Genomic DNA, 72,089 nt, shown 5'->3' with positions numbered 1-72,089 from the left:
AAACAAACCACCGTAAAGCAAAGCAGGAACAATCTCTTTGCCTAGTTATTTACCCTCCATAGGCTTTGTTTGAGAAAGCTTCTCACTGAAAAGGAGAAAAGTGGTCCTCAGCCCTCCCAACACACACACACACACACACACACACGTGCACACACTCACACTTCCTTTCCTGAAATCTCCATATCATCTTAATCCCTTCAGGACCTAGTCAATCCCAGTGTCTTCTATGGGGTTGGGGGGGGGGCGGAGGGGAGACAGAACAGTGGATTCAGGGCTTCCCAGCATGGTTTTTATTTTCCTGAATCCACAGAGACTTCCCTCCACAACTTTTTCCCAGCTGTACTTGGAAGCAGTAACAGATCCAGAGACCATTTTAGAACCTCATTTGTATTATCCTGACACTTAGGAATCCAGTTTCTCTTACAGGGATGTCATCAAAGTTGGTGGGCTCAAAACATGACCTACTTTTTAAAGCCCATCTGTTAGGAGCCTATAGATTTTCTTGGTTTGTTTGTTTCTGACTGTCTACAGAAAGGGCAACAAAAATGTTCTCACTTTCCAAGCCCACCCCCAAATAGCAATCAACTAAATGCTCATCATGAAGGGGATGAATGCCTTCCAAATATGCAGCAGGCCAAAAAAAAATCCAGAAAACAGTGATTTTCCTTAATCTGGAGGGAAATGGGTGAGGGCAGGAAGTAGTATTCAGTTTAATTTATGCACATGTAGGCTATTTCCCATCAAAAATTCACTCCAGACCAAAGAGCAGTATTTGAAAGTAGAGCACGAGATCTACCAGTTAGCTAGCCAAGTTTTCACCACCGTGGGGTCATGAGGTTATGCTTCCAGCTAACAGTGAAGTTCCGAACATCATGGTGCCAAAGAAGGAAGATTTGGGGACTGTAAATTGATGTTAATGAACATAACATAACATAAACCACTAATGGCCTTGGATAGTATCTCTTCGGTGTGTCCTATCAATTGATTTTTACCCTAGTTCCATGGCTAAATGTACGCATGTGTGAATACACACACACACACACACACACACACACACACACACACACGTGCATGCAATGAAATCTCTAAGTTCCCCAAAGTGATCATTCCTGGATTTGAATAAAGCTACAAATAAGGAGGGTAAAGAGGAAGTAGGGAGGGAGACAGAGAAGGAGGGGGAACACAAGAAGGAAAAACAGGACTTTCATATATAGTGACTATTCAGCTGAATTGTTCATCTCTACCTAAAAGTCAGGTTCCAGATTCTATTAACAATCAATTTTACATCAAGGGCACCCCAACCCAGTTTTAGTTACTGATTCAGGCGTTCACCGTAATATGGTTCAGGATCCTAGTTTAGAGTCTTTTGATTAAAGCCCAGCCTCCTCACGTTCCTACCTCCGACCTGCAATTCTGTAGCATCTCCCCTCTCTACAGTTGACCCTACACGCCACTTTACCCTTACGACTCTTATGCTTAAAGCTGTCAGTGGTTCTGTCTGGCCCCCGGGAAATGTCCGCAGTTCATGGTCTGACATACAAGACCTCTGCATCTTGCTCAGATCTTCCATTTTAAACTTATTTTTAGTATGCCTTGATTTTGATGTTCACAAAATGTCTCTTCTACCTCTGTGATTATATCTGTGTTTTAAGTGAGCAGAAGAATAAAAGTGGAAAGGAATAAGAAATCAAAGGTGACACTTGTGGCACAAAGGAAAGCAAAACTTTTTCAAGTTTTTTCAAGCACATCAGTTTATGTCTTACTGGCCTAAAGTCTTCACATAGTCAGTAACAGCTGCAAAGGAGTCTGGCAAAGCAAATAATTCCCAAAAGAAAACTGAAGTTCTGATAATGAGGAAGAAAGACAGAATGGTTACTGGGTAGGCAACTTGCAGTGTCTCCCAAAGAGTCCAAAGCCAATAGTGCAGAGAGGTTACAGTATATTTTGGTAACAGAAATTAGACAAATACATCCATCGAGCAGGGATAAGCTCTGCATAGCAGCCTGCGAAGTGACATAGGATTTTGTTATAACCAGTCAACTCTAGACAGATGGGATGTAAAAAAAATTATTACATCCAGATATAAATATTTTTACAATCTTTTTGTTCTCTTTTCTGAATTCTGAGACCAAATCATGAATTGCTAAGAAACAGAAGGTGGTACACCCAATGAGCTAAGTTACCAGAACATTGACTACTCAACTATTCTTCTTAATTAAAAGAAACCTAGTCCAGGAATAAAAATGAATGTCAAAATCACTCAGCATCGTAGCAAGCTGCTTGAGCTCAGGCACGTTGAGGTGATGGATATTTTTGCATTGAGTCAAGCAATAATTGTATATTTACATAGCATCAGTCTGAAGGAAAAGAATCAGAACGACAACAAATCAGTTTCTATATGAGAATTTGCATTAAAATGGAAAATAAATGCAAGTGTGGTATTAAAAAAAAAAGTATCCTCCATCGCTTTCAGATAGGTCAACCCTAGATATGACGATGGGCAGAAGCAATTGTTTTTGTGATCTGGCCTGCAAGCTCAAGTGAGTCACATTCTCTAAGAACTCTGGTAGACGATGCTGAAATGTGACCTGGAGGGGAAAAAAAAAAGGGCGTTTTTTCATGACCACCTCGAACTATGCGTAAGCATTCCTTAAAGGAACTCTGGAGAAGTCTTTCCTGGGTGTGGCAACAGCAGGAAACCTTCCCATCCTTCTTCCATTCTGTCACCAGTATCTGCTAATTTGGGCTGGGCTTTCTTGCTGGTACTCTTATTTTGGCCTCTGCACTATCTTCTCTTTAAACTATAAGCTCCCAGATGTCAGGGTTTTTTGCCTTGTTTTCATTTCAGCAAGCTTCTAAGCCAACCCCAAAGATAAGTGTTCAATGCTCAGATCTGAAGAAACGCAGGCACAGCCCAGGGACTCAGCTTCCAAGCTGCACTTTGCGACTGACTCACCGTGCGGGCTTCAGGCAATTCATCTCTTTCCTTCCATTCACTCATCTTTGCAGTGGGAATAATAGCAGCCGTCCTCACTTACAGCGCTGTTTCCTTTGTCATTAAATATTTATTAAGCCTCCACATGCGTGACACAAAGTTGGAGCTGTACAGGCTATACCAGACAGACCCCGTCCCTGGCTTTAAAAAGCTTTCGTGATGCAAAACACAGGCGGAATCTGAGCACTTAAGTACAGGGCAGGAGTGTGCAGATTTGTGTGTGTGTGTGTGTGTGTGCGCACACACGCATGCTTGTGCACTAAAGAACAATACCTTTAGCTACGTCTCATTGGCCATCTTTCTAACTCCATGTGCTTGCCTTGATTTTAGGTTATCTTTGACCATTAATATATGGAAATATATTTGAATTTCCAAAGCCCTGGAGTTCACAGGAGAGCATAACCAGATTCTGCCTCCTTTTCTATTTGCCAAAGATGTTCCCAGAAGGTATTCACATAGCAAGTTCTCAAGGTGACCCTCACAGAAGAATAAGGACAGACATTCACAGCACCAACGAGATTTCTCACGTGTTGGTGGCACCTAAGTGCATATGACCACAAGGGCATCATTCTGTATGATAGAGGTCAACATGAGACTGAACTATAACAGCCGTTTCTGCTAAGAAAATACTGTCTCTGGGCAGAAGTGGGCATTTAAGGGAGTGGAAACCAAGAGGGTGCAGAATGGTTGTTGCTATGTTAGTAAGTGTCCAGCTACGAAGCTCCAGTCCTTCCCATTAACCTTGGGTCCATCTGTCTTAGCAAGAGACAGTCAATTACACGAGGTACGCTATCATTCTTTTTTTAAGCGAGTAGTTGGAAGTCTTCATCCGGGCCCTAGCTGCGTTTCCCCTGTTTGCTTAATCTAGGCTTCCGCTCTTCCCGAAAGATGAAAGCCTGCCATTTTAGCCTCCATGCCCCCTAATATGTGCGTTAAACCCAGCACCGCCTCATTATTTATTAATGTCAAGTTATGATACTTGAATGGAGGATGGGAGCTGAAGCCGCAATGGTGACAGATGTTCCAACAGATCAGCTTATATAATGAGAAGTTGGGCCAAATCTGAGGAAAAGGGTGTTTTTTAAAAAAACACACTGACTTCAAAGAAATGAGTTGTGGCATCTGTAACATCTAGGGCGCAGCGCCAGCGGAGGCGAACGGGGCTGCAGCCGGGGGGGAGCAACTAGTGCGCTGATTGGAGCTTGCGGCGGGGCTGGAACAACATCTGGGCTGCAGCACGCCGGCCAGGACGTTTTAAAAGAGCTCCTGTGGTGCCTCAAACTTTGATTTTACAGAGCTGCCAGGAAAGAAACAGGCTGCGTTCAAGAGCTCGTGTGTTTTGGCTCACACGTTTGTCCTCGGACGCTGGGACAGGCCAGTCCGCTGGGGAATCAGGGACGGGCTTGGACCGTCGTTCTCTGTCCACTCTGCTTGCTCTGCGGGTCTATGCCTGGGCCTGGGCAAGTGATCCCTGCAAAGGGTATAAAATAAGAAATACCTCTTGCCAATCCATGAAAATTACACTTATTCTTTCTCAGCAAGAAACTGCTCAAGGGATGCATTTGTGCAGGAACTTGACACCTATAGCTGGTTTTGGGTAGTGCGCCAGTTGGCAACGAAATAGGGTATTGTCCGTGTGTGTGTAGTGAGGGAATGAGGACCGTGTCCTGCAGCTGGGAATTAAGAATAGCCATCCATTCCCACAGTATACCTGTATCTATTCCCAGCATCACAATGTTCAAAAAAAACTTTTTCCCTGCCTCCTTTCTAGAATATTCATTTATTCAACACATATTACTGTGAAAACAACCCAGTGTGACATAAAGTACACAGAGTCCTGGACAGGGACAAGACCTGGGACTGAATCGCAGCCTTGCAGCCCCCCTGCTCTGTGAGCCTCAGTCACTGCTCAGATGCTTTGGAAACCCTGACGTTCGCTAACACAGCACAGGTGGTGGGATAGCACGGTGATGAAAAGCATCATTTCTCCGCTTCCCTGGTGGCGCAGTGGTTGAGAGTCGCCCTGCCAATGCAGGGGACACGGGTTCGTGCCCCGGTCCGGGAAGATCCCACATGCCACGGAGCGGCTGGGTCCGTGAGCCATGGCCGCTGAGCCTGCGCGTCCGGAGTCTGTGCTCCGCAACGGGAGAGGCCACAACAGTGAGAGGTCCGCGTAACGCAAAAAAAAAAAAAAAAAAGCATCATTTCCGGAGCCAGAGTCCTTGGGTGCAAAACCTACAGGTTGTGTGACCTTGGGCACATTATTTGATCTCTCCTTGATACTCAGTGCACATCTATAAGATGAGGGTCATAGTGATAGTAATAACAGTAACCTATTCCAGAGGTTTATTCTTATGACCAAATGTGTTAATACGTATGATGCATTTAGAATTTTACTTGGCACGTAGAAAGCCTCATATAAGTGATTGCTCCTTTAAAACACACATCTGCACGCTCCTGTGCGCACACACACATATACACACACACACACACACAAGAAAGGTGTTATTTCAGAGCTGAAGCCATCAGATGAGAACATCAAAACTTCCCTTTCTTGTTTCTGCATCCTTCTCTTTTCACCCCTCACTTGGCCCAATTCTGGCCTGGATTTCCTGATTCCCTTGTTTTTACAACTTTGTGTGTGTGTCTTTTAATCAATGTAAGCTTCCTTTGCCAACTTTTTATGCATTATAAATTTTGGAAGCTTTCCATTCCCAAAACACAAGCAGGAGCAGAACCCAAAGGGCAGGTTGTATGTATAAAATTAGAGCTGGAAAAGGAAGCACAGGAACCTGGAGAGAAGGCAGTAGGTAGAGGAAGGGGCTGGGGCCAAGGAGACTGAAGTTTAAGACTCTCACTTACTATTCCCTCCTACATTTAAGAACCCTTGATAAAGTGGGCTTTGGAAAGAATCAGACCTGGTATGAGTCTTGTCTTGAATAGTCACTAGCTGTGTAACCTTGGTAAATTTTTTAATCTGGTTGAGTCTTAGTTTCCTCATCTGTAAAATGAGGGTAATGATATTTCCTCCCTCCTAGCACAGTTACATAGGTTATATGATATAAAGTAGTGGAAGGACTTAAGAGAGTATCTGAAACATAGAAAGCATACAATTAAGAGCAGCTATGACTATTGCCACCGGCTACCCCTTAGTCAGGGAGGAGTGTAGGGCAGGAATTGCCTCCACCAGGAAGAAGGAAGAGAAAGGAAACCTCCCAGGTCTCTGCCTTTCTTCCTTTCAGATACTGTTAAGCATCTGAAAAAGCCTTCTCCTCATGCTTGATAGAAAAGAAATGGGCTAAGGAGAAACCCCAGGCTGTTTGCTCAGGAAAAGAGACTTACCTTTAATAGAATCAACATGAAGACCAAATTCCAAAGAATTTAGGAAGAAAATCTTGTTTTGTAAAGGCCAGTGACCTCAGTTCTCTGTGCCTGAAACAAACAAGCAAGCAAAAAACCCAAGCCAAATAGCCAATAGAGCGGCAGAGCTGGGGGAATTCAAGAATGACTTTAATAGGATCATAATCTTCACGAGCTATTGCATTTGTTCCATTCTCAAAAAGGGACACTCATCAGGGTTGAATGGTTCAGCTTCACATGCTTCAAGGACTTACAGAATCCTCCCACTGTGGAAGCCCATAAATGAGTCACTTTGGGAACAGCACCTTTTCCTCTTCTTCCTACAAATGCAGCAACAGCAGAAAGAGATCATAGTCTCTAGAAGCTACAGTGATAATCCTTCTTATCCAACCTATTTTCACTTCAGGAGGAAAGATGGTGTTGAGACCCAGCAGATTTTTCTTGAAGTTTATGATGGGTCAGCTAAACAGACATAAAGTCCAGCTTCCTCTATGATAGCTGCCTTTCCCCCCTTAACTAATGCCAACTCTACTTTTTATTGGATTTCCATTACTTCAGCGCTCTTCATGGAGACTCAGCTCCTGTAACTGTTACAGCTGAGGGTATTTTAGTACTTTAAACATCATTAATTAACTCTCTGCATCGTGCAGGCTGGACACATTTCCATCAAAAGTTATCATCTTGTCCTCCAGCCTTGTCTTGGCATGGTGCCCTCTCAGAAAGCCTGGATTACATCTAAAACCATGTGGCAGAGAGAGAAGCCAAAGATGGGCTATCCTGGGAAGATTCAGGCTGGGAACAAACCTCTACTGTCCAAACAATAGGGAATCAGAATCAACCACACTCAAAACAGCTCCACTGGCCAGCCCACAAATTTCCACATTTCTCTGAGCAATTTTACTTGCTTCCATACCAGCTGCCCCATCGTGACCCCCTCCACTTCTATTATAGTGGCAAATAAATCCAAAATCCAGTTTCAACTATGTCTTCTTTCCAAAATACATACCACTTTAGCATACCAGGTATACCTAACACTTGTCATAAGCCAATAATCATTTTCATGGAGTATAAAAGAAATTCCTCTTTTCTGCAACACTCTTCCAATGGTTGTCTTTATGAGAATCTATCCTGAGTCACAGCCATTAGTCACCCATTGGGATAAATAAGCTTGTTTCTATCCTTTTACTGATTAAGTTATGCATGGCTACTACAATGGATATGAGAAAAGAAGTAAAGTGTATTAACACTTAGTAAGTACCTATTATGTGTCAGTCCCATTCTGTGACTTTAAGGATCTTACATTCATACTATTTATATAAGGCTAACAAATTCACAGTAATGGCTACTGCCTTTTTTTTTTTTTTTTTTTTTTTTTTTGCGGTACGCGGGCCTCTCACTGTTGTGGCTTCTCCCGTTGCGCAGCACAGGCTCCGGACGCGCAGGCTCAGCAGCCATGGCTCACGGGCCCAGCCGCTCTGCGGCATGTGGGATCTTCCCGGACCGGGGCACGAACCCATGTCCCCTGCATCTACAGGCGGACTCTCAACCACTGCGCCACCAGGGAAGCCCGGCTCCTGCTTTTTAAGCCATCACTTGCAGTGATCCTGCTGTCTGCTTCTATGAGTTTCTCTTTTCAGCCTTTACTTCCTAAAGAAAAGATGCCCTTTTAGCTCCAAGTCCCATTCAAGCCCTCCTGGGGATCGCAATGCTCATACTTCTCATTTTTCCAATAACTTGGGTATAAGACTGCATATGTTCAAGTGTTTAATAGAATGAAATTAAATTCCCAAATCACAGAGATCTGGCTCTCACCGAAGCTTGAGGATTATGCTGTCCAATATGGTAGCCACTAAACACTGGTGACTATTGAGCACTTGAAATACTGCTCATGTAATTACAGAACTAGATTTTAAATTTGACTCAATCTTAATTAATTTAAGCTTGAATTTCAAAACAGAAGCAATGTAAAATATTTTTCCATTAAACAAAAATTTAGTTTTGAAAGGGCTGCCCTGAAAATTTAGCATCCAAATTGAGATGCACTGTTAGTGTGAAATAGATACTGGCGTTCAAAGACTTAGTCCAAAAAAAACAGAATGTAAACTATCCCATTACTTGTTTTTATATTAATTCCATTTTAAATGATAATATTTAGAATATATTGGGCTAAATAGAATACTTAATTAAAATTAATTTCACCTGTTGATTTTTTTAATGTGTTCGCTAGAAAATTTAAATATCCACATGAGGCTCGTTTTATATTTCTATTGGGTAGTGGTGCTCTGGAAAAGAATTATAAAGAGAATTGAAAGAGTAGTTTCTACACTGAAATGTAAGGGAAGAAAGATAGAGGAGGGAAAAATGAGTAACTATTAATTTAGCCCATCTAACTTTATGAAAGGAAAGTAATTTTATTTGAGACAACACCACTGGCTCATAATTCCCTGTAGGGTTAATTTTCCATTCCATGTTCCTAACCAAAACCCTTCACTGGCCACTTCTGAGTGGTGAGATTGTTCTGTGTGACACTGACTAAATGCCTGGACATGACATGTCCCCTCCTCTTATCAAAGTGCTTCAAATGGTATAATAAACACACAGCTTACAGTAATGGCATGAAATGTTTCCCTACAGGGTATCTGTGTGGAGCTTGATTAGATGGAAGGATTACAGGAAAAGTTTGTGTCATAACGATTCTTTAAAGTGAAACCGTAGATCAAAGTTCACCACTGCCAAATATACAACTTGAGAACAAACTCAAGAGCTGCTATTAATCATGGTTTCTGGGGATTTGATGACACAGATTAAACTGCTGTAAAGAATACTGCTGTGCATCACGTTCTTGCAACTGTCATCAACGCTTCTGCCAAGTGTTCACAGAGCAGGAAGAAAAGCTGTTCAGCCTTTGCTGTAGGGGCCTCTCTCACTGAGATTAGTCAAAAATCGGCAGCAGGTTTAAGTTCATGACAACACCTCAAGGGTATCTGCAAAGCCTCTGCTTTCCTAGAAGGAAAGAAAAGTCTTGGACAGATTGAGAGACAAAGTGGAGGTGGAACATAGGGGGACAAGTCAATTGAGATCAGATAACACATTTAATTTCACTTCCATTGAACTTCCAGTCGGATATAAGACTTTCCATAGAGATTCTATAACGTGTTTTAAGTAACTTATGGTAGATCATATTTCAAAGATCTGAGGATATGTAACTTTTTTTCACATTTTGAACATCTTCCAAACAGAAATACTTCTTCGAATTGATGGCATCTTATAGTCGCTGTAGCCAGGCAGCAGCTACGATGAAATCATTGTTGCCTGCACGCCGTGGGCCCGTTCAGTCATACTGGTCTTATTTTAATCACTTTCTTGGAGTCCTATTTTTTTTAAGAATTATTTTTTAAAATATTTATTTATTTATTCGGCTGCACCAGGTCTTTGTTGCGGCATGTGAGATGCTTCGTTGTGGCACACGGGCTCTTGCAGTTGCAGCATGCAGGCTGTTAGTTCTGGCATGTGGGATCTAGTTCCCTGTCCAGGGATTGAACCCAGGCCCCCGGCATTGGGAGCACAGAGTCTTAACCACTGACTGGACCACCAGGGAAGTCCCCCTTTGAGTTCTTTGCACTGTTGGTACAACAAGGGCTGAGTTTAACTGCAAAATAAAATGTCTCTAAGAAGACTACGTAAGGATACTGTGTTGAAACAAAAGGCTATTGCCTTTTTGTTGCCTCGCATTATGTTTTGTAACACAGGGATTACTGCGAAAACAAATCTGGGATCAGATGAATTTGAGTTCAAATCCTGATTTTGTTCCTTTCCAGCTGGGTGGCCCTGACTAGGTGAAACCCTTACTTTGCTTCAGTTTGCTTATTTATAAAATTGTACTAAATAATACTTGTTAGGATTTTTTGTTGTTGTTGTTTTGTGTTTTTTGCGGTACACGGGCCTCTCACTGTTGTGGCCTCTCCCGTTGCGGAGCACAGGCTCCGGATGCGCAGGCTCAGCGGCCATGGCTCACGGGCCCAGCCGCTCTGCGGCATGTGGGATCTTCCCGGACCGGGGCACGAACCCGTGTCCCCTGCATCAGCAGGCGGACTCTCAACCACCGCGCCACCAGGGAAGCCCCTTGTTAGGATTTTAAAAATTAAAACACGTAAAGGAGCTTTGGGATCATAACTCATGTTAAAAGATTTTCAGGCAATGACACCAACCATCATAATATTTAAATTTGAAGTTGGTGCACTTTTCCTTGAGCCAATACAGCAAGATCAGTGAACTTTGGCATGAGGTCAACTTTTCCATCAAGAAACAAATTGATACAATTCTCCTCCACTCTATCTTCACTATCTCCACATATTTGCTCCCTTTTTTAAGAGGCGTAGAAAAAAGACATTTCTCAGATGAAGGCTTGACTTCAGAAATAATGTCCCATAGCATTTTGACATTTTGTACACATATTTCCAGGGGGATCATAAGAGGAAAAGCTGACCATTTCATGTTTCCTCTTTTCAATCCCTTAAATTGAAGTAAACTTAAATTAATTACACAATGAGGCCATTAGACTGCTGTGGCTCTAAGTTCACCTATGTAAGCAAACCCAAATCTAAGCCTGCAAAGGCTTCAAGGTTCCAGAATCAAACTCCCAGGGACAGCCAATCAAACAGCTGACTAGGCTGGGCTGTGAGCTAATAGTCAAGCCATAATTCCCTCCCTTTGCTTTGCTTTGGAGTTTATAAAAGTCTGACCCCGAGGTCCTGTCTGTGGAGTTCTCCTAACCACTTCGGTTTAGCACTGCCAGGTTAGAACTGATTTTCGCTCAGATAAACTCTTAAGACACTTAATATGCCTCAGTTTATCTTTTAACAATTCTAAATTTAACCAGGACTTTCCCACTGGCTTCGAGCCAGCTCTGAATCCCATAGCTACCCATCCAAGGTAGGGGCTGTTCCCGGGAAGCTGGTGAAAAGAGGGAGGAAAGCTGTGGTGAAGGGTTTGTTTTGGGGATTATTCCTGCCAACCAATTGCTTCCCCTGGCAGGAGTTTCGGTCATGTGGAATCAGCAAGGAGCACTTTCTTTCCCTTTTTTCTCTTCCCTTCCCTCCCAGTCAGGCTTTCCCCTCAGTCATTATTTTTGCCCCAATCTCCTTCCTTCCACGCTGTCAGACGCTCTTCAGGCAACAGCAAACAGGCTGAACCCCAGTTTGTCACCTGATGGCCCGGTGATTGTGGGCAAGTCCTTAACTTTTGTGAGCTCCAGTTTCCTCACTTATAAATTGAGGATCGAAACATCTCACAGGAGTGTTGTAAAGACTAAATGGAATAATGTATGTGATTATGCAGTATGTTCTATAAAATGCTATGCAAACGCTAGTCATTTTTTAATATCTCCTATGAGGAACATTTTGCATTAATTTTTCCCCATCTTCCGCTAGGAGGAATTGTCTTCTTAATTCATTTAATGGGGCTAAGGTGAGAGAAAGAATCACATTCACTAATAAATGATTATCTGGGCTTTAATCAAAGGAAGAGGATGACAACCTTTCATCCTGTAATTCACCAGTGGGTACTGCACAGAGAGAGTAAAGAGCAGAGCAAGGAGAAAGGGGCCAGGGCATCCAAGTCTCCTCAGCCAGGAAGAGAACCACCGATACCAGAAACTGCCTTTCCTGCTTCAGAATTAATAACCGCTCTTCCCAAAACAAGCCTTGTCAAAGAGAATTACGATGTGTAAATGCCCCCGAAAGGACTCTCTTGGCTTCTTCCTGATAGAAGGGAAATGACCTGAGGCCTGGGTCGTCACCAAATGACTGTGCAACCAGCCCAGCCATGTGGAGGACAGAGGAGAACTGTATAGGTGCTCAATAAACATGTACATCATGGATGGGTTGCCGGGCAGAGTCTTGTAGCCTACTCAGTTTTCAGTGATGGTACAGTCACCACCTACTGGTAGTAACCCTCCAGAAGTATCATCCACACAGTGGGGTGAACTGCATATTGAGGAAGATTTATCCTCTCCATTGCCCAATATCCACACTTCTCTTAGGAGGTGCATTGCTTTCTGTTTCACAGAGTTTTCTAGAGCTTCGCTGTTCAACGTGATAGCCACTAGCCACGTGTGGTTTTTTTTTTAATTTAAATTCGAAATAACTAATATTCAATAAAGTTAAAAATTCATTCCCTGAATCACACTAACCTCATTTTGAAGTACTCAGTAGCCACAGGTGGCTACTGTATTGGTTGGTGCAGCCAGAGAATATGGTCACTGTTGCAGAAAGTTCTTTTGGACTATTGGAGTATTCTGTTCCAGAATACTCACTCCTCACTTCCATCACCCTTCCCTGGCCTTTATCAAATGGTGCCTCAGCTTCACGGCTTTTCTTGATCACTTCCTTGTGCCCCGTATAACCTTAGTCACACCCTCCAATATTCCCACAGCTCTTGGTACTATGTCTATTTTAACATTTACCACATTGTGTCAGGACTCTGTGTTTAACACGTGGGACCCTCTGATGAGGCTCTGAGCATCCCCCCAAAGAGCAAATTCTTCTTGCTAATCACATCTCCAGCCACAGAATCTGGCATGTGGCAAGTGTTCAACAAACACTAAATGCAGGGATGAATTAATGATTGAACCACATGTAAATAAGCAAACACATGTATTAGGAGGGCAGGGTGTCATTCACAGCCTTCTCCCTGGGGTTCTGACAGATGCATCACACACACACAGGAAATTAGAAAAAACACAGAAACAAAGTACAATTTTATCAATCTGGGCAGATAGCTGGTACCCCCAAAGCACAGCTATGGTAGAAGTTACTTTGTGGACACAGTGGGGCTGCCTGCTTTATGGATGTTCCCTTCCCCTAGTCTCTGCTTATGTCAACCTCTTAGGTAGATCTTACTACTAGAATCAGAAGAAATACCAAGCCAAGTTCTCTCCTGTATACCAGAAAAAAGGAACGGGCAGAGAGCAAGAAGGGGCATGTGTGCCCCGATATGCAGTGCCTCGCTCATCTAAGCTGTTCACCCCCTGTATACCAGAGAAAAAGGAACGGGCAGAGAGCAAGAAGGGGCATGTGTGCCCCGATATGCAGTGCTATTAAGTCAACAGTCATTGTTACAGGTTTCCTCACAGCAAAGAAGTTTTTCTCCAAGGTGTCTTGGGTCTCCACCAACAGAGAAAACATTTTTATCCTGACGAGCACCCCCTAATCCATGTGAGTTGGAGAGATCTCTAGGTACTCTTCTGTAATTTTATTTTTTAATCTTACAAAATAGGTGCTTTTTCTAGATGAAATGATATTTATTGTAATATCAACTCACTTGCACAGATGTACAACTAATAACCTACAAGTAACTATGTTAATAACCTCATATGGCAATCCCTTTAGAGCCACTGGGCCCATAGCTCCCAGGATACAATACATCCATCACCTGTGAAGCCTGGACTTCTCTACCCATCTCACTTCAATCAACAACACATCTGTGTCCAGCTGGGTGTCCCAGGATGTAGAAAGCCCCACTTTCCTCCTCTTATTGCTAGACTCTAGGGATGCCTGCAACTCTAGGGATGCCTGCAACAGAAACAGTCAATTCCTGAAACTATAGCTTTGCCTGCTGAAGCTCCCTAGAATGAATGATCTCCATGCTGCATATAATACATTCTCCCCTTAGGAGTATTTCCCCTTTGAATTCATATAGTATCCTAATAGCTTTTGAAGACAGTCATGATAAAATACATAGAATATGGGGAGGAGTATCTTATGTAGGTGTCAGCCACAATGCTAACAGGAAGGAAGGAACAAAGGAACGAAGGAAGGAAGGAACAAAGGAAGGAACGAAGAAACAAAGGAAGAAACAAAGGAAGGAATGAAGGAAGGAAAGAAGAGAGAAAGTCTTTCCTTACCTGTCCTTTTGTGAGGAACTACTGACCTCTGTGTCTCTGCTGATAATGGCAAATTGGCAGCTCACCAAGCAAAACCTCCAGACCTATCAAATTTTAGGTTCCTTTGTAGGTTCCTTTTAGGTTCCTACAAAATTTATTCAATTTTTTATTAATTTATTCACATATTTACTCATGTATCCGCTCCTTCATTAATCACTTTTTTATCTTCACTGTACGCTGTGGCGAAAACAAACGAGATACAACTCTCTCCCTTATGGATCTCCCATTGTAGCTGGGCTGGTTGGCCTACATGAAGAGCATATATTGAGTTATTTTCTTTTGAGAGAGGTATGCATGGAGTGCTGTGGTAACATTCTAGAGGGCGAGTTTATTTCTCCTGGGGAAAGGAATATGGAAAGAATGGTAATTGGGAAAGGCTTCACTGAAGAAAGAGTAAGTAATTCCTTAAAAAATGAGAATGTAGGCTTGAAGGACATTCAGGGCTGAGGGAAAACCATGAAGAAAGACAAGGAAGCTTGAAAGTGTTTAATGTCATTGATGGAGGCTATCACTGAAATTTTCTGAATATCTTGTCTGAAGCTTGTAGATGGTCAACATTGTTACCTCTGAAGGTCAGTTGCTTCTCCACATACAACTCTCTTACTTGACCACTCAGGCTCTTCTAGCTCTAATTTTTATATTTCTGTCTCCCCATTCTGCCCTCCCAAGGTAAAATTGAGTGGACAGCAGACATTTAAACATAGGCAATTGCTATTTCCTCTCTTCTCCACACACCAAGGTCATCAAATGCAGAAAAAAAAAAAAAAAAAAAAATTGAGCAGAAGCTACAAGGGACCTGCCATGATGTTCATTCATTCCTTAGTCCCTGAAGCCAGGGACTACTGGAACTTTGTAACATTCCTTGATAGAAATGACTTTTAAAATTTTCTTTATCATTGATGAGTGAGAGCTTCTATTCTCTTTGAAAAACATATGGTTCAACTAATTTTCCCTTGAAATTCATTTAGGCAAATTAAGAAAAAGAAATCTGCAAATCTCTGCAATCCCTTTCACCAAACACCATTAAGAACAATATGCAGGAGTTTTCCAAAACCCTAAACAAGTAAGGTTTCCCCTTCCTGTTATTAATAGGGAAATATTTACTACAGTTCTGTAAACAGAGCCAAACTGAAACAATTGCATTTAAATGATGTTAGGGTTTCCAAAGAAAACCACGGAACAAACTCAGAATTAAGGCGATAATGCATCCCTGTTGTACCTTGGCATAGGAGCAAGCATTTTGCAGTGACCATCTGGGATATGTAATATCATGGTAAGGGCGAGGGCACCAGCTCACAGAGAAGCCAAGAGGCAACATTTTTTTCCTGCCGACTGTGATATGTTACAGTATGAAGTTTTCTTCCGTAGGAAACCAGCATTTCAACTTTTACAGGGCATTTGAAGACACCAAAATTTTTTTTCACTGCAATACCTCAAATGTCTAAAATAATGCCAATGTAGATGCTCAATAAATATTTATTGATTGAATAAATACTGAAAGTGCCAACCTTTTTCTATGGTAATAAAAACTTCATGATGCTTTGGGATCTTTTCACTCTCCTTTTAAGGCACTTAAGGATGTAAAATTATTTACCCAACGACAACATTTCAGGTGTGTTGGGAGGAGGTGTAATTGATCAAGTACTATTAAGTTTATACAACCAAAAAGCACGCTAAAATGCACTTCTGTTACTACTACTTCTACTAAGAATGTGAAAAGGCAGATCTTAAAAGTTCATCAAAATGTCTTGGCCCACATAATGAAAGTACAAGCAACAAAAGAAAGAAATAGATAAATTGAGTCTCTTCAAAATTAACAAATTTTGTGAGGCAAAGGATATGAACAATAAAGTTAAAACACAGCCCACCAAATGGGAGAAAATATTTGCAAGAAATATATCTGATGAGACTTGTATCCAGAATATATAAAGAACTCTTACACCTCAATAATTAAAGGACAACCCAATTAAAGATGGGCGACGGATCTGAACAGACATTTCTGTAAAGAAGATATACAGGAAAGGATACTCAACATCTTCAGTCATCAGGGAAATGAAAATCAAAACCACAGTGAGATATCACTCACACCCACTAGGATGGCTATACCCCAAAAGACTGATAATAACAACTGTTAGTAAGGATATGGAAAAATCAGAACCTTCACACATTGCTGGTAAAAATGTGTAATGGTGCAATGACTTGGGAAGACAGTCTGGAAGTTCCACAAAATATTACGACAGGATCCAGTAATTTCGTTCCTAGGCATATACTCAACAGAAATGAAAACATATGTCCACACAAAAACATGTACACCAGTGTTTTTACCAGCATTATTCCTAACAACCAAAAAATGAAAACAATCCAAATGTCCATCAATGAGTGGATAAATAAAATGTAGTGTATACCTACAATGGACTATTATTCAGAAAGAAAATGAAATTAAATACCGATACGGGCTACAACATGAATGAACCTTGAAAGCATTATGCTAAGCGAAAGAAGCCAGTCACAAATGACCACATATTGTATGACTCCACTTACATGAGAAACACAAAATAGGCAAATCTATAGACAGAAAGTAGATTAGTGGTTGCTTAGGACTTTGGGTTAAAGAAAGAGTAGAGGGAAAAGGGGTGACTTAATGGGCATGGAGTTTTCTGCAGGGTAATGAAAATGCTCTAAAATTGATTGTGGTGATGGTTACACAACTCTTATTACACGAAAAACCACTGAATTGTTCACTTTAAACAGGTGAATTGTACAGTTTGTGAATTATATCTCAATAAAGCTGTTATTTAGAAAAATGTCTTTGCTTTATTATTAAGTTATTCTAGTGACCTGATTAATATAATTTTAAAATTATCAAATATTTTAAAATGAATATAGTTTTAAAATATTATTTTAAAATTAATATAATTTTTTAAATGAACAAAGGATTGGTATGTTGATCCAGCCTTGTGCAAACTCAATGAATTGCAGAGTAATCAACTTTTTTATATTTTGTATCTGAGTCTCAGCATGAATAAAACCCTTCAAAAAGACAAATTCATGTTTTTTTCTCAGTGAAGATTTAAATGAATTTTGAATGGCTTGGAATGATCTCTAAATATTTTACTAGGTTCCATAATTATTTCACTTATTTCCAAAGTGAAACAATTTTACGCCATGCCACTAAGAGCATCATGAAAAGGAAATTTTATTAACATCTTTTTTCTGTTCACTATAAAGTAGCAAATACATAATTAAGTGCAGCTTCCTTCAAATACTAATATACAAAAGTATGTCTTATATATTATAACTAAATAAAGCACAGTTCCATTTTTTAAAAACTCTAAGTAATCCAATAAATTTTAAATAATCCTGGTGGTGTAATGTCCTTTATAAAGATAGATATATATCTAAAATAGTTTTATAAAAACATACCTTTTGGAAATATATATATCCAAATATATGTACATCTCTCCCAAAGATATATTTTTATAAAGCTATTTTCCTACTATCAAGCTGAATATTTTTTATGCACTAAGGTCATATGAATTTGAAACTGAAAGGAATAGTACAGATTCTCATCCCAGACACTTCCTTCACATATAAAAAAACTGAGATCTAAAGTGGTTACCTTTTGTCCAAAATCCTGACTGGGAAACCCATTGTTTGAAACCAAGTTCCCTATTCTCAAGGAAGTGATGATCTCACCATAGCAAAATTCCAAAAACAGAAAATTCACCATTTGAAAATCTATCAGCATGCAGATGGATACTAAGGTTATAAACATCTGTTGGACGTTTCTATACTTGAAAAATATATATACATATATATATTTGTTCATTTCCATCACTGATACTGTTTTCAAGTTTTAAGCTCCTAGAAGGCTGTAATCACATATGTCTACTTAACTGTTCACATGTTCAACCTCACCTACTGTTTATCTGAGCACATATTTTAAGGAATGGTGATCAATGAGATTAAAACACAATATGGTAATAATTTAATAAAATGACTTAATTACCAACGGAAGGCTTAAGAAAATCTCCATGCAGATGAGTCAATAAACTCCCCATGAGGAAACCCAGCAGAGTTACACTTTGAAATAAAGGATTCTTTACAAACCTGTCTAATTAAAGACAGCATTCGCATAGCATCCACCAACTCTACCATGACCCCTGAAAGAAACTCATGAAATTAAATAATGGCTGGTATAATGGCTTTACACCAGGCTTGGTTAGTGATCACTTTTCTTGCACCTTCTTCTTCGCATTCATATTTTCCCAGAACTTCCCTACTCCAAAAATTACTCCTTTCTCTTAATCAAACCTCCAGCTATCTCTAAAACGTCTGTTTATCTATTTCATACTAAGGTGTGAGTTGCTAATAGTTTTAAATCTAAGGAGTGAGGTCTCAAGAGGAATTCACATTTTAAAAGTGAGGTGCATTTTGCTCAAAACTCCACTAATCTAAAGAGTGAGTGTGATCCTTTGCTATATCAGCAACACTGTGCCCCAACCTTCTCTGGGGGCCACCAAAGTCTCCTGACCCCCTACATTCCAGAAATCAGGGGTCAGCAAGTGGGTGCCCTGCTTGTGAAAAGCTGGTGACCTCTGGGAGGGAGCTTGTATGGAAGCAAGTGTTAATTTTCAAAATGTGACTGGTTGTGATAGCAGCAACCTCACCTCATCACAATGTCCCTTGGAATGTTTTCTGAGTAAGGGGTCTAAAAGTGATCTGTCATCACTGGTCAGTGGTACAAGCAGCTCATTCTTATATCCTTGCCCTTCCCCCCCACCCCGGACCCGAAACAAAACATCCCACTCTGCCCTCCTCTTCTCACATGTGAATTTTCATGTGTTCAACATTTGTCAGGTCTTCACCTTCAATGAAATGGTCAAGGCACCAAGAAATTATATCGAACACATCAAAAGTGAATACCAGGCCCGTTTCCCCATGCCTTGTACTCATAAGCCACAAAATTTGTGTTTGGAGCATGCGTGTGTGGGCCTGTTCTTGGAACAACATTTATAGACACTTCAAATGATTCCCCTCCAAAGCCATGAAAGGGTTTAGTAACACACTTTAATATATAATTTCTTAAGCATTTTTTAATAAAATACAGATATATAATTATAATTATCAATGCCTGTATGTCATTTAATATAATGATAAAAGGCTAGTCTTTGAAGTGACATGATGATTAATATTTACAGTAAAGCCTAAAGGAAACAGCATTTGTACAATATTGCTAAATCGAAAAGAAAAGATTAATTAAAAATGCTACTTGTATTGTGGTGTCATCTCAAATCACAAAGAGCAGAAAGGAAAATTCTCATCGTATTAATGCATATAGGTATAGATCATTACTTTCTATGTTTTCTCCAGATGGAAAACTCTCTTGTTCTCCTTAAATTATACCAAGCACTGAGGCTGGGATGTACTCATAATAAGGACGTTTCCCAAATCTTTGTCAAGTTATTAATACCATACACAAACATCTTATGTAGATCTACCTATTGGATATATGTCATGTGCCTTCATGCTAATTTTAAATTTAAAGATCAATACTAATTGGACAAACTGTTAGAGAACCCATGAGGAAATTTATCAGTGTATATAAAGAGAGTCACATTCTGTGCAAATACTGTTTAAATAGTAATCTCCCTCAATATGTAACAGCCATGCTGTTTTAAAGTAAAGAAGCAAACCAGGAGCTTCGCCCTAGCCCCATCTAACCTAGGGATTGGTTAAAGCCATTCTGTTTAGCACTGAAACACACTGCTTTTGCTTGGCAAATATATGAAATGTAGCGAGTCAATGAACAGACACATGATTTTATCCTCAATAGACATTCGGTAATCCTCTTCACCTTGCATTCTTAGCCTTTCCTATTCATCTCACTATGTGCTATCAAAGTTACTACATGCTTCCAAAGCCTGTATACATTGTTTTAGGGGTTTTTAAAAAATAATACTGCTTTCATTTTCTTTTTTTCAGTTTTGAGGTTAAAAATGATGTTGAGGTTAAAAGTTTTACAGCTCCTTTATCATAATTGGTATCTTCCTCCTTAGTCTTCCAAGAGGAACTTTATAGTAATGGGCTTTGGCCTTTGCACTGCAACCCCCAAAAGACAGATTGCTGGAGATAACCCCCTGAAATTCCTTACGGTGTTATTTAACACCATGAAGGCCTAGAATCTATCTGTTTTGAGAAAGACTTCAGACAAAGGGACAAGGTTCAGGAGGGGGAAGGTTTCAATTTGTAGGAGTTATGAGATATAAATAAGTAGCATAAATGCCTTTTCCCCTTACTTATAGACCATGGGTCAGGAATCTCAAAGCAAGGTGGAAAAAAATCCTGAATTAAAAAAAACCAAAACACTATAAAAACCTAAGGGATAGCTAACAATATAATTCTTCTTGATTTAAAAAGCTAGACATTTCTCATTGGAATCAAAGAATTTGAGGTGGATTTATTTTCTTTTTGCCATTCCAGTCATATCATATATTCCTTCCCTGGTGAAAACTGGAATTTAAAATGTCTATAGGACATTCTTTAATAGTCTACTTGATACTAAATAAAATGAGCAAAAAATCCAAAATACTGGAAATTTATTCTCTGCAGATGAATAAATACCTCTTACCTGTCCAATAGAAAGTGAAAAAAATCACAAGCTTTTCCATTTTCCTTAAGAAAGTAATTACTATGGATTATGAATTTTTATAGGACCAAAGTCACCTAATACCTGTGATAAATAAGAGCAAGTAGGAACACAAAAGCTAATCCTTCATGATTACAGATACCTCAGTACTATTACTAAGACTTCTACTGACTTAGGTTCTCACATTGTGCCCAAGAATAACAGAATTCACAAGACTCTGTGTGCTGGTTACTGCTGGTTATCAACCCTCAAGTAGGAAACTGTGTAGAGCATTTTCCTGATAAATTAAGTTATATGTCTTAGTCTGGTGAGTGTCATTGCCAAGTTTTAAGTTTGCTGTTTGGTTTTTTAAAAAGTATGAGAACTTTGGTTAAACACACTACATTTATGCCAATACTCTGTGTAACTGGGGGGAAAAATAGAGGGAGGATGTGGTTTTGTAGGCTGCAAAACCCCACAAGCCATATACAGTATACATATGTACCAAAGATAATTACAATCTCACCATGAGAAAGTCAAAAAAACTCAGTGAGCCTTCATTTTCTATTATATGTACATTTTACAAGCTACTGATAAGTTTCTTTTCATATTGCTTTCCAAAAAGAAAAGACAAGGAAAACGAAGAAAGAATATACATTAGCCAGATTCCAATGTAGTTTAACTTAAAGGCTTCATCAGACCATATGTGCAGACACTTGAGATGATGAGAGAGTTAAGCTTCCTAGGGTCCTAGAATCAAAGAAACTCTGCTGACCCCCACTGCTAAGCAGGTGCACTCCTTCCACGGGGGGCAACATCTGCCGATCCGTCATGGTCCCACTCGGTGAGGACCCCAAGAAACTTCCTTGGGAAGAAACAATTTTCTCAGGACTGGCAGCCAGTTTGGGGGATGTGGAGAAGTTATATCCATACAAGGCACAGGGGCTGTGTAACCTGAACGTGTTATAGGAACCCTGGTGTGTCTGGTTAGCAGCAAAGGCGTTGCTGGGGGGTGAAGGCATGATGTACTGGAGCTGGGGGGACATCCCGGAAATCTGCATGGACAAGCTGGTCTGTGGGCAGCTGAAGGTGTCGCCATCCGTGCCGCCCATGGACATGTTCACCGAGGCGCTGCCGCTCACGCCCACGTAGGAGGGAGTCCTGGGCGGGGCGAAGGTCTCGCCCGTCTGATTGGTGAGCCTGTTGTAGGTCTCGGCCAAGGACGTGCTGTATCGGTTGAGGGTTAGGCTAGAGCGGGCGCATGCGGAGTAGTCAGCCGGGGCCAGACTACACAGCTGGCTGGTGTTGGGTCCCAGGTGGAAGGCTGGAGACGAGCAAGGGGAGCCGGACAGAAGATGAGGGTGGGTGGCCGCAACGCCATTCCCAGAACCTTGGAGTAAGGTAGAGGAACCTGCATTTCCTACAAAAGAAATTGAAATGTAAAGAGCATCTTTTCCTTTCAACTATGTACACATGAGCTAGACGGACTTGTTACAAGGGGCGGGTACAAAGACGAAAAGGAGATGGTCTCCGCTCTCAGGAATTGTAATTTAATTGAATTCAGACTGAAATATTTTAAACATAGATCCTCCCAACATTTTCAAGGAAATTATCTCCCCAAGGAGTGACTTTTTTTTTTTTCCAAAAGGTATTAGGACACTATCACATAGAATTTTCACATTTTCTCCCTCAATTACCTTTCTCAAAGTTTTCTCATTTTTTAATAATAAACACTACAAATACTGACTTTCCTGGCAACTTTAGAAAATATAAATTTCATCTTACTCTGTATCTTGTTCCAAAAGTTCCATCACCTCACTTCTACCCAACTTTTTTTTTTTCTTTTTTTGCTGTACGCGCGCCTCTCACCGTTGTGGCATCTCCCGTGGCGGAGCACAGGCTCTGGACATGCAGGCTCAGCGGCCATGGCTCACGGGCCCAGCCGCTCCGCGGCATGTGGGATCTTCCCGGACCGGGGCACGAACCCGTGTCCCCTGCATCGGCAGGCGGACTCTCAACCACTGCGCCACCAGGGAAGCCCCTACCCAACTTTTACTCTTTGTTTCAGCAGAGCTTCCTCTGGAGCAATATATTTTCTTGCCAAAAAAGAAGGAATTCAAAGAAAAGAGCCAAATTGGTCAAAGACACATCCTGCCTCAAACAAACTTGCAACTTCCCACTGCAAGCTTGTGTGAATCAATGACTGTACCACTCAGGGCTACTGAAATAAGGCAACCGTCTAGAACTTTATTTTTTTTTTATTGGAGTATGGTTGCTTTACAATGTTGTGTTAGTTTCTGCTGTACAATGAAGTGAATCAGCTACATGTATACATATCTCATTTCCAAACAGAAAATGGTTTGGTGAATCACATGCTAACACAAGAGCAGAGGTCCAGCAAATAAACAGCCCTGTGAAATAGAGAGGGGGGTTAACCCTGCATCCAATCAATAACAGTGGTGGCGGCTGACTCCCCCCTCTGGATTTGCTGACAGATTGATGTTTGCAACTTGACGGAACTTAGGGGAGAGAAGAGAATTCCAATGGGCTGGACAGGTTGTAAAACCTTCATTGCTCTAGTGACAGTGTTTTATACAGCTTCTTAAAATAATCTAAAAGCCCAATCTGCCCAATGATAATTATCTAAAACCCAGCAATGCTAAATTCTCAACGGGGTGCTGGGCAGGATCAGACGTAAAATGCCTGAGTGCAGGAGTGAGCCGCGAGTCCTACCTACCAAGTAGAGAAGGAAGTGTCATCCCTTTCCATGCTGCTCCCTCTGAGGAAACACCAGCCATGGGCTCGGAGGAAATACTCAAAGGGGAGCTCAGGGAAGGTTGCCTCAGTGTGCCTGACCTTCTCATCATAAATACAAGAGAACCCTGCCTAGAGGCAATTCTGCTGAAGGAAGAGGAAGCTGGCAAGAAAGGGTAAACCGGGACCAGCATGGGCAATTATCTGTGAAGTACACCTGGTACCAGGGCCAACTAGTCTACCTCTAATTTTAAGAAGAGATTTAGGGTAAAGTAAAGGTTATGAAATATATAAACAGCCTAAAACATCCAAGACAACCTTTGACCACAACGGCCATTTTCCTGGCCCATCCCCATAACAGAGAGAAAAGAGAAGGATCCTGTAATGGGAGGATGTTGGTAATGAGGTCGCCATTATAGAGGACAAGCAATGACTTGTGCAGTTTTCAGTGCCTGAGCATCTAGGCAGGACCTGGCTGTATACATGAGCCAGGAGACTTCTTTTTTTTTTTTTTTCGTTTTTAAGTCTTTTTTTTTTGATGAGGACCATTTTTAAAGTCTTTATTGAATTTGTTACACTATTGCTTCTGTATTATGTTTTGGTTTTTTGGCCGGGAGGCATGTGGGATCTTAGCTCCCAGACCAGGGATCGAACCTGCACCCCCTGCATTGGAAGGTGAAGTCTTAACCACTGGACCACCAGGGAAGTCCCTGACCCAAGAGACTTTGTGATTTACCTTGCTTGGGAATTCCAGGGATATCTTCAAAGGTGAGGGTCCGTAGTGAAGGTCTCCAGAATGCATATGACTCCACAAGGGCTTCCAAACCCATTCTAAATGGAAGGGTCAGGATGGGGGTGAACACAAGAAGCTCAGTTAGGAGCAGTTGGAGTTTGCAGCCATAATAAGCAGCTCAGAAAACACCGCTGCTGTTGACAGTGGCCCCCCACATTGGCAGGTGAGGAGCTTGGCACAAACAGAAAAAGAAATGGTTCAGAGATGAGCTACCATTCTGTCACCAGGAGCACAAGAGGATGGAATCCACCCAGGATGTCCTGTTAACGTTCTCAGAAAACTTAGCTGATCTCAGGGGATAAAAAGCTGTACCCTTGTACCGGGAAGTTGGAGTGGAGAGAGTCCATCCTAGCCGCCATGAGTCCACGGCTTTGCTGTGATCTGGAGCTCAGACTCTCTCCCTGTTACACCACTCTCCCTCTGATGCGGAGAGCTCTGCCACAAAAGCACGCCCTGTAGAGGCATTTCTATCCAGCATCCGGTGCCTCGGCAGCCAGCTGAGAAGAGCACTCATCCTAAGAAAACCGACTTCTCTCTCAGAGGCGTGATCACCACACGCAGGGCAGCCAGAGCGGGCTCTGGGGAAGAGGGGGCAGCCCTGGCTTCTCGGCCCAGCCTGGAGGATGATCCCAGGAAGGTGATCTCACAGGGTGCTACGGTATATGGAGCTAGTATCAGCAGCAGACACTATTTTAAAGCCCCTACACACACTTAATGAATGGACACTTAGAGAGACAGGATAACTTCATTATGGGCTACTTACATGGATACGTGTATGTTTTAAAACAAGGGTGACTACTCTAAATACATAATAAATGTATGTATCTCCTACTGTAAGTGATTCAGATATCACTTCCATACATCAGATAACTAAGTCCTCTAGGGCATAGAAATGAGGCCCTTCACTCAACTAGCACATTCTCAAGGCCTCACCAACTATTTCCTCAATCATCTCAGTGCTAAGCAATTTGTTAATCTAGGTAACATTGTGCTTTTCATGAAATATATAGCTCCACTGTAGGAAATGTCTGATTCCTGAGTGTCAAACAGCACACGAACACCTCTTGTGATTGTCAGATACAGTTTTATTTAATACAGATAATCTGTATTTAATGCTGATATTAAAGACAGGGTCTATCTTTAATAGCTTAGACTCCACGTGTTACTTTCCCTCCATCCCCAAGTCATGAGCTATGAACTAAGACTAGAGAAAACCGCCTCACAGAGTCACACCCCCTGTACAACATGGCGAGAGCTGTCTAAAGACCCATGGTAAGTGACCTGTGCGTGCAGCTAAAACCATCTTCTGCTGCTTGCCCTGGGCTGCCCTGAGCACGAAGGACAGAGTCTGTCTTCGGATGGAATCAGTGTGCCCCAGAGAGAGGACTATTTTGTGGTAAGGACACTGGATTGGAGATCAGGAGAACTGGGTTGTAACTACAACCCACTAACCTTGAGTAAATGTTTGAAGCTCCCTGGACTGCAGTTTCCCACAAAGTGAGGATTGGAATACAAAGCTTTAAACCCTCTCCTAGCTCTAAAGTTCTTTACCACGAAGTGATTTTTTTTCCAAACGAGACATGCTATCTGTGGCTGGCTACAAACCAGATCCAAGACCACTCTACTCAGCAATATTTTATGTACATTAAAGTATTGATTGGGGAGAAGGTTGGCAGCCTGGTCAGTCCCAAAGCCCCACATGACCTGCAGGTTTCATTTAGTACTCAACTTATGAACGCTGGGTGCTGTTGAGCTGATTGCTCTATTTTTAGCTTGTACTAATACTCAATTTTTATGACTTTCTAGAAAGAAGCTTTTTTAAGCTAAAGAAGTTAGGACACAGTTTTGTATAAACTGCTTTGTGAAACCGCATAGATGAGTTTTCGTAATTGTAGTTTTAAATATTCAGGATACCAAAGTAGTCCTGGAGTGACCTCAAGGGGAATTTACAAAGTGGTAAGTCCTGAGCATCGATGGGACCTAGAAATTTATTAGCTGTGGAGATGACCATCAGTGCATTCTTTGCTTTAGCAGTGTAAACTGTATGATGCTTCAAATACAAACCCACAGACCAAATTTTTAGGGAGAAGTTATTGATCCTCACAAATATATAACCCTAAGCTGTAAAGGGATGCTCTGAAGGTGACAGATCTACATGCGATCTGATTTGGACCTATTGATATTTTTCTTGAAGCTGTTGTTTCACACTGCAAGTTCTAGAAAGGATTTCAGATATTTTGCAGGAAACAGTTATAAAATATTTATTAGCTGAATCTGGACATTTTTTTAAAAAAGCCTTCATTTTCTCCAGTAATGGAGACTTTTTCCCATCTAGTTAAAGAAAAGATAAAAGACACCTCCGGCAGGAGTGTAGCCAAGACGGTAATTTATACAAGATGCTTTTGAACAATTTCCACATTTTATCACCTCGCTAATTTATGCTATCAAATGGCCAAGTTTATTTAGTAAAATGGTTATGTTTTTCCTGAAGTATTTAAAGAGAAGAAATTTTTGTACCTTCCTGAGTAAAACATTTTATAGGGTCAACCGTAAGGCCTAACTGAAGAATGAAACTATTCTCAGCACATAAATTCTCCTTCACGTAACAAATGTCTTGCAGGAGAGCTTTTAAGGGCTGAAGCTACTGATTCCTATAAAATAGGCTGCAGAACCATAAATAGCCAGGAGGGTATAATTTTTAATTCAATTGTTTTATAAAGTTTTAAAAAATCACAAGTCCAAGTTTCTTGTCCTGCATAATTTGTTTATTTCATGTCTAGGGAAAAATAAAAACAGAATGTGTATTAAAAAGCAGTAACAACAGTGCAAGAAAACTGGGGGTATTAAAGAAATATTTTGAATTTTTTCTCATGGGCTTTTTTCTCTATCAATATATGAAAACATATCACCCCTCCCCCAAGTCCTCAGCACCAACGCACCTTCCTGGTCTTACAGATAACTTTCTTTTTAAAGGAAAATAATACATAAGTTAGAAATCTTTAAAGCTGACCAAATTCTCTCTTTTCATTATAAGTGTCTTTTGCACTTATCAATGGAAAATGTTAAAATCAGATTTTTTTAAAACTGGGAATACTGATCCATAGATATTTAGCATTCCAAAATGGGCACTGAAGAGCTTTTCTATGATAAGCAGAAGTCATTTAAATGAGAAAAAAAGTGAAACTATTCATTTCACTAACAAGAAAGCTATGTATAAGTTCAACATGTTTTTCCTATACTAAGATATTGTTTAAAGATTTGGAGTAAAATAAAAATTTAAAATTTTAACAACCTTTAAAAAGTGTTAAAACATAATTTATTATTTTTTGCATGTCCATTAAAAACTTTAAAAGGTTTAGAGTCAGGCAATAAACAGTACCAAGCACCATGGATGCCATGCTTATATACTCCTGAAACAGCCAAAGGGAAAAAAAATTTCTATCAAACCTAGCATTTGACCTCATGGTACCAAACAAGAGACTTAGTGGTTTATTTTCACCAATGCCTCTGAGTTTTTTTCACTGATTAAATTTTTAAAAACTAACGTCTTTTCATTGTGCTGACTTATCTAGAATTCTTCCTGAAACCTTGTAATATGTATCTTATCATCTCACTTCTACTTATAGGCTTATCCACTATGACTACTACCCAAAATACACCTTTAAAAATATGTTTAAAGTTATTGCTTCAAAAGCAAACTGACAGTAATGTGCAACATGATAAATATAATGAACACTGCTGTATGTTATAGAGGAAAGTTATTAAGAGAGGAAATCTTAAGAGTTCTCATCACAAGGAAAAAAATTGTTTTTCTATTTCTTTAATTTTGTATCTATATGAGATGATGGATGTTCACTAAACTTATTGAGGTCATCATTTCATGATGTATGTAAGTCAAATCATTATGCAGTACACCTTAAACTTAGGCATGCTGTATGTCAATTGCATCTCAATAAAAGTGGAAGAAAAAAAAAAGACTGTGTACAAGCCATGTGACGCCCCAATGTCAACAGCAGTGAGGTCTTTGCTAGAGCCATCCTACAGGAGAGCCTGGACTTAGTTCCTGGATGTATAGTCTCAAGCCTAAATGCTGCCCTCCTGGAGTTTCAGTGAGTTTTAATAAATTTATTCTCTGCTTTAAAAAAAAAAAGAACTGAAAGAAATGCAAGGGTCATAAATAGATACATACTCTTCGGCTATAACCAAAACCACAAGAAGATTCCATCAAAGTATTTGGCAAGGTAGAAAAGGAATCATCCCAGGGGCTTCCTTCAGTCACCTTACCAGTGACCACCCCAGTTACTAGATTATTCAACTTTCAGAAACTCCTTTGAAAAGCAAAGTTAACCACGAGCTAATGCAACATAACAAAAGCCAAGCAAAGTTTTTCTGCACATGGAAAGAAACATCTAAAATGACAGAATCATCTCAATACAGCAGACAATGTATAGTAGGAATACCTGCAAATCTTCCTACAGAACGAAGCCCTGTTATTAGTCAGTCTTGTTGATCTGCCTGCGCTAAGTTTAAGGCTTAGGGCAGGTGTTTAAATGAATCATTGCATATGAAGATGAAATCAAGTCTTTCTGCAAGCATTTGAGTTTATTCTGAGAAAAGGTCTCTGTCTACACTACCTTGCCCAGCTAATCAGCTGAAAGAACTAAAAGTCTGCACTACTGCTTGATTGTTTTCTCTCTACAATTTTAAGTGAAATTGTTCCTAAAATAAGATAATCGGGGATTTTGACCTCGTGTAGACACCGCCTACCAATACCAAGTTTTCAAGAAGTATTTCTGGAGTAAAGTGATAAAAAATGTCTCAAATACTTTTTAAAAACAAAGTGCTTTTAAAAACATTTAAGTCCAAGTCTTACCCTGAAAGGGCATCTGGAGAACGTTAGTCTATTATTACTATCAACAGTTATTTTAGAAAACGTTGCACCGAACTGTATTGGGATAGAATCATATCAATAAATTCAAAAACTCTTGGCACACAGACTAGGGTGGTCTGCTTTTTGATAAAAAGTAATAGGGTGGAATTCATTATTGTAGCTCTCCCACTTAGTACAAACACCATAAAACACGACACAGAAAAAATAAACAAGTGTGTGGCTGTCAGTAGAGCCAAGACAAATTTGGAAACCAAAGAACATCAGCTGTCTTGGCAGTGAGGAGTAGTCTCATATTCTAGTTGGAAATCTGAGTGAACAAGAGTCTGTCCTATTTCGAAGACAGATCAATACATAATTGTGACATCACTAAGCAAATTCTAAACCAAGAGCAGATGCAGAGAGTATTTTGATTTGGGATATTAAAGCCCCTGGATCTTGAGGGGCAGGTTTCCACAAGGCCCCTTCAGAGGCAGCATGCACTGTACACCCTGAGAACTTCCGTTTTCACCCCAGCATTTCACATCAATATTAATCTTAGAAATGGGCAAAATGCCACACCCAAAATAAGTTACGTCCAAGGCTCAATGATATTAGTAAATTTAAATCCTCATCAGAAGTGATTTCAAAACCATGTCAGTAAATTTAATTGTTTACTTTGTAATGGAAAATTCACAATAAAAAATCAAATATATTTATCACAGCCAGAATGTTTCTCACTAAGGCTCACCTGTTACGCCCAGAGTCTCGGAAGCCTTTGGCAAAGGGATTCCTATCTATCTTCAGGCGAGTAATCTGCAGAGCAGAAAAAAAAATCACATCAAGTCTTATTATAAATGCCAAGGAAGGTTATTAAAAATGGAAATGATGGAAGAACTATAAGTAACTCCAAAATTAACTGTCAGAGGATGTACTGTGTTCTTCCCTGTTTCTCAGGTATTTTATTATATTAGTAGCAAAACTACATGAAAATTTCAGAAATCATCTAGACATTCATTTGCTATGAAAAGGACATTCCCCCGCCTCTGTTCAAGCTCTGTAATAGATAAAGTTTGCTTTGCTTTTAATATCCCTGGAGAAGGAGATTCTGAATCATCTGTTGATAATTTGCCCTTTGTTTGACAACCTCTCTAAACTAAAGTTCTTCCCTTTATTAACGCTGTGACATGTGTCTGTTTCTCTTGCAGTAGTGGTGATGCGGAGCAGCTAATATCCAGCTTCTATTTAACAGACATTTATACGCTCGAATGTTGTTAACCTTCTTCAGAAATAGGCAATATACATTCCTTTAACTTTGTCTCTCCTTGAATCATCTTTATGGCTCTCATCTCCTCTTTTATCTATGGATTCGTGACCTGGTCAGAGCACTACAGTGAATGTCTAACCAGAGGTAACCATGACTTGAAGGTTCTAATGGGATTCAATCTTATATATGTAGGAGAAATAAATAATGGCTTCATTTTAACTACAGTTGTAATTTGTTGACTCACAACCAGATTTTTGCCCAGGAAGACCCCAAGATTTGAGGGAAACATTTTTGCAAGTGGTCTAATCGTCTCCATTAAAAACAACTTTTTGTAGTCATACCATCCTGAAATTGACACTAGTAAACAACGTCCCATTTGTTTCTTACCAGATCTCCACTTTGCCCAAAGGAGTGAACAGACTATTTTATAAGAAGCACATCGTGCTTTGTTTTCTGTGTTCCCTGGTTTAGTGGAATCTCCAAAGTTAATGAACATCCTTCTTTCTTATTGTGCCATTTTGGCCAAGGACAAACGAACACTGCTGGACGACACTAAGGCAAAGAAAGGCACCCTTGGAAAGTCATCCGCAATCCCCCTATATTATGCTGTGTATGCTCTCAACCATCTGCCAATCAGCCATGCAACGCCTGAGGTAGGTGTACTCCATGTGCTACTGTCTTAGGTTGTGGATAAAACTACATTATAAATGAGATAATGTAAGAGTCTGCTAAGTAATTCACCATGTCTGCCACTCTGCCATTGAAAGAATTCTTTATAATTCATTATAGCTCAATTATCTGTTCATTTAAATCATGTTTAAAGAACATTTAATAACTTAAGTGTTCATTTAAAATAGTATTTTAAAAAAGAGTACATATTTATATAATGGTGCCTTGTCTAAATATAGGTTTTTCACAATTACTATTATAATGATTTTTTATTGCTGACATCACATCTGTTGAGTGCATACCATGTATGCTGTAATATGAGTTTTGTGCATATTATTTTATTGAATTCTCATAGCAACTTAGATGTAGTTATTATCCCAATTTTATGTTTCTTTTACACTGGGTTAAGTTTCCTATGATCATAAGGTTAACTGGCCATAGAACTGGGCTAGCACCCCAGGCTTTAGAGCCCACGCTGGTAGCCACCAAGCATGGGCTGCTTACCGATTTTCCAAAAGTTCTTCAAAATAGCAGCCAGGAAGTTTAAAAAAATGAACATGGTTTTTCATCATCAATTTTCTTTTCTTCTAATTTTTCCATCCTCTTAATTGATTTGTCAACATTTGTGAATTGGTGTGAGTCACCAACATGTACCAAAAGCCCACTGCAGCTCGTTTATTGTATCACAGAGGCTAGTAGAAAATACACTTTTAACACAGTTAATTGGGTGTGCTGGAGAGAGACTGACAGACAGACAGACAGACAGAGAAAAAAGATGAACTGGGTAACAAATGCCTCTGCTCTTTTCTCCCCATGCATTATATTTTTCCTCTAATAAAAAACATTTTCTACACCTGACATATTTTAAGAATATCTTCCTAATTATCTCCAGCCCTTGCGGGCCTGTCACTGTTGCGGCCTCTCCCGCTGCGGAGCCCAGGCTCCAGACGTGCAGGCTCAGCGGCCATGGCTCACGGGCCCAGCCGCTCCACGGCATGTGGGATCTTCCCGGACTGGGGCACGAACCTGTGTCCCCTGCATCGGCAGGCGGACTCTCAACCACTGTGCCACCAGCGAAGCCCTCTCCAGCCCTTTTAAAGGTTAATTTCATGTTCCCTCCCAAAAACCTGTATAGAAGTGTGACAACGTGAGTATGAGAGGACAGGACAGCCTGGGCTGTGGGACAGGTGTCGCCACATGGACGAGAACAGATGAGTCTCTCAGCCCTAAAGGAGGACGCACAGGACAGGGTCCAAATCTCCTAAGAAGCTTTAAAACAACAGAAAACACAACAGTTTATAAAGCCTAAAATTGTTAACTGAGATGTATATAAATGTAAAGAGAAGTGGAAACCTAAAATAATTCTGCTGACCGTTGAAATTTTAAAAAAATCTACCACAGACCACATCAGCCTCAACTCCATCGCTATTTCTTATGAAAACTGTCCAGAATTGCATGGATCAAATAATTGCCTCAATTCAGTTTTCCACCTGCTTGACACAGCCTTAAAGAAGTACATATACTTACTCATATAGAAAAGAAGTTTTTCACTTTTCAAATTATTTCCAATTTTATGAAAGGATTACTCCACAATCGCTCATCTCTCAGACTATATAAGCATATGCATCACCCTCTATCACAATTAAAGCATATCTTGAAAGAAATAGCCCTTTTGTATATATATACTAAAATGACTGCATAGGATAAATGCTTCTGAAATATTTCCCATAATATATGGATGGTAGCTTTAAAATAAAGTGAGCTGTCAAATCCCATGCCCTGTGATGCAACTCACTTTCATATCCTACATGTCTATTTCCTAGTCAATACACATGCTTTCTAATTTTAATTACGACATCAGGATTCAATGTCTCAAAATGGAAAGTAAACCTACACTGCCAGTCATGAGACACACTCTGGTCTAAAGAAATCCTCACTAGAGTAGCTTTACATGAGGAATAATGGATAAATAATTGTTATTACAATACATATATATTCTGGATGGCAAATGCTTTATGACAATTCATAACATTTAGATACAGTGAAAAGAAGAGCTAGCTTTCAATCTGCACATGAAATTAAACGGCTAGAAAGATCCCAATTCTGAGAACAGTACCTGCTGGTTCTGATAGGCGGTGACAGTGGTGAAAACAGTTTCTGGAAAGGAGAATGCCTTCACTCCCTCCCCACATGGAACAGGCTTGATGGGAGAAAGATCATCCCCACAGTCTTTACGGATGACATGGACTCGCGGTTGGTATTTGTGCATAGAATGAAGAATAATCTATGTCAAGGAAAGAGAAGCCAAATTTGTCAGCAACTTCTGCCTTGACTAAATCTTTAACGTGCAAAATGAATCCCAGTTGGAAATAAAAATATCCAAGGCTCTGAAAGTGCCAATTTAATAAAGTATATCAAAATTGGACTGAGACTGCTAGGAAGCTGTTTGCAAAGTGTGCATAAAAATACAAACGAAAAAAAGTAATCACTATTTTGGCAGAACCCTGTGTATAACCATACGAATGTAACATCAAATTTTCTGTTTCTGAAAACACAAGAATAAATTCATAAGCCTTTTATTTATAATGAGCCTAATGGAACACAGAGTCCAAGACAATAAAACTAAGAGTGAGACTGAAATGATTATTTGAATTCTACCACACCCATCCCCTAAAAATAAGTATTTGCACACCAAGGTTTTCTTCAGAAACATTTTTTCCCTTGTTGGTGACCACAACATGTCTATTCAAGGGCAAAGGGATTTTAAGGATACCCCAGGGTGTGACTTATGCGTGGCTCACAAAGTCTCTGGTTTGCCTGGAGAGCCCAGCGTCCGTGCTCCCATCATAACAAGGTTTCCAAAACCCAGATGCCTGGCGATGCAAAAGCTCTCAGACTCAGCTAGGGGAATCTGATGATATGGTTCAACTGCCTTCTGCCCAAAGACTCCACTTCTGAGAATTTATCCTAAGGAAATATTCCAAATCCAGAAAAGCGTTTCATATACAAAGATGTGCAGCGCACCATTTACAACAGTGGAAAAACTATAAACCACTGACATGAGTAGACTGGTTAGGTAAAAGAAAGTCCACACAGTGGGATATAACATTATTCAGCCATTACTAACGCTTTTAGGACATCTTTAACCACATAATGAAACGCTTCTTTTTAAATCTTAAATTAGAATAAAGGATCCAAGTTGTTTTTCAACTTATCATAACTACATAAAAGTAGACAGTAAAAAGGACCCATACAAAGATATGAAGAGTGGTCACAGCTCTGGATGATGGAATTGTGCGTGAATGTTTTCTTCTTCTTTAGACGTTTTATACTGTCAAGGTTGAGGAGGTGGGGTAAAGAAATAGCCCTAACCTTCTATGCCTACTTTCTGGAGATCAGCATGGTGCTTTGTGACCACCTAGAGGGGTGTGATAGGGACCAGGTGGGAGGGAGATGCAAGAGGGAGGGGATATGGGTATATATGTATCCATTTAGCTGATTCACTTTGTTATACAGCAGAAAGTAACACAACATTGTAATGCCATTATACTCCAATAGAGACTTTAATAAATAAATAAATAAATGCAATGTGTGATTCTGGATTGGAACCCAGACAGGAAAAAACAGTACTCAAAAGATATTATTGTGACAGCTGGAAAATTTTGAATATGGACTGTGTATTAAAAATAGTATATGTCGGGCTTCCCTGGTGGCACAGTGGTTGAGGGTCTGCCTGCCGATGCAGGGGACACGGGTTTGTGCCCCAGTCCGGGAGGATCCCACATGCTGCGGAGCGGCTCGGCCTGCCCGTGAGCCATGGCCGCTGAGCCTGCGCGTCCGGAGCCTGTGCTCCGCAACGGGAGAGGCCACAACAGTGAGAGGCCCGCGTACCGCAAAAAAAAAAAAAAATTGTATATGTCAATGATTAAAAAAAAAAAGAAATAGCCCTATCCAATGGGATTTTCTATTTGCTGCCAGGAATCCAAATTAATATATTCACTAATGAGTTTAGTTAATGAATCTATATGTTTCCTGAGCTATACAATTTGAATTCCGGTTTTGAGGAGTTAGGAGTTTGGAGAAATGCTTAAACAAAGGTCTGGGAAAAACACAGTGGTTGGTTGACCTGCCTCATGTTTTTCAGGATGTGCTCAGTTTAAATAAGCCACATTCAGAATCACTGGTCAGCCCAAACACAAATAGCCCTCTACCTGTAGAGTGTGTTTGCTGCCCCCAAAGGATGTCTTTACACTCTGTTATTAACCAACAGTTTTGGGGTTTTTTTAACCCTAAAATTTTCTTTCTATCAGTGGAGGAAATGCCTGGATAGCAGATCTAATGATGGGACCCACCAGACCTTCCTGATGGAACAATAGCATGAGTCTGAGGAAAGGACAAGAGGGGACAATAGCCTTCATCATCACCCAGGGACACACAACGCAAATCAGCAACCTCTGGAAAAGTCTGTTTCCAGGTTTAAAAAAGGACAGAATTTCAACTAACTCATTCATGGCTCACAAAATCAGTTTAAAGTGTTGCAACTGGAAATTTTGAAAATAAGTAAAATTAGAAAATAAAGCAGAAAAATAGAGTGTGCTGCTTGTAGTAAGAATAGATACTGTTTTCCAAAACACTGTCTGCTTTCTGTGTGTGTGTGTGTGTGTGTGTGTGTGTGTGTATACACTAAGTCTAACATGAAATGTATGTCTGGCTGTGAGTCAGGTAAAAAGTATGAAAAAGCAAGATTTAATTCCAATGATTAGCAAATTCCAGAGCAGACTAAAAATTGGAAAAAGCCACTTTACATTAAACAAACAAAAATACAGTGCATAGCCAAGAAGATGAGGGTGAACTGGCTTGTAGTGAAGGAAACAAAAATTCATTTGGTTTTCTGTTTACTAGTCAATGGAAAGTGGGTTCTTGTTTTATAAAGTCTTTGTTCTCTCAAGCAGATTTCTCTGTATAGCTATATACACTTCAATTTCATTTATTTGTTTATATCCTTACGGAATCTCCAAAATGACTTAAGGTGGGGTATACTGGGGTAGGGTACAGAAATAGATGAGGCATGCCTATGTTTGCACATTAAAGGGTAACTGCCAATAGCAACCTGAAAATTATTCAAGGAAAATAATATAGTTTCAATATGATCTATAGGAATATAGTATATCCCTGGAAATTTTAAGAGAATGCTAAACGAGCCTTAGTTATTCTCATAAAATAGCATGATTTGCTTTTTTTCCCCATTATTTGCTTTTTAATGAACTATCAAAGTTATAATGACAAGTGTTCAAGAATATTTTTTTAACATCTTTATTGGAGTATAATTGATTTACAGTGGTGTGTTAGTTTCTGCTTTATAACAAAATGAATCAGTTATACATATACATATGTTCCCATATCTCTTCCCTCTTGCATCTCCCTCCCTCCCACTCCCCCATCCCACCCCTCTAGGTGGTCACAAACCACCTAGCTGATCTCCCTGTGCTATGTGGCTGCTTCCCACTAGCTATCTACCTTACGTTTGGTAGTGTATAAATGTCCATGCCACTCTCTCACTTTGTCACAGCTTACCCTTCCCCCTCCCCATATCCTCAAGTCCATGTTCTAGTAGGTCTGTGTCTTTATTCCCATCTTACCCCTAGGTTCTTCATGACATTTTTTTTTCTTAGATTCCATATATATGTGTTAGCATACGGTATTTGTTCTTCTTTCTGACTTACTTCACTCTGTATGACAGACTCCAGGTCCATCTACCTCACTACAAATAACTCAGTTTTGTTTCTTTTAATGGCTGAGTAATATTCCATTGTATATATGTGCCACATCTTCTTTATCCATTCATCAAGAATATTTTGCTTATTTAATAGAACAAGGAGAACCACTGGCCTTATAAACAAGGAGACCACAATGATAATGCCCATTTCTGAAACTCAGTAATTATAACTGATCTGCATGTTCCGTGCTCTCTGTTCTGTTCAGATGGAGGATGTTTTTTCTTTGGGGCATTACCTAGGAGCATAGATAGTCACATGGACCTCTGTCCATAAACACGGGGTGCTTTCCCATGTGAAGGTTAATACAGTTTTTTCCCACATTAAAGATACTAGGTTTGAGTCAAAAGAAGCACGATGTTACGTGTTTCTGATCTGATGGGCCTTAAGTGCCTGTAGTTTGACAGATACACCACCTGTCCCTCACAAAACAGCTCAACAGGGAAACACTACCTGCTGACTCTGGAACTTTTCTACATGACCTAAATGCCAGTGTTGGAACAAGTCAAGCAAAGGACCAAGAAGGAGCAGATAACAAAAACCTGGCTCCCTGCATTTTTGGTGATACCAGATGCAGACTTGCTTTCAATGGTAGGGGTCAGGGTAGGTACACAGGGTTGCAAGCTCCGTATCAAAGTGGCCTGGGTTTTGTTTCAGGTGTGATGCTGTGCCCTTACAAATATGGACTTTCAAATTCATCAGCTCATTTGAGTCACTCAAAATTCTCTGGTTCCGATATAACCCATGAGAGAACCAAGGCCCAGAGAGTCAAAGTTTTTTTGCTTATGAACCTTAGCCCTCTAAGCCATGGCAAGTTCCTTCCATCAGGGAGATCTAGCAATCTCCCCTGTGACCTCTTGCTTCCCCTTCTGATTCTCGAGCAGAAATGGGAAGAGGGTGAGGACAAACTCAGAGCTAGGGTGACTGTATCAGTGAATCCTCAGCAGCTGGAAGAACAGACCCTCCGACAAGTTTCCTGGCTGTAGATGCCTGACTGTGCTTCCTTCCAAAGTACACCAGCACTGTGGGTACAAGTCCTGCCCTGGTTAAAGGTGCACCATTACCTTAGATATAGAATTACCTTAGATATAGAATTATCTAATTCTGCAGGGAAATGTTCACCTGAATGTTTCCCTCCAGACAGCAAATTCCAAGTGGAACATGCACATAATGAGAAGGAAATACCCCACCCAAGCATGCTGACCATCTGCTCCCAGGTAATCCAAGAATCAGTCTTGGTTTGTATAAAATCCAAGACAAAGCTGACTACAGTCTCCCCAAAGGACAAGTAGGGATTATAAAGTCTTCACAACATTCAAGATTAGCTGTGGAGATTGAAGTAGGTCAGAAAGAGAAAAACAAATACCGTATGTTAACACATATATATATGGAATCTAAAAAAAAAAAAAAAGGTCTGAAGAACCTAGGGGCAGGACAGGAATAAAGACACAGATGTAGAGAATGGACTTGAGGACACGGGGAGGGGGAAGCGTAAACTGGGACTAAGTGAGAGAGTGGCATGGGTATATATACACTACCAAATGTAAAATAGATAGCTAGTGGGAAGCAGCCACATAGCACAGGGAGATCAGCTCGGTGCTTTGTGACCACCTAGAGGGGTGGGATAGGGAGGGTGGGAGGGAGACGCAAGAGGGAGGGGATATGGGGATATATGTATATGTATAGCTGATTCACTTTGTCATAAAGCACAAACTAACACATTGTAAAGCAATTATACTCCAATAAAGATGTTAAAAAAAGACATACATGTGTAGTCCTAAAAATTATAAGATTAATTTTTCTTTAATAAAAAGTTGACACGCTAAACAGAAAAAAAAAAAAAAACAGATTAGCTGTGGAGTGGTGGGACGTTTCTACATCTCTAGATTCTCAACAGTATTCCTCTCTAAACAATTCTTGGTGTTTGGAAAGATGAAAAATCACTTTGGGGAAAATCACAATGGCACATAATCTCATGTGCAGCCCTAGGTCCACTCACAGCCCTGTGACAATTTGTTTCCTCCAATCTCTCTGTGTTTCATAAAAGTCCCAGGTCTACATGGAGTTCTCAAGTCACCATGTTGAACACTTGTACATCTTTAGCCGAATAAAACTGGGAACTGAGAGGACAAAAAGTAGGAAACCAATTTAGAAAACAAATTACCTCGCATTTGAATCTACAGCTTGACTGGTTAGAGATTAGTGTCACTTCCTTCAGAATTGGGGGGTGGGGAGGCTCAACTGTATGAGGGCAGAGAGGTGAGAGTCCCTGAGAGGTCTCTGCATCAGGAAAGGGACTGCTGAGTTAGTCCCATCACAATGGTACTGCTGTCTTCTCAGACACTGAATCACATCAGCAATAGAATAAGAAATGACTTCCTAATCTCTAATCTAACCTTATTTAAGGTCACCAAACTGAGCAATGAAACACAGCAGACACCTTCTTCACAGGGCCTTCCCAATGTCTCCTGGCTGGAACAATATGGTAGCTGCACTGCTGTGCGCTGACATCACGATCACCTGTGTGCCTGTCCTCTCTCCCCATCTAGGCCAGAAGATCACTGAAGGCAGAGCCTATGGCTTCTTATCTCTTACTACATTTTACAAAGTCTTCAAAACTTTGTTTTTAAATAAAGAACAGAAAAGAGCATTTTCCCTCCTACCTTCTCCTCTAGTATCAAGCAATATGTACATTTTTACTATTTGCAAAGGCAATTTCCTCGCTTCCAAAATGCACAGGTACATATTATTCTCTCCCTATTCCCTGCGCACACTAATTACTTTCCTTTATTAAAGTATTACATCCTGTCACAACCTTAAAAGAATTTTACTGGAAAATGACACACTTCTATAGATTGTGTCTGTTTTCTGCTATGTTTTTATTTTTTTTAAGAGTGAAATGTTATAATTATTTAGGTATAAACAATTGTGGCTCAAGTTGCAATCTATTCTTTTGTATTTAAAACAAATGCTGTGTGATAATTAACGTTATGTGTCAACTTGGCTAGACCATGGTACCTAGATGTTTGGCCAAACACCAGTCTTGATGTCGTTGTGAAGGTACTTTTCAGTTGAGATTAACATTTAAATCAGTAGAGTAAATCAGATACCCTCCATAATGTGGGTGGGCCTTACCCAATCAGTTGAAAGACTTAAGAGAAAAAAGGTGGAGGTCCCCTGAGGAAGAGGAGATTCTGCTTCCAAACTGCCTCGAGGCTCAAGCTGCAACATCAGCTCTTCCCTGGGTCTTCAGCCTGCCCACCCACCCTGCAAATTTCACACCTACCAGCCACCACAATTGTGTGAGCCAGTTCCCTAAAACAAATTCCTCCTCTATCTCTATCTCTATCTCTATCTATATCTATCTATATACCTATAACTATATCTATACAGTCTGTGGGTTCTGTTTCTCTAGAGAATGCTGTTTTAAATAAAGTCTAGTGAAATTATGAAGTTAAAATCAAATGGATAAATTACTAGATCTATATCTAATTTTGTAGACATGGTAGATATTAGATATAAAGCCAGTAATTTGATCTGAAACAATTTGAATTATAGAATGACTATATTTATTTAAATTATTTAAAGGAGTTTGTCCCTTATATATGACAGCGTATAGCTTTTAGACCCACCTATCTCTTTAAAAGATATATTCTCAAACTATAGAACTCAGAAAAGCAGGGTACGTTTAAGCTTTGAAAACAGGTAACACTTAGTGCCATTTATTTTAAAAATTTTTACTGTAAAAAATATTAAAGACTCCTCAATGGATGCACTGGCAAAATTTCACAGTTGGCTCCCTCAATGAGACAGAAGAAACTAGTGTTCTTTCATTGAAATCAAATGAAAAATAACTGTTACAACCTGACTGTGTATATACAGAAAAAATAGAAGAGAAGCAAAGTAATGCACTAAAGTACAGGGCATGAAGTGGGATTCAGAAATAAACTGTACACTGTTACTTTTCTGATTCTGGTTTAGAATATGAAAGGCAACAAATAAACAAAAGTACTGGCAGTTTGAGAGAGATGAGTCTTAAAAATCCAGATGCTGCATCTGTACCACAATGAAATTTGTACTTGAATGTCTTTATTAAGGTCAATTTGCTTAAGATATTATCTAGCAACTTACAAATCACATCCTGTCATCGCTGTATTACTAGCTTATGACAGTTTGCATTTTTGTTTGAAAAGACTGGCCCATAAATATGCTATCTTCATGTCACCCCTTTGAGAAATGAACTAGTTGGTATTCCTTTTACGTACCATATATGCTCTTAAAAAGGCATTTCAGTCCTGCTTCAGTCAAAACCCTCTCAAATAACAGAAACCTAATAGAAACGCTAGCATTGAGTGGAAATCAGCATGTATCCAGAGTTACTTATTTATTAAAATAATAAGGGTAGTCTTGCCTAGGAACAATACTGTGTAAAAATTAATAAAGTGTTAAAAATGACTATATTATTGAAATGGCTGGCTTTAGCATATATATCATTTTTCAGCAGTTTTAAGATGAAAAGGAATTATTACAACGTATTTGACACCTTAGATGTCATTACAAAACAATTGGGAGCTTGCAGGTGGAACACGCAAACAGCATAAGCCTGGGCTGTTACTGAGAAGCATGAGCTTCACTGGAGAAAGAACTGGATGCAGGCAGGACACAATAAATCATTATCACTGTTCACCCAAGTGCCAAGAATTCATATTCAGAGTATAATAATTGGCACCTCACGGGATTTCAAACAAATGTTTTGGCTAAAAATGGCTGCCTGAGGTTCTTTCATTCCAATACAAATGCAATATCTAGTTTTCCCTATTAAATGCTTCATAGAATACTCCGGCCACAGGCATAATCTCTGATGCAACTATAACCTAGATTTTGCGCAGACTGTGCACAGGCTAGTCAACCAGGAGAGGAATTTCATGATCTTAGAAAAGTTCATTTCCTTCAGGCAGGAACAGTACAGATACAGCCCATGCCATCCAATGGAGGCAAATTAGGGAGGCCATGTACTTACATGGCCTTGGTCATCCAGTTCGTTGTTGGTGAGCTTCAGCTTGTCGAAACTGATCACTTGTCTCATCCAAGTCTCCCCTGAGGCAGGCGAGTCTGGATGAATGTACACCCGGGGTGGCACAGGGGAATCAGCGTTGCCCGCCACCATCCATTTAGAGCTGTGGTAAACATACCTAGAAGGCAAGGACAAGGCTCAGTTTGTGAACTGTTGCTTTCTTGGAATTTCCAACTCAGTAGACTCAGACAAAATCTGCACCCTTTAAAAAGTCTAAAATTTGACGATTTGCTCTTTACATTCCAATGCATATAAAATAAGAATTCAAGCACTTTTTAAAAACTCTCTGAAGCAGTGATAACCTACTGACCACTCAAAGTGGTATGTTAAGGATTTAGTGAAAAATATGCACACTATTCCCACCATAAATGCAAGTGTTTTAATTTGGATGAATCACACTTAAACACATTAGACATTCTGTCTGTATTCTGATGTTTTCCATTTTTCATCTGGATGTTCAATTGACATGAAGAAACTAAGTTCTCAATCTCTCCTTTAACGAAATCTCAAAAATACTTGAGAGTTATACCTTAAAGTGTCCCACTTTCTTTATCACTTCCCATTTTACGCTTATGTTCAAACTGATGAGATAGATGGTAGAAAGGCAAGGGGAAATTGTCAGAACTTTCAGTAAATTTATTTTCATAGGGAAAAAAGTTCTATCTATTATCATTTATAATTATTTTTTCTAACTCTATTACACTATAAACTGAGGATATTCTGTTTAATTTTAAAAGTTTGTAAAATCATAAAACATAGGCCTTTATCTCCTATATTTCTCTTTGTTTTGACTACTGTAAGAAAATTCTTTAAATTTTTTATACCACTAATTAAAATACACATCAAACTTTAAAAATTATGATATATCTAATTAACATTATCTTTCTAACTAAGAGACAAAACATCTTATTCTATTTGTGTATGTCAACTATATTGACTCTATAAAAATAATCATTTAAATAACAATGTTTCAAGTAGTATATAAGACAATAATGTTTAATCTTATATTCAGACCATAATTTATTAATGTTAATTTAAAATACACTAATTCAAAAACTAGAAACTAGTATATGGATGATTGACTTAGAAAAGGGTAGAAAATGAAATTATATACCTTGATGTTTTACTTCCATTTGTTTTAAAATATGGCATACAATTTAAAGCAACAATTTACAAATAGTCTCAGAGAATTCTACCAGTATATATGCAAATTTCTTTTTAAAATAACATGAAACAGTTTCATAATATCTCTGGTGAGGCTCACTGTTTCAATATGGTCACACATTTCATTCTCTTTTGAGTTCAATATGCCTTCTATTCTTTAATTCCTTTTCTTGGGAAAAAATACATTATCACAAAATAAAGAATAATAATAAAAACAATTCCCCTTAATTGATATAGTGCAATTTCAATAAATAAGCTCCTAAGTGCATGGCCTTTTGTGAATATTAATTTTACATTCTAATAAATCACAATCACTTTTCATTTCACCAAATACCATTCTTTGATAGCAGAGAATAAGCCAAAAATATTTGTTTCTACCGTTGTTGAAAAAGTTGGAAAATAAAATGCAAATCTTAGAAATGCAAGAAAAGCAGCACAATGAATATAGAGCTACTGCCAAAATAAATAGAGTGATATGCTCTGTCAAAACCTTGAAAAAGTATGCATATTGAATAGTTCAAAAATCCACACCCACTAAGAGAATAAATGCTACATGTTACATATTCTTTGTGAAACATTCTCAACACAAATGCTAAAAACAATTTTTTTCTTGAGAAGCAATATAAGTGAAAGCAAATTTATGTTTTATAATTTGACCTTTTATAATATGGCATCTTAATACTTGAAATTTTTCTTGCTTTATGTGTGAATAATAAGGATCAGTTAAGTAAAATAAAGCATCCAAAATATATGGAAGAGATCTGGAGAAAGAAATAGAAGACAAACTTAGAAGAAAAAAGAATAATTTCTAAGCTCATTAGAATTACATTGTCTTCCTAAGGGCAAAACCCAAATTAGAATATGGATTTTAAACCAAGTAAACTTAAAGAATAAACTTCAATGCCTTCTAGCTTCTATCATGTAGTAGATAATTTTAGCAAAGCTCCCTAATGAATTATTTAATTAAAATAAGGGATACAACTTTAAAGAGTAATAAAAACCAAATCTGATTTCATTTAAAAACTTACTAAATGCTCTAGCTGTTTATTTAAAAGACAGAAACAAAGAAATTTAAAGCAGCATCTTCCGATTTTCCACTCAGAATTTCCTTTTCTAAATGTTAGCATTTTTTTTTAAACATCTTTATTGGAGTATAATTGCTTTACAATGGTGTGTTAGTTTCTGCTTTATAACAAAGTGAATCAGTTCAGCTCCTCAGTAAAATAAAAAGAATTGCCATTGATGACTGTTGATTTGCTTACTTGCAGAAGGAAAAGCAAAGGTTGGTTTGATACTGAAGAAAGTATCTTTTCCAACTTTACTTGATATCTAGATAAATATATTCTCTCAAAATCCAAACACTACAAAACTTTTTAAAAATTACTGTGTTAACTACCAGCCAAAAAAACAACAGTGAGGTAACAAATTCATTGCCAGCTTAAAGATGTCTTAATATAGTAATGAATTGAGAATTTTTTTTCTAAATTGTGAAATATTTTCAGTAATTTTCTCAAATTAAAGGGAAAAAAGCCTGTGAAGAAGCCTATGATTTTGTATGTAACACAATAAAGGGAAGTTATTTAAATGTCCAAAAAATCACAAAGAAAATGAAACAATTTGTTAACTATTATGTATATCTACAAACTTGACTCAACATTTTGTCTCAAAATCCTAATCAAAATGTAAATCAACATTAAAGTCACATTTAGTTTAGCAACACTAAACTGACTCCTTATTAAAATTCCTCAACACTTAAAGACATTTCTGTATCTACTAAAAGCAAAACAAAATTTTTTTTCACATTTATTGTAAGAGAAGGCACCATCTAGACTACTGGAAGTGACAGGGTTTGGATTATGGATCTGATAAGTCTACAGGCTTCTGGAAACAAATATCATAATCAGCACAGATTAAATAGGCGTATCCTGTAAAATCCCAGCGTTTTCTTATCCTCTGTATCCATCTGATCACTGTACCTGTATCTTTTGTTGTCCACTGGCACAATATCCATGGCAATGTAATATTGCTGGTGAGGATCTAATCCTGATATCTTCACTCTCATTGCTGGAAACATGCGCCTATGTATAAGGGAGGGGAGGAAAGATGGTTTGGGTTCTGTTTTTGTTTACGATTACACTTGGAGAATGAATAAGCAAAGAAAACTCTCGAATCTGTATTTTTCACAGGGAAAAACTTATAACATTCACTTTGGTAATGTAATTCAAAGAATCTGAACACAGGACGTATCAAAACTGAATCATTTAAATGTCATTTGTCCCTGTACTTGCATTCCATGTTTACTGAAATGTCAGTATAGCTAAAAGCCAAAAAAAAAAAAAAAAAAAATTGTACACTGAAGAAATAATGGCACAGAAAGCACTTTATTTTTTAAACAAAATTTGGTAAGCAGATTAACTTTAATAATACAAATAATAAAGTGTTCCAAATGGTAGAAATAGAAATTTTGAATTTCTAAAAGTGATAAAATATATTATAATGTGAAATTTTAAAAGGGTTATAAAAAAAAAAAAGCACAAGGAGCCAATGTGCCACGCCATAACCAAACAATATGTTCTTTATTGAGACAGGACTTCCTGTCTGCAGCATGGTAAAGGTGAAGTGCAAAAGTTGCTCTAAATTTGAAAGGTATAGTAAAACTTCTTTATTGAAAGCAGAAACTAAACACAATGTATATTTGCCAAATCATTCCTTCCCCCACCATACCCTGAAAACACTTTCTTATTTAACCACACTTACTCAAAATTTGCTAATTAAAATAAATGAAAATCCACATTTCTCTTGGCTTCCCAGAGATGCATATAAAAGGAGATGCTAAAATAAACGCACCTATCTTTTAAAAAGGGCACAGCTGCAAGGAATACAGCAGCAAATTATTGTATATAAAAAAACAAAGCAGTTCTCTTAAAAAAAAAAAAACTTTCATCAAATGATTTATGTCTAGGACCCTTCCGGTTAATCTAATTTTTGCTAATTTAACCTTCTAACACAAATTTTAGTACTGTTATTTACCAGAAATGTTTCCTATAACAATAAAGCCATTAAAGACCACTTCCAGAGAAAAGAAAGTCCATTATTCCTAACTAGGCATGAGAACAGTTTAATACGCTGGCTGTTTTAGTGTTATTTCAGTGCACCTGTAAGATAAAGAGTAAAGGTCTTTAACTACATCCTTTATAAGACAACTGTTGCTTTGTGTTGTTGAAGACTGAATTTGGATCATTAATAAAAAGCTCTGTGAAAATGTAGAAGGTAGCATATGGATTCAATAAAATATGTTTTTGTAATTTCTAATAAGTTTGGATACTTTTATGCTATCCAGGTTTTTGCCATGGGTACTCCCTGAAAGAGTTGTGTGTGCTTTTTAAAGTTTCTTTTAAGGAAGATAGTATTCACTGATTTCACTGCACTAAATGAACTGAAAACTCTAAAACGCAAATATTTCTGTCCCTCCCTCACATTAACATGATTTGTGCAACAAATCAATTTATTTTACTAACTGACGGATGTGCAAATTTCACACTTTCAAAAAAATAGATATAACTTACAAATTTTTTTGGTATTCCTCAGCAAATTTAGGCTAATTTGTTGGAATTCATTTAGAAAAAAAAAGTAATCACGTAACTGTGAATCTATAAAAAGAATGGTTTTTAAAAATCGGGGCAATTGTTTTTGCAGGGATTAAGCATGTATTACTGGTGATTCCACTAATTTTCATCCTAATCTAATATCAAAATAGCATAACACATCACGTTCTCATACTGCCTGCAAATCTTTTGATAAAGATCCAACTGGAAGTTTCGAATCTAAAAAAGCAAACGATAGTTTGCTAAAGAGTAAACTGCGTTTTTTTAAAAACGGGGGGAGGGGTGGATAATCTGTTCCTTAATTTCAGAAACATAACTAAAGCCTAAATAAATGCCTGAACAGATATGAAGTATGATCACGAATCTATAACTACCCTGCATGCGGATTATCAACAGTAACCGTTACCGCCTCCGCGGCGACAGCGATTTTCTCCTTAGCATCCAACGAGAGGACAGCCGGGCTGTGTCCCTCGCCGGCCGACTGCACTCCAGGTTAGGTAGGCAAAGCCAGTCTCAAAAATGAACCACTACCCGGGGCCTTGTCTGCAGAAACTGCTAACGAGAGACCCCACCGCTCTGGCAGGTCCTTCTTCCCAACCCACCAAGAGGTGCGGTGAGGCCAGAGCCGGGGCCGTTCGCGCCAGCGTGCCCTTTACCTGCCGGCCTTGGTGATGATCATCTCCGTGCCGATCTCGTGAAAGCGCTTCCAGAGCTCAGCTCCCTGCAGATCCACCCGTGGGGCCTGCGGCGAGGGCAGCGGGGTCACGGGCCGGGCCAGGGCGGGCACCGGGGACCCCTTCGGGGAGTCTCCTGGGGATGCCAGTGGGGAAGCGCCCTGCAGGAAGCCGTCCTCACAGCCGCCTGGGCAGCAAAGGGCAGAGAGGGGTAACCGGTGAGGGCTCGAAATGGGAAACCTGGTGGGGAGATGAACCCCGAGGGCGGCTGGGGAGAGGAAAAGGACCGCGAGGAAAGAGGAAGCTTTCTTGCCATCCGGCCCTTACAACAAACAGGCCCATGGGTGGGTAAATACGCGCTCCGCCAGCCAAAGGGACGGACACTCGACTTTCAAGTAGAGCCCTCTCGGTCCCCAAGTCTCAAGTCCCGCAGAGGCGTGCGGCCAGCGTCCACCCCACCCTCCCTGCTTCCGCCCGGTCAAGGCCCCAAAATAAGTTTTGTGCCGCAGCCGGAGTCTGGGATGCATGCCCAACGGAGCCTGAGATGGGTTCCCGAGTCCAGATCCGCAGTGCAGGCCCCGACACACCCCACGCCATGGAGAGCACGGAGCAAAAGCGCCTGGCGCCCCGGCTCCTGGTCCCAAGCCCTTGGGCCTCCCTTCGTAATAGGCGTCCGAGGCGCCTTGCTTCGGGCCCGGCCGGAGGCATCCTCTAGAAAGCTCTTCAAACACCGCTCTCGCCAAACTCCCCGGCCGCCCGGAGCTTCTTAGCAAAGCAGCAGCGGGAAGAGAAGAGCACGAAAAACAAGCCCACGATCGCCGTCGGCCTTGGCAGCGGGAATCAAGAGAGGAAGGCAAGGGAACCGCTCAGCTACCCCTCGGGAAACCACGTTTGCAAATATGCCGCCCTCTTCCTGGTTTGCCCAAACCGTTTAGGCATTCGTTTCGGTTTCGGGGGTGTGGGTATGCCGTCGCTCCCCCCACTCCCATGCTTTTAAAAGTTAGGAAAGAAAAAAGAGCACCCAGGGGCTGGAAGCCCAAGGGAGGCAGATGCGGAAAGCACAGATGTGCACCGCCGAGCGCCGCAAACTGCAGCTGCTGAGGGCGCGGTGTGAGTGGGCGGTGGCGGCAGCAGCAGCCTGAGAAACCAGGCTGAAAGCCGCATTTTACTGTCTGGAGGGTGACCCGAGTTGCGCGGCGAGAGCGTCCAGGGCAGCGCGAGCTCTGCGCCCTGACACCCAGGCTAGCGCTCTGATGGCTGAGTTGCCCCGGGCTCATAGGGACACCGCGCGCGCGCACGCCCACAACTCGCAGTAGTTCAGGTTCTCCGCGGCGGTACTGGCCCGTGGGACCGGGAGAGGACGTCTAAGGAAGAAGTTAGGCGGGAAGGGGCTGACTCACCCGCGGCTCCGCGGGAACCGCAGCTCCGCTCCAGGTCTGCACAGCTCCGGATGGGCCCGGATGCCGCCCCAGCCGGCGGCGAGAGCGCAGTGCCTTCGTCTCCCTCAGAGGAGCCCTTTTCTCCGGCGGCGCTGCCGCGGCTGCAGCCTCCGTCATCTAAGGCCCCGGCCGCCTCCTCTGCGCCCAGCTTTCGCCTCTTCTTCTGAAGCTGTTGCTGCTTCTCGGCGCCGATCAGTGCCTCCACGGAGAAGGCGTGCGCCTTAAGGCTTAGCATGCTGCACGGCGAGCCCCTCCGTTTCTCGGCCATCCCCGCCGCCCGGCGCCCGCCCCTCGCTCATATACACAAGCGCAGGCACACGCACACACTCGCTCTCCTTCCCCTACCAAAATCTGAACGACTCTCGGGGCCTCCCGCAGGCCCAGATCTGCCCTCTTCCCCGCCCGGGCAAAAACAAATTTGGCGTTTCCTCTCTCGTGCTTGTGTTGGGATCCCAGGAACCAGCGACGCGCCCGCCAAGTTTCCTTCCCTCGGTCTCTCGCGCGCTCTCTCAGTGATGGACTCTTTCGCTCCCACCCTCTCCACCTCTTCCTGCAGCTCCAAGATCTGCCTCGACTGATGCGCCAGAGAGGACTAACATGGGTAAAAAACACTCTGCGGACACAAATTAGGGATTGTAATTGAAATTTGTTGCCTTGATCTGTCAGCACTTCCAGGCAGGAGAGCGGTGGGAAGAACTTGCTCATTAGTGTCAATAAAGGGGCGGGGGCGGAGTCCGGGGCCCTGTCAATCACCGAGACGGCCAGCCAATCAGGAGGCGCCGACTCCGCTCCGCCCGCGCCCACTTCCTTACAAGGTCGCAAAAAACCTAGAGTGGAAAGCGCCGCCGTCTGGCTTGGAAGTGCCAGCCCGGGCCCTGAACCGGGTCAGTCTCCCTGCCTCCCACAGCCAGTCCAGTCCGGGAGTCTCCAGCTTTCCCCACCGGGACCTGGAAAGGCTGAGGCTCCTGGCTTTAAACCGAAATGATCACCACATTAGAATATCAAGAATTTTTCAAGGAACCTTAAGTTCCAGTCCCATTCCCTTATCACTTAATATTGCTACAACTCAGAACATTTTGAGGAGTGGGGAGAATTCACATCCACCAGGCCCGTCTTTTCTCTTGGACACATTCTGCATTTAGTAACACCCACTCTGCGCCGGGCGTGGCACTAGACTTATTTGTTTTACTCCGTGGATTTTTCTTGGGGAGGGAGGGGGAATTCAAGATACGTTTAAATCCTTTATATTTAGGAGAGCAAAATTTTACCCCATTATTGCTCAGTCCTTTATATGAACCTGTCAAAAAAAGCACGCTCTTTCCTGAGTCTCCCATTTCTTTCGAACAATGATCGCTAATTTAAACCTGGTATTTTAATTTTTATGTCTTTAATGATAAGGACTTAACTTTAAGACCCCTAAACACTTCGCAGAGTGAAATAAGTTTTAAGATGCAATAAAATTTCCATTGCAGTTTTAGAAAATTTCTCTGTGATTTAACGTAATTTCATGTTTGCCCTGTTTTTGCCAGGTAGCTACTTCTTTTCTCAGGCTTTTAAAGAGCCAACATGTTTCTTTAAAACAATTTTTTAAAACCTCTTTTTAATTGAATAACACTTAACATGTATCTGTACAGTTTGTTTTGTAGTTTCAACTCGACTTTTGCTCTGGATTAACAAAAATAATGGATGTGATGTAAATAGAGCAAGTCTCTTTGTAGAATAAAACTCATCATGGATATTACTCTTAAATCTCTGGTATAAAATACACGACAAAGGATTGAGGGTTTTTTGTTTGTTTTTTGTTTGTTTTTTGTTTTCTCTCCCTCGCTCTGTTTAACCTCCACACTGTTGGCTGCCCCATTATCTCTTACTTCTCTCTTAGTTTCCAGTACAGTGATTCAGGCAGTAGCTTCGCCACTGCGATCTTTTTACCGTAGCTCCAGGGGGAACTCGCGGTTCCTCCAAGGAAACCAGAAGAGCGGGAACCAGAGCGGGCGGTGCTCAGAGGAGTCTCCGCACGCGCCGCCCGGCGGGCCCAGCAGCCTCAGGGTCAAACACGACTCCCTAACTACCTGAAGAGGAGGCCTCTTTTAAAAGATTGAGAACCAGACTCAACTAGGAGGAGGTGTTTTGCATTTGCAAAAAATGGCTTTGCGAACGGTCTTGGTGGTCCGGACCTTGGTGGACCTCCAGAGTCTGCGGCGACCTAGGCGGGTAGTACAGCCTTAAAAGTAAGCGCAAACCTGGTTTCTGAAGCCTGCCCGAAGACGGGCGCAAGCCCGGCAGAGCGAAGAGGCCGCCTGGAGGGCTGGGGCAGGGAGTGGGGAGGGATGCGCTAGAGGGAGGGCCGCAGACCTGGCAGGAGGCTGCCCACCGAGCTCCGCGCGTCCGGGGCATCTGAAGCCAGCATCCATCCGCAGCCTGCGGGGACCGAGCGCCCCGCTCCACGCCCAGGCTTTCAGTGGCCCCAAGGAGGAGCGACCCGAGGCTCCTCTGAGCTGCCCTTGCGGACTTGGAGAGGTGGAGGCGCTGAGGCCCAAGGGTGGAGTCGCCGGGGCCCTGAGGCCTACTCCGGGAGAACGGCTCCTCTGGAGAAACCCCAGGCCGCCAGGGACGACCGCGGTTTTCCAGACGCGAAGCCTGCTTTGTAGACGGGTTCTTGTCCATTTACAGGCCCCGCTGCTCAAAACTGATTTAGAAGGGACTACACGGGCCTGCAGGGCCCCAAGGCCTCCGATATCCCTACACCGCTTCTTTCTCCTTTACCCCAGGCAGCGAGGGGCTCAGCCCTCGGGACGCCGGGGACTTGCACCATACAGACAAGCTGGAAAGCCGGGCCTCAGACACATCCACTATGTCAGATAGAACGTGGCCCTTAAAAATAATCCAGATGTGCCCTGGGCGCCCGGGACAGGACCAACTCTGGTCTCCTTAGTCCAAATCCAGGCTGGGCTTTGGGAACCACAGCGACAGAGCCGCACCGCCGCTCTCCACCTTGGGCTCGCATGGAATCCAGCTCAGACTCCGGGACCCAGCGGGACCAGCTGCCCCCGACCCCACGAAGCAGAAGGTCGCAGACCTCAGCTCACCCCCGACCTTCGCTCCCGAGAGGGGAAGCCGAGCTTCTCCAGGAGCCTGAGGGGAGGAAGGCGGGTTTGGCAGGCTGGCGGAGTCTCGGCCTTCGAAGCGCTGGCGAAGCCACCACACTAATCGGGCGTTTTCTCAAAAGCATGGCACGCGCGTGCCAGAGTAGAGTCAGGGCCTTGCACTTTGCCAGTCAAGAGAGCAAAGGAAGCGGGGACAGGGCACAAACTGGCGGGAGAAAAACTCGACAGGGTGCGCCCGTGCACGTGCCTGTATGTGCGTGGATGCGCGTGTGTGCACCTGCGAGGGTGTAAACATGGGTGGGCATGTGTACCGGGGAGCGTGTGCCTCTCGTCACTTTAAGAGAGAAAATGTCTGTTCCCAGTATGCGGTATGTTAAGGAAACGATTAAAACTGAATTAAACTGTCAGGCCTCTGGCATGACTAGCACGGCTCTATTTCAAATAAAAGTCATCCAGGGAAGAACGTTATCAGAGTGGGCTTCTCTCGGGAACTTGGGCGGGGAGAGAGGGAAGGACACAAGAGCCTTGCGAATGGTACCTAGTGGAATCTGTGTTCAGCCAGTTAGCAAAACTATCGCGGGAGGGGGGTGGGCGTTGAAAAGCGTAGTCAGTTCCTCTTCCTTATTTTTCTCTGTGCATTTTTAAATTAGACAGTTCCAAAAGATTTTTTTTAAACGCATTCTGTTGGTTTCCGCTGTGCTTTCTCAGCCTAGAGCCTGTTCACACTATATATAGTGTAACATATATATGTTTGGAGAGAGCTTGCTATTTCCACTTACCTGACGTAGCTACTTGTATTTATAAACACTTATTTTTAAATTCTGAATTTAAAAATTCTATGCATTAGGATTTCATTCTCTAGATAGACTTCTTTTTTCTTTTACACTTGACGGTGGCTATAAGAGTTTCTAACCCTTACGATTAATTTCCCACACTCAAGACATGACACAGGAGGTGAGCCCTGGCACACAAGACAGTCTGTTCTTGGCCCTTGAGTGGGAGTTGCTTCAGGTGGTCCCCAAGTTTCCGAACAGGCATGATCCGGACTTCCTTCCCATGCGCTAAAAAATAAAAATTAAAAAAAACTTTATTATTAGCTAGAAGATTAACCTAGCGAGAAGTACAGAAATAGACGGGAGAGTGGGGGTGAGCAAGGGCCCAATCCTAGCACCAAGGGGGGTACTTATTTGGCTGCCTTAATTTGTAACAGTTTGGGAAGAAGGTACATCCTAATTGGGGGCGTGGACGTCAGAGCCGCCGAGTCACCAGGCAGCACCTTACTCGCTGGCTGGGGCTCCCTCTCTCCTCCCTTCCTTCCCTTACCATCTTCCACTCTCTTCGTTATCTGCCCTGCTATTCTTCTCGCCTCTCCCTCTGATCTGGGTTAATAAAAACAATAAATTATAACCTGTATAAGTTTACAAAGAGTAATTTACGGGAGTAAATTCAGTCAGCCAGGGGCTGGACCGCTGCGCTCTCGAGGGCTTCCTTCCTGCCGGGTCTCCGGCTGCAGCTGCAAACCCAGGCCCCGTGGAGAAAGCGATCCCGAACCGCGATTCCTCGCGGCTTGCTTCTGTCGTGGATTTGCACACACACACACACACACACAGCACTATCCCACATGTTGGCGATTGTTTACCATTCTCCTCCTCCAACAAGTCTCTTAAGTATTCTCATCAGCTGAGACCGAGTCTCGATAGCAAAGAAATCGCGCAGCCCACCGAAGTGCTCTTCGGGGCTCCCGAGCGCCCAAACTCAGTTTGGGGTCCGGAGAGATTCCTTTTAGTGCTGGTTTTTCAATCAATGCTCAATTCTCGGTGAGGTTTAGGGGAGGTGCGCTGTTTGGAGAGAGCAAAAGGCGTGTACTCTAATGGTAAGCTTGTCGTCATTACTCCCTCCCTCCCTCCACTTCCAGTTCTCCAGGGAAAGGTAAAGGAAGGGAGAAGTGAGGCCCCTGACCCACCAAGTCGAGGGGCTGTGAGGACGTAATAAACCTGTAATGTATCCGGAAGAAAACTCACTCGGCTGGACGAATGAGCTTCGCCACTCATGTCCAATTTCCAGCAGTATCTGCTCTACCTCCAGATGATGCTGGAATTATTTTTCACCCTGTGCATGAAAAACCGCCCCCTTCACTTCCTCATTCATTGACCTACACTCCTCTGACGACACTACTACAGTAAGGGGTTAGTAACAGAAATGTCCAAGAAGGAAACACTTGTCTCTATCACTAATACCTGATCCAAATACAAGCTGGCTTCAAGGAGGTAATGAAATTAACACCTAGATGTAAATGGATACCCAAAGATGGGTAGATGGACATTGCTGAATTGCAACAGGTCAATTTGGACATAAATCAAACTGAGACAATGAATGGAGAAATTAATATTCTCTAAATAGTTAATGGGCATTTTAATAGTTTATGCTTTATAAAATGATGTTTAAATTGATATTTAAGATATGCAGCTTCATATTCTTTGAATTAAATATTTAATGCTATTTTTCCCCATAAACAAAGATTTTCTTGAGTCTGCTGGTTTAATTAAATGAATTGAAAAGGGAACTGAGTGCCTGTTTAGGCTCCAATAACTAGGTAGGATGTTTAGCTTTTTATACACATTATTACACCCTCTAATTGGCTGTAAATTGGGCCCTGTTCTCCTATTTCACATCTGTAGATACCCACAGTTATTAAACAGTGAAAATTCTGTGGGCATTTATATAATCTGCTGAAAGTACGAACAATAAAGAATGTGGCTGAAATTTATTCATATTTTTGTACTGACAGATGAGGCATTTCAGTTTCAGCTGAATGAAAAGACTTTTAACAGATTAATTTAAGGCTAGCACTGGAACTGCACAAAAAGAAGTGAGCTATTGAAAAATTCTATTAAGAATGATCCCTGAATTTGAACACATGGGCAAAAAATTTGAGAACAAGTTCTGACTTTTCTACATTTGGTTTTGCTTTGTTTTCACTTTTAATTGTGTAAACTTCTCCATCCTTTAACGAGTGTAAGATGAACAATTAAGATAGCTGAAAAATGAACGAGTTTAAGGTTTTCCCCGTTTTTGATATAAAAATATTAAAATTTTTCTCAAACAAAATAATCTTACTGGAATACACTTCCAACCTGGGTTTTCAGGAAGAGCCAAATTAGAATCTTCAAGCAAAAGAACAGTAATAACAAGAGGATCTTTACCAAAACATTTAGAAATTTTGGAAGTGTTGCTTGTAAAGAATTCTCAGCATATATAACACTGCATTTCCAAATTCAGTCTCAAGAAGAAAGAGAGGAAAAAAGCTATCCAGGCCAAGAACGATAGGTGATGTAAATTTTGAATAACTAGCATTTCTAGAAAGACTTGTGCTTTTTTCTGTTAACCTTTACTCTTTGGTGCAGGTTCCTTCTCAAATTACATAAAATGTACTTTAAGAAGCACTCACTACCTGCTACAGATGTCCAGGAAAAACTGAATTATGGAAGTCGGAAACATATGGCAGTTGCCTATTGCAAAAGGAAGGTACATATGAAAGTTATAAATTTCTTTCTTTAAGTCCACATTGTAAATGCATTTTATAGGGTTCACAGTATGTATTACACCTGTAGATTTGATTTTTGAAATACACGTTTTTAGGAGAAATTTGTGGCTTGGGATTCTAAGAGAAAGAACTCATCTTGATGTGTTAGAAATAAAGAAAAAACAACAAATAAAAATAAATATGTGGAGAGGCAAAGATTTTTCTTTTAATTTCCCAGTTGGTTACAGTGAAAAGGACATCAGACCATCTATTGGCAAAGGATTACTCACAACACAGGAGTTGCCCGTCAGCAGAGCACGCTGCATTTACTGAGTTCCAGCTCTGAAGAAGCAGAGATGTCAACCTGTGCAAACCCAGTTTGGCGTCGATATAAAAAACACCAGATTAAGAATTGGATCACACAAATGTCAAAACCACACCAATATAATTTGTTTTTGAGAAAAATTTCCAACTACTTGCTGATCTTTTTCCCCATCAAAATATTAGATTTAATTTAATTTTATTTAATGCCTTTGAAATGTTTTTTTGAAGTCATAATTTAATATTATATATTCGGTATGGATACCAAGCACTATCAACTACCAAGATATCTTCTCTTAAACCTTCAAAGTTATTTGAAAATAATCCCTCCAACTTTCTACCTGAAGCCCCCTTTGGTATCTTTAAATTTAATTTAAATTTGTGGATCTTAAGAGTCACAGTCTCCTGTTCCATTTTATTTGGAGAAATGTTAGAAGCATGTTGTGTGAATGGTCTTGGTCAAAAAGAAGTTTAAACAAATATATACTTGTTTAATACCCTAAGACTGGGGCAGGTGCCTACATTTAAGGTCGCTGTGGTTTCACGTCAAGAAAACCGTCTTCAGATTCCCCTTGTGGAAGCTAGGGAAACGCTCCTGCCTGATCTCCGTTTTGCTGTGTTAGAATGAAATTTACTTGCTGGGGTGCGGGTTGTGTGAAATAATGCCAAAATAATAGCAGATGCTCTCCACCCTGGCAGAACTTTTATTTGGTTGCGTTTTGAATTCCCCTAAGTGATCAATTGTTGAGTGGTCGCCTGAGTGGGTTTTCTCTTTGCCAGATCCTGCCTTACTGAAGGCCAGTCCTGCCCAGGCTTTAGACCATTCGATCTATGTGCGGCGGTAAGATATCGAGCTTTCATTATTAGGGGCTTCCAGACAGGTGGAGGAGAAGAATGCCTGAGGCGCAGAAAAGACTATCAGATTCTTTTCTGCTTATTCACAGAAATTTGGGGACATGGAAAGTGCCAAGAAATTTCTGGTTTCCTTCTCCAAGTCGTAGGTCGTTTCCAGAGCTCCCACCCTGTCCTGCCCAGACGGTTCTCGTTAACTTTTACAATTGGAGCTCTTCAAGGGGACCCCCCCAAGATAGCATATATTATTTAATAACAAAAACAGCAGTAACGGTAAAAAGAAATAAAGAAATCAGTCCAGTTTCCAGGGTACCCTAGAAACCCCAAGGCAGATCCGACTGGTAAAACATTTACGAATTCACATTCTCGATGAGGTTCCACGCCTAAAATTAAAATCCAGTCTGGGTGTCTGAAGCTCGTTTTGCTTTGGTCAATACCTGCGTTTTCTTTCATTTTGTTTCCGTTCCCTCCTGGGTTTCGTGCTTTTTTTTTTTCCCCCCATTTGCAAAGACAATCTGATTTACAGTTTGACTGAGAGTTGCATTTCTGTTTAGAAGGTGAAACGTCCAAGTCAGTTAGCCAAATTATTCCCCGACGGCTCCAATATTGCGCCAGAGTTCCAGAGTCAGTTATTTTTATGTCTGACTGTATTTCAAATGTGCAAGGTGATAAATAAAACACGCCTCAAGCTGCAAACTATCTCAGTGTGATGAGGAACAATTGACAAAAATTAACTCAGCCAAAGCGTTGGGGTTCTCGCGAGCGGCTGGAGCATAAATCAGTATCCTGGCAGCTTCGGGAAGCAGCGCGCTTGAAGCCGCGCGCCCGCTGTAGCCGCGATTTTCCAGCAGCCGCTCGGCTCGCCTGGCTTGAGTGAGCGAGGCTCGGCCACGGGGATCCGAGAGGGAATCGGATTCCACTCCGAGTTCAGAGTCATCCGAGGAAGGGACATGTTAGGGGAGAAAGGCATGGCCACGCCTAAGCGACTCCGTAATTTATCACTGAGACTTCTCCAGTGGGTTGTGTGCGAGTGAAGTCAAAAGGACTAGGAAGGCAAACTCGGGGGTGGGGGGTTGAGCAGGGAGTAACAACCCCCAACTTCCTCTGGATCCCAGAGGAGCGTCTTTGATTGCTCAAGTCACTTGAAAAGGAGATTCGTCTCAGCTATTAATTAAACCTATTTTACGGAAAATCAAGGAAGGCGCCTGGAAAGCTCTCTGCGTTAGCGCTGTTACTGCTTGGAGTCCGGAGCCCGCCTGCATATTCACTCCCCAGTGCACACGCCGAATCCTCGCCCCCTTCTCCATAGCGAGGTGGCTGGCCGCGACACCCAGGAGACATGGGTCAGGCAGGGCGGAAGGTGTTCGGGTCGGTTGCCGCCGGCCCTCGCCACCTGTTGGAGAGACCAAGCCTAAGATCCCGCGCCCCCGGGCGGACTCGCGCTCAGCAGCCACAGGGAGTCAAGGCTGACGAGCCGCGGGTTTCTGTTGCTAAGAGCAAAGAACAGCCCTTTCGGTGCTAAGTGCACAGTAAGTGCGAAGAATAAATACATCATCTCCCGGGGCTGCTCTCTCGGAAAGGCCTCTCAGCCCCCTGCAGTTCAGAGCCCGCTGAGGGTTATTGATTAGAGCCGGCGCCCGCGCCGCGCCGCGCCTGCGCCTCTGCTCGCTGGCTGAGAAGGGCGCGCTGCCCCGGCCACAGCGCACCACTCGCCTGGCGCGGCGCTAGCTCCTCCGAGGGGAACTAAAAATAAGGCTCATCAAAACCCTCAGAGACGTCCCCAGACCCAGGAGACCGCACAACCACGCTGACGACGTCCCAGACCTCGCCCCACCCTGCCTGGGGAGCCTGAGGTGCACCGCAGAGCCCGGACACAGCGTGCGCGGCGTGTGCGCATGTGTGCATGCGTGAGCGTGCGTGTGCGTGCGGATTCGCCGCGGGCCGTCAGTCCCAGTAGCCGCGGAAGACGGGCAGTGTCTGGAGGAGGGGGCAGGAGGCCATTTTTGTCTTCTATAGCTTCGAATCAAGACTCTCCTTTTAAAAATGGGTTAAAGAACAAAGTGAATGAAAACCTAAGCGCCCCCCCTCCCTCCGCAGGAAGCTCTAGTTCCGGGGCTGCGCGGGCCCCGTTTCTCCGGGGGTTAGCGCACGGGAGTTGGGCTCCCACCGCGTCTGCTGCTGAGGTCGGGCGGCCGCATCCCGGGGCACCTGGGCCTCTTCGTGGCTCCTGGACTCCACAGCGCAGGCCTCCTCTCGCGCTCGGCTCGGCAATCCCGGGCCCCTGACCTCTGTAGCCGAGCCGCCCACCGCTTCCTCCCCCGAGGGCGTAAACCCGAATCCACTCTGGCCTCGGGCCTCGGCCTGCGCCTTGGCCGGCGGACCGCCCGGCTCTGAGGATTCTGGGCGATGGGGAGGCGGGTTGAGCTCCCCTCCTGACGGGATTCCGCACGCATCTGTTTCGGGACCCTGGCCGTGTCCCGGCCTTAACCTCCTCAGCGTTACAACGGGGATAATAAACCTTGCTGGCTCGCCCGCCAGGTGGTGGCTGGATAATATATTCTGGTGGAGGACTGAGGAGGGTTGGCAAAGACTGTCGACTATTCCGCTGGGTGGCCGTTCACAGCCCTCCCAGATTGGAGGGTGGAGGGCGGGGGTAGTTCAGCCCCCGGCCTGCGACCTCCCGGAAGAAAGGGGCTCGTGGTCGTTTAGGTTGCGCAGAGCCCGCCACGCTTCCGGCTGGGGCACGTGGCGCCCTTGGGGACCTTCGGCCTCACTGTCCCGAGCTCGGCCTGGGGCGGAGCAGCCTTCTCGGCATCCTGTACTCGGCTCTGCGCGGACCCCACCGTCTCGCCGAGGGCAGCAGCCGTAGGAGACTCCGGAACTTCTGGCCAGAGCAGGAGCTGAGCGTCGCCGACTGAACCCAGGCAGAAAGGGAAGCCCTGTAGGTTGTCCTGATCTGCGGACGCAGTGGAGGCGACCCTGAGTCTTGCAGGGAAACCAACCCCAGAGAAGACATTGGCCTCTGATGGTCAGACCTCCGCGGAGAGTATCAAAGAAGGAAGTCCCACCAACTCTTCACAAAACTATAAAACCATCTAAAAAAAGTAAGCGTCCATATGGATTGAGGGAAACAGTTGAGAATTAAAAGGTAAATAGAAGGAGAAACTTGAAAGGAATATTAATGTACATTTTGTTTGCACCTGAGTTCAGGTTAACCCTCAAACAAAAAAGGACTTAAATTTCCCCAGGCCCTGGGCCTGCTAGCGCGTAGTTGCCAGGCCAGTTCCCGTGACCTGTTACCATTATCAGTGCGCCAGATAAGAGGGCGAGGAATGAACTTCTCGTTGTCATTTCCATTTATAACTGCAGGGCACGCTACTGATGAACTTTCTTGACTTTTCTCATTAGTGAGGTTCTCTTGGGTTTTTTGTTGCTGTTTGTTTTGTTGTTTAGAAAGGCACATTTCACAAGTTTGTAAGTAGGTCAACTGTTGCAAACTGTCCCATCTTGAATCATATAGCAGAGGAAAAAATGAATACAAAATAACCTGTATATGGGGGTAGTGAGCTAAGATGGCTATGGGCTTTCAGTTGCATAGTTATTTCTAAGAAGACTTCATTTGAAAAAATGAAAAACATTTTGGGGCAGTTACAGTTACATTAGTACATGTTGTGGAAATAAGCTTGCAGTTAGAGAAAAATTATTAGAAACAGCTGTGATGTTAATGTTTCAAAACCCAAAGTGCTCAGTACGCTCAGTATCTACTTTTCATAATTTTTTCTTGTGCATCCAAATAGTGCACTACTCTGTGTGTAATATAAGACACTTGTTTAATAAAGCAAATGATTGTCTGTGTCAGGGAGATTTGGTCCTCTTTCCCTCTCCCAGTCCATGTGCAGAGCAGATCAAAGACCTGATTACCTCTGTCTTTCCAAAGGCACCAGATGGTATCTAGATTTTTTTTCAGATATTTTAGCAATATAACTCAAAGGACTAAAGAATGTGTGTGATGCTACAGATGAAAGCTGTACCCAGGTAAATTATTTTTTAAATTAATGTCATGCCTACTAAATGTTATTCCACTAAAGTTTTGAGGAGTCTCATGAGAATATATATAATGAGTAAATATATAAATGGCAAGTAAAGATTAGAACCAAGTAAAATAGAAATCACAATCCAGAATCAAGATAAGAAGACAATAACTCTGATATGCATGTGGAGTACTACACAGTTATTAAACAGGAACTTTGGATTTGTCTCCAAGCTTCCTAGCAGCAAGAGTAAAGAGCAAAACAAGATCCTTATAGTGCACAGGGAGAAATCTAATCAGTTCCTTATAGTAAGCAATAGTTCCCTAAAATGATAATGATGATGATAGTAACGATGCTAGCAGCAGCAGCTGTTCCATTTGGGAGATCAACTACCTTTCCCCTCCCTGCCTCCCAACACATTCAGATACTCTTCTTGGGTTCTTTTACTTTGTTACAGTTAGGCTAAAAGCTGCTTCTCTGCATAGAGGCAGTTTAGCATCTGGAAGGAACTTTGGAATCAGAGACAGCTGAATTCAGTACTGGCTTTTGCACTTAGGGTTCTGCAGTAACCCTTGGCAAGGCATTTAATCTCTCTCTCTGAGACCCAGTTTTCTTTATAAAGTGGAGACAGTTTATCCCATCGGCTTATAGGAGATAGTTTTCTACATCCTGACACTAAGAAACTCTTGGTGTGAGGCTGTTGCTGTTTTTATTTTCCTTCACATAACACAAATGTTAGTTTCCTTTCTCCTTTTCCACAGCTACACAGCATTCAATGCCACTTCTACTTTTGGGCCTCAGAGCAAATGAGAATGCCAGGCTTTAGACTTGAAGACCTGTCAGTACAGTTATATGAGCAAGGTCCCTGAGGTCCTTTACTCTCCCTACTTACCTGTAGTATTTTTCTGGGGAGAGAAGGGGGTATTGGTAAGATGGACCTTGTCTTAAACCAGCAAGTGTAAAAGGGCGTCAGTCCCTGCGGCTGCAGGTGGGTTCTATACAGTAGCTGCACTCCTAGTCACCAGTGGGGATGGCAACTGTCTGGATGACCTTGATAATGAGGTGAGTCATTCCATGAATGAGTTCCAGGAGAAGGCAAGTAGATCTCTTGAGTATTTTTTTGGAGGGAAAAAGAGCACTACAGTTGTGCAGGCGACTATAGAAAGTCAGTAATCTCGTAAGTATTGAGGATTTGGTGCAGGAGCGAAATACAAGGTGAGCCTCCCCTTTCCCCCATCCTCCCTCACCCTGCCTCTTACTGTGTAGAGCTTCTAAACTGAGTACTTGCGAAGAATCCAGTAGTGGCTCTAGGTTTTATGGAGACAGGTTCTCTGTCCTGGATCCACCACCTAAGACTATCCAGGCAGTTGGAAACTCTCACCTTTCTCCTGCTAAAGCTTGCAGGTTGATAACGGGTTAAATATCAATCTAGTGTATGTAAGTCTTTGTATTTTCCAAGTTAGTTGTATCTTAGAAAAGAATGAAGGTGTATATGTGCATGTGTGACCTGTTCTACAAGATTGTAAGCCTCCCAAGGTCAAAAACGTCATGGTGTTTGTGCATTGACTGAATTTGGAACAGCAGATCGTTTGTTTCAGGTTGAGGTGGCCCCAAGACTAAGATGCCAAGAAGCACACTTGTGCTTGTTTTTTGTGGAGTACAGGCCAAATGATCCAGAATAAATCTCCAGCTTCTGTCCTTAGCAAATGCACAGAATATGGCAGAAGGGAAGCAGCCTTATGATGGCTTTTTGGATTTTTTCCCAGCTAATTAGGTGCATAGTGCGTATCGAGCAGTGTGGTGTGCAGCCAGTAGTGGGGTCCACCTGGCCCTGGGAAGGGGTTTAGAGAGGCCTACCTGTTCCTGTGGCATGGATTTCATGGCCACGTTTGCCCACTCTCTGAAGCTCTCTCAGGGGAAGGGAAAGAAGGAGTGAGAAGACAGCTATACTCTGTTAAAGTATATGAATCTGAATTCCTCTGCTGGTTTTAATGGATTCCAGAATTAAGGCTGAAGGCAGAACCAGTAGACTGTTTTCTAGAACAATGCTGTGAGAGAAGGACACAGTAAATTCGCACAATAAGGCATTTCCTTGCTTCCTCTATCAATTGGGTCATTGAGCCTACAGCCCAGCCCATCCCTCCATCCTCTATGCTTACCTTTAACTGGAGCTCCTCCAAGCAGCCCTTCATGCTGTGGCCCACCCAGAGCCTCAGCCTGGGCCAGCTGGTACAGCACTCCTGCATTTCCTCCCTGGAAAATTGGTGCTTCTAGAGCTTCTGCTACTATTGCTTGCAGCCACCAAGTTGCTAAACTTGCCTGTTGCCTTGGTTACTGATACTATCTCCACAGTCACCCCAGCTTCCCATCGCTGGGCCTGCATACATGCTTGGGTGTTAGATGTTGGAGGCCCTGCTAAAGTGCTTCCTTCTTGCCTGTGTCGGGTTGGGCTGGGATGGTCCAGATCACTTGTCTTTTCTTCCTGCTGTGGATTCTTCTGGTTCTTCCTTCGCTGCCTTCACCCACACAGCCGTAAAAGTGAGCTACTGCACTCTGGCCATTCCTTCTAAAGGTCCCCTCTTTGACTGGCAGGCCCAAAGGTATGGAATGGTACTTCCTGTGCACCTCTCCTTGTAGCTGCAGGAAGTACCCATGTACCCACATGTGAAGGCTGGTTGCTGGTCCCCTTCAGGCCAGTTAGGTTTCCTTGAGTTCACTTGAACGCACATTCATCCCCATCCGTTTGTGGTGCATTTATCATATAAGTTTCAGGCTTATTTATTTTAGAAAATTTCAACATTGTAGAAGTTACGTATTAGTCATGGAAAGTAATGCTAACTGCTATATCATACAATCCTTGAATAACAGTGGAATAACCCAATACTAGTTTACTTTTCACTTACTTAAGAGGCCCACGTGGGTCAGGTGGCATCTTTCCTCCAGTTGGTGACTCAGGCACCCAGGCTGACTCCTTGTAGCTATGCTATTTGGAACTTGACTTCCAAGTTTGCCGTGGAAACAGAAGAATGTATGGGGGAAGCACACCTATTCTTAATGACCTCAGCTTTGAAGTGACACTTATGACCTCTGTTCACACCGGAAGGCAATCCCAAAGCCCCTTGTACCTGCAAAGGAATCTGGAGAATATAGTATTTTTTCCCCAGGAAAATAGAAGCAAATTTGATTTTTCTCTGTTACAAGTTTTGAAGGGAAACCCCACTCTTTTCTGTATAAGGGAATGTCCAAGGCTAGTATGCTCCAGACTCAAAAGGACAGAGAAAATAGAATGCACTGTTTAATCAGGTATAAAAACTAAGATGAGTACTATAGGCCAATATTTGGTTTTTGCTTTTATGGAGCTGATTCAAGGACAAAGTTCTCTTTGAGGTCAGGGAGAATTACATTCCATGGAATTGAAACAAGGTGTCTGGAGGAAAATGAGGATGTGACGAGCCAAAGGATCTCCACTTATTGTGGAAACAGCTGTATCAGTGTTAAAAGCCCTAAATCCATCTATTACAGATCTCCATAGTGGTTTTATTGCCAGAGTAGTTTCCAGTGACTTGGAACTTGGGAAGGTTTAGCCAACAAGCTATAGTGATATTCCAAAATCCAGGAATTAATCATGTCTTTTCTGGCCTTTTACTTTTAGTCCTAATAGATGCTATCAGCACTCTCCCTTCCTTCTCTGTCTTGGTTAACATTTTATTTGTACCTTTAATGATTTAACAGATGTCAAACTTTGTTAGGGGTTTGACAAGGGTTGTGCTTGAACGTCCTTGCCCGGGGCCGGTTCGTTTATGAGGGGATAACAGACCACTGATGTCATTTTCATGTGCTTTGATGGAAGTTTTAGTGTCCCAACTCCCCTTTGGACAGAGTTTTACACTTCTAAAGTGGTTGCAGCCTTCTTGTTAAGTTCTTTTCCCAACACACTCTTGCATTTTACTTTCTCACTGAACAGTATATTGTAATACCATTTAGGATAGTTGGTTCAACACCAGTACGCTCAAATTTTCCAGATGAGAAGTATAGTTAAGAGAAGAAAACTCTAAATGTCCTCTTTTTTAAGAGAGATGATGGACATCACACATTGATGTGTAGTTCTGGTCTTCGAAGAGACTAGAAAAACCTTTGTGCTGTCTGTTCTTAGAATAGTTGCATTTATTGTTTAAAATAGCCTGACTTATTATTTTCATTCCTGAACTTATGTGTGAGGAGGTCTTAGAAGTCCTGCCAGAACTTTAGAAGCCACTTGGTTAATGCTCACTCGACAGATTCAAAGCACCTAAGGAAGGCTCTGGCCAAAGAGAGAAGCTAAATGGGGATCCCTTGAGTGCTAGGAGACATAAGTCATGAACTATACTGATCGTGGAGAAGACCTGGCCTTTACCTTCAGTAGTTTATAGCTAAATGAACTGTGTGAAAAATCAAAAACAAATTAACTGTATTAATAGGGCAGGAAAAGCGTGGTCAGAGGCAAACCAATGATAATACCTAAAGGAAATGAAGGTGAAAATATTTGGCTGGTATTCTTTCATGCAGAAATATTTTTAAAAAACGCCCAAATAGGAGTCAGGGTCAAGTGAAGGAATAAGAGTTGAGAGGTTGTTTCTGGTACAGATCCTTTAACTTACTGCCTATATGACTTTGAGGGAAGTTCTTTAACTTTTAGGCACCTCTGTTTCCTCATCCAAGAAATAGAGTAATGTGGACCCTGGCAAACACATTAACTGATTGTGGATCAGATGAGACAGTATATTTGAAAGTGCTTTAAAACGGTAAAGTGCTGTGCAGGTAGCTTCCCAACCCCACATCCACACACAAACTGTTGTGGCTCTTCATTGCGGCACAAGGAAAGGATCCCACAGGAAACAGCATTTCTGGGTGGAGGTGGTGTGGAGGTGATCGCTTTTTGGTATGTTGTTTGGCACCATAAGTACATGTAAAAACAGTAATGTTGGTAGAGACCATTTTTTCCCCCAAAGTTCACTTCCAGCTGCTAAAATCATTTGCTACGTGAATGGAAACATAAGTACGGTAGTATGTGGCACTTGGTGATGGCTCCAGATCAATTCTTTGACAATCAATCTGCCAAATTACCAATTGCTGGAAACCGTCAGGTATATATCTTTTACCAGGGTGGAGAAGGTTTGTAAAGAGCCTTTTCACCAGCAGAAGTAGAGGCAGGGCCAGGGCATACACCTGCAGAAATAGAAAAGGCTGTAAAGAGTGTTTAAAGGAAAGCTCGTCCATCCACATCTTCAATGCTGAGTGCTGGAGAATTGCTTCAGCATCTGAAATGCGAATCACATGGGAAATTGATAACTGAGCTGCCCTCTCCAGTCATTTGTGAAAACTACTGGTGCGAACAATCACCAAAACTCATCTTTTGAAAAAATTCAACAATAACTCAGTGAATCGGTCATTCAGAAACTTTGTCAGACCAGTAAGGGGTGACCATTGATCACTGATTCAAATGAGAGTGGGTTGGATCTAAATTGCTTTCCGTATCCGTGTGTGTGTGTGTGTGTGTATGTGTGTGTGTGTGTGTGTGTGTGTGTGTGTTTTGAGGAAGGGAGGAGCACTGCAGTAGTGGCATTTAGGTAATGGAGATTTTCAGAGCTCGATGAGAGATAGACTCATAGTTTTCTATAGTTTGTTCAGTTCGGAGCAGGATCCAGAATAGTATTGAGGGTAAGGTAGGAGCGGAGGCAAAGGCTGGGGGTGAAACGGCTCTTGGAACCCATGTGTACAGGGCCCGTCCCATGAACACTGGAGTTCAGACACAAAGAAGCCAGTCAGATTTCAGAAGCACCTACAGTTGGTTTAGAGCTGTGGTTAGGGAATGGCTCTGGAGCCCTTCAGGTGGTCAGAGATGTGGGCTGGTGACATCAGTGTCAGCATCTGAGAGCAACAAAGGACCAAAGCAGCCATTGCTGAGCCAGAGGTCAGGAACCCCAAGTCCTGGCCCCAGTGTTTCAGACTCTTTGTGCAGGATTATTTTTTTGAATGTCAACCCATTTTGGATTGACATATGGTCCTGGTGTACATGACATGCACTCAGCTTGTGCCACATGTGACTTACCAGGTGAATTAGATGACACCCAAACTGGTTTACACTCTGTTCAATGAGATGAGTATACTACTGATCGTGGGCTTGCATGTCACAGAAATATCAAATTACTGTAAGTTTTTAAGTGTTTATTTTGTTTTTGATCTTATTTTTGTGAACTGATAACAGACTTTCAGTGGAGTGCATGGTCTCCAAGTTGTCTATTTTGACACTTTGTAAATGCAGATGTGGGAGGGGCACTAATCTTTCAAATACAGTGCTGCTTCCTTTATGGGTCATTATTGGAGAATGAGAATGTGAAACTTAATATAGGTGAATGCTTCAGAAAATAGAAGCTTAAAATACTGATTAAAAGGAGACTGGTTGTTTTGTGACCTCCATTTCTTCTTCTCCTTATTATTAGAACCCATAATCTTTGGTTGGACTCATGACCCTTGGAATAAAAACTACATTTCTCAGCTTCCTTGTAGCAAGGTGTGGTCATTTGCTAAATTCTGGACAGTAGCATGTAAGCAGAGGTGGTGTGGCCACTTCTGGGAAGCCTGAAAGGGAAAGCCCTGGAATGTGGACATAATTGCTGGGGCTCCAACACTGCTATGCTTGGCTGCTTTGGGAGTGCAGGCCCTGTAAAGCACAGCAACAGGACAGATGGAGCCTCAGCCCCTCTCTCCATGGACTCAGTGTGGCACATCAGCCCCAGCTGCAGTGTCAGACAGATGTGAGACAAGGAAATTAGATTCCATAGTTTTCAGTGGTGTTTTATTTATTTGCTGAACCCAGTCCTTAATGATATAAGTATAACTTTAAAATCCTGATATTTGTATTAAAATATTTATTTAACAAAACACAGTTTATTTCCCTAATCCTTAAACAGTTCAAAATGTGATTTAATCTCTTTATGATTAACAGGCATCACGATACAGGGCTATGATTATATATGCCATCATCCAGGAGACCACAACTACTTGCTTATGAGGACTGTGCTTATAAGATTGTTTTCCTCGTCAGCTCTACCACTTCTTACTTTCAGTGTGCCTGCATCTACAAGGTAGGACTATATTCCTTTAAATTTTTTCTGCTTCCAGATGGCTGCAACATGGAAACCAAAAGTATTAAAGTTGGGTTAGATCAATTCCACCTCTATTTATTAAACACCTACTTACGTGCCAAGCACTGAACTGGATGCCGGGCATCCACATATGAACTAATATAATCCTCAGTCTCAAGTTGTTTAAAATCCAGTGGGGCATTATGAGTGCCATCAACAAAGTATTCTAGGAGCATTAAAGAGGAAGCTATTACTTTTGTCTGGTTTGGGAGCAAGGTTGTTAGGAGGGGTGGGAGATGTGCCCAGAAAAGGTAACATTGGAGCTGGGTGCTGATGTGGGATGTTACCCGAGGAAGAAGTTGTTGATAAAGTCACTCCACATAGGGACATAGCTCAGGAGAGCCATAGCAGAGTGACAGTGGATGCCACATTGGTGAAGTAGCCCAAGGAGGTGGAGGCATGTAGTTGGAAAGGGAAGTTGAAGGCACATTTAGTTGGATTTTGAATGGTTTATTTAAGAGTTTGGTCTTTGTGGGCAATTGGGAGCCATTGAAGTGTGTTGTTTGTTATTTGTGTGTTTTTTTTTTTAATTATTTATTTATTTATTTATTTATTTATTTATTTATGGCTGTGTTGGGTCTTCGTTTCTGTGCGAGGGCTTTCTCTAGTTGCGGCAAGTGGGGGCCACTCCTCATCGCGGTGCGCGGGCCTCTCACTATTTCGGCCTCTCTTGTTGCAGAGCACAGGCTCCAGACGCACAGGCTCAGTAATTTTGACTCACGGGGCTAGTTGCTCTGCAGCATGTGGGATCTTCCCAGACCAGGGCTCGAACCCATGTCGTCTGCATTGGCAAGCGGATTCTTAACCACTGTGCCACCAGGGAAGCCCTATTTGTGTGTTTTTAAGCAGGGCAAGGATGTGACAAAATATCTAATCTTAGGGAAATAATGTCAGACAACTCTGTGAAAGAAAAATTGAATGGGAAAAAGAATAGGAAAAAAAGGTGGGAATCTACTGCAGTATAATTTATACTACGATCTATTACATTATAGATCAGAACAGGACCCAAGACACTGGCTACGAGGAAGGGGGATGCTTGTGAGACACGTTTTTAAAGAAGCAAAAGACTTGCTGGGGGAAGGTTGGTTGTATCTATGTATGTGGGATAAGGAAAGGGAGTCAGTTACAGTTTCAGTGAGACTGACGACACTTTTAACTGCGATGAGACTAGGAAGGTGATTTTAATCAATCAGATTGTGTTGAGATAAAATCTAAAGAACATCAAGTTTTACATCATTTACAAATTTTAATTATCTGCTCCCTAGGGCAAGGGCTGTGTTTATCTCTTTTCCTGTGGTGTCCCCAACAAACAGTGTTTGACTATGACCACTGCACAGTATCAAATATATATTGAGATAATGACTAAATAATTCAACTAATGGAAAGGTCTAGGGAATAGATAGGTATTTGGAAGTCAGCAGTATATGTGTGATGTTTGGGTCTGTGGGAACTGAAGAAATGAACAATCAAAAGCTTAAAGAGGGGTGAAAAGAGAATATAGGAACCTTAGGAAATCTCATATAGGAATAAAGAGGAGAGGTAGTGAGGATGTATCAGAATGGGTGATCAGATAACAACATGTTCTAGAAAACAATACAGTTTTAAGATTGAGACAGTGGTGAATTCTGTTAAATGCCACCACAGAGTAAAGTTTCATGAGGACTAAGCTCACTGGTAGATTTGGAATTAAGAATGACAGAGACCATTTAGAGAGCAATTTCTGTAGAGTGACGATTCTCAAACTTCAGTGTGCATCCGAATCATCAGGAGGGCTTGTTTGGTAGGTCTGGGATATTTGCATTTTTAACAAGTTGCCAGGTAATTCTACACTGTTGCTGATCCAGGATCATGCTTGAAGAACTACTGCTATAGTACTTAAGAGAGAAAATGATCAGATTATTTGGGGATGAAAGAGACTTTCCTAAAGGAAGAATTCCTGGAAAGATGGAAAAAAAAAAAAAAAGCCCACTCTCCTCACTAATTAAGACTTCATCACCTCCTGGTGGAAAAGCAATAGAATAGATTTTTCTTAAATATTTAAAGCTGAAGAACTTTTGTCAAGACATGCAACCTCTTTGAACTTCTGTTTCCTATTCTGTATAAATAGGAGTAATAATAAAACCTACCTCTATGCATTGTTCTTAGGAATAAATGAAGTATCAGTGTTGTGATAGCATTCACCTATGTTTAGTGCTCAAATAAATGTTGAATCTGAGCATATACACTGTTTATCAAAGGCCAAAAAGCCTATACATAAATGCATCTGTTAACAATAAAAACTGCCTCTACAAACTTCCAGCAGTCCTCCAAAATATTTTTTTATAATTGGCACTCCAGTGCCATCTATAAATTATAAATTGAGCAAATATAAAAGGCTTGATGACTGTTTTCAGGGACAGTGGAATTTAATACCACAAAGCTTTTTCCTTCTTTCTCTTTAAATATGTGCTGTTCCAAAATTTCCATCTCCCGAAATTTTTTCCTCTGGTCACTTTTAAAAATAAACATTTAAATTAACCATTCAACATTTCTTTCATTAATGTGATGAGTGAATATAAATCATTAAAACATGTTTGAGGAAAGACTACAAAAATCTATTCAAATAAAGATGTGAATGTTTGCTAAAGAATTTAATAGGAAACCAAAACAAACTCTGTCAATATTCTTTATTAAACAAGTGAAGTATTCCTTGAAGTCACACTATATTTAAATAATGAATCCACAAGACTAGGTAAACAAACCGGGACTTTGAGAATTAAAATTTAAATTTGTCTTACAAATATTCTAATCCAGTAATTATACTTAGGTAGGCAATAGTTACCAAGTGTGGTGTTTTATGGCTATATAATAATAATATTTTAAGATTGTGTCTGTATATTAAGAAAAGGAAAATATTTATGATAATATCAACTTCATATAATTGTTCTGAGCATTAAATTAAATGATATACATAAAATCTTTAGATTACTTGGAATAGATTAAACACAATAATAACAGTAATAATATACATAATAGCTACCACTATTTTTGTCTGAAATTATGGTCAAGTTGTTACCACATTAGCCTAGTTTAATCACTATTACATTATTATGTAGTATATATTATCATTAGCCTCATTTTACAGATGAGGAAATTAAACCTTAGTGAGGAAGTAATATCCCAAGTACCACAGCTAGTAAGTGGTGGAGGCAGTGTTAGAACCCAGGCTCTCTACCTCTAGAGCTCTCCCTCTCCCCTGCAAAACCACTACAATACAACACCTCCATGTGTTGGTGCATATAGTATTGTGAATCTGATAGAAATGTTGATGAGGGAAGGCATGATACTGAATGTGTATCCAATGCATTTAATTTGAAGGATTTAATTATAAAGCATGTTGACGTTAACTTGAATGCAGGAAATGTGTCTAAAAGAAGACTGTGATCATGTAGAGAGTTACCAAAACATGCAAATAAAATGCTATACACGTTTAGCAAATCACATCTCTGATAAGGGGCTTGTATCTAGAATAGGTAAAGAACTCTTACTACTCAGTAACAAAAAGACGAATAACCCAATTAAAAACTGAGCAAATAATCTGAATAGACATTTCTCCAAAGAAGTTATATAAATGGCCAATAAGCACAAGAAACAGTGCTGGATATCATTGGCCATGAGGGAAATGCAAATCAAAAACACGAGATACCATTTCACACCTACTAGGATGGCTAGAATAAAGAAGTCAGATACACTCATACACTGCTAGTGGGAATGTAAAATAGTATGCAGCCATTTTGGAAAATAGTCTGGCAGTTCCTTAAATGAGTAAACATAGAGTTACCACATGACCCAGCAATTCCACTCCTAGATATATACCCAAGAGAAATGAAAACATGTGCCCATCCAGAAACTTGCATATAAATGTTTGTAGCAGCATTATTGATAATAGCCAAAAGGTGAAAACAACCCAAATATTCATCAACTGATGAATAGATAAATAAAATGTGGTATATCCATATAATGGAATGTTATTTGGCCATAAAAAGTAATGAAGTATTGATATATGCTACAACATGAATGAACCTTA

General features: G+C 41.4%; 1 protein-coding gene across 1 annotated transcript; it reads right to left on the bottom strand.

Annotated features, from left to right (window-relative positions):
* Positions 1-19,398: 19,398 nt before the first annotated feature.
* Positions 19,399-50,363, bottom strand: TBX18 (T-box transcription factor 18). Its single transcript, XM_027091282.1, has 8 exons — positions 48,967-50,363; positions 47,549-47,753; positions 45,264-45,365; positions 42,070-42,241; positions 33,392-33,559; positions 30,091-30,155; positions 24,416-24,510; positions 19,399-22,345 (listed from the first exon to the last, which is right to left on the bottom strand). The coding sequence occupies exons 1-8, from the start codon at positions 49,271-49,273 to the stop codon at positions 21,621-21,623; spliced, it is 1,839 nt and encodes a 612-aa protein (XP_026947083.1). The 5' UTR covers positions 49,274-50,363; the 3' UTR covers positions 19,399-21,620.
* Between the last annotated feature and the right edge of the window lie 21,726 nt (positions 50,364-72,089).

This window comes from Aethalodelphis obliquidens, unplaced genomic scaffold (genome assembly GCF_003676395.1).
Source record: "Aethalodelphis obliquidens isolate GAN/ISIS:26980383/991018 unplaced genomic scaffold, ASM367639v1 scaffold3, whole genome shotgun sequence".
Taxonomy (NCBI): Eukaryota; Metazoa; Chordata; class Mammalia; order Artiodactyla; family Delphinidae; genus Aethalodelphis; species Aethalodelphis obliquidens.
Note: the sequence above shows the minus strand (reverse complement) of the source record. Positions and strands in the feature narration are given on the sequence as shown.

Bases quoted from the DNA above. Each gene is read 5' to 3' on its own strand.
- TBX18 (XM_027091282.1), bottom strand. From the start codon at position 49,273: ATGGCCGAGAAACGGAGGGGCTCGCCGTGCAGCATGCTAAGCCTTAAG. The intron at 42,242-45,263 runs GTACAGTGATCA...CTTGCCTTCTAG, and splicing joins GTGGACAACAAAAGATACAG to GTATGTTTACCACAGCTCTA. The intron at 24,511-30,090 runs GTGAGCCTTAGT...CCTTCCATTTAG, and splicing joins CGAGACTCTGGGCGTAACAG to AATGGGTTTGGAAGCCCTTG.